This window comes from Stegastes partitus, unplaced genomic scaffold (genome assembly GCF_000690725.1).
Source record: "Stegastes partitus isolate 25-593 unplaced genomic scaffold, Stegastes_partitus-1.0.2 Scaffold6, whole genome shotgun sequence".
Lineage (NCBI taxonomy): Eukaryota > Metazoa > Chordata > Actinopteri > Pomacentridae > Stegastes > Stegastes partitus.
In genome coordinates, this window is record NW_007577737.1 from 1,861,475 (window position 1) to 1,930,874 (window position 69,400).

A 69,400-nucleotide genomic window follows, 5' to 3' on the forward strand; every position below is an offset into this window, starting at 1 on the left:
TGGGGAGCCAATGATCCACGGAGCCGTCTTGATGACCCGCTGAAGTTGTTTCCTCTCCGATACCACGCTGTACATCCATAGGACTGGACACTCTCTATCGTGTAGCAGCAACAGTCTTTCAGCAGAGGTGGAGGGAGTTTGACAATGTGGGTGGTGTTCACAGTCCAACCCAGACCTTTAGTTATGAAGTGATGTAATAAAAGACATTTTTGTGGCAACAGCAGTGTCTTTATTTTACAGTATGTAGTCATCTTCCATTATTAATTTACAGTAATTAAAACTACTACAGTAATGCTTGTATCATACTGTGCTTCATTAAGAATTAGGAGCAGAGAAAAGCCTACTGCAGGGTGGCGTCTCACTGCAGGGAGTCTTCAGCCTCCAGTCAGTCTGTGGATCTGGTGCTGAAAGAGTGCAAGAGTTAAAAAAGCAGAAGAAAAACAGAGAACATGTTCGACACATCTATAGGCGTGGACAGGCAGAACAAGTGGGGTCTTGTTTCCTACACTTGAGCTTTGGGACGTCTTTAGTTGTGATCATCAACAGCCTTTACTGCTGATGTTTAACAAAGTGTGACAAGTTACTGGTGGGATGTGAATTTCTACAAAATTGTTCATGTTCTTGGTCGTGTTTTCGTCTCATGTGTGAACACATCCAGCAAGTATAAGGTGCTGCCTCATTCAACACTATGGAGCATGTATGTGGGCAAACAAAAAAAAAAAAACAGTCTCAGTAAGTGTGAAGTGAATCAGTAAAATTCAGATTACATTCATTCTAGTGGAGAGCCATTCATCTTTTAATTGTTAGAGTCTGTTTCCATCGCAGTAGGATTTTATTATTTTGGACATTTCATTCCTTTGTCTAGTGCTTGGTTGTCTGTCTCTAAGTGCAGCCCTGTGATAGACTGGTTACCTGTCCAGGTGAACCTGCCTTCACCCTGAGTCAACTGGGATAGACTCCAGCCCCCCATTACCCTAGTGAGGATTAAGGTGTAGAGATGATGGATGGATGGATTTCTTTGTGTAATAGAGTTTGAATTAAGAATTGTGGAGCAAAGTGAGTGAAAAAGGAGTGTTGTGATTCTGGCACTTGAACTGTGTGTTCAGCGTCTCTGAGATGTTTTATTGTTTATTTATTTCTTCCTTATATCACTTCACACAACTCCAAGTGATTGTGTGCGTCTCCGTTAATGCGACAGTTGGGTTGTGTTCAGAGTTATGTAGAAATTATTACTCGCTGGCGCAACTTCTACGCCTTACGAGTGCGCATTCACACATGCAGCCGTCACGTTCAGGGAACAAAGTGCACGCGTAAAGGAGATGACGAGACCTTCTCTTTCAAGGGATCAAGTCAGACAGAAGTCAAGCGGCCTGCGCAGCTCGGCTCCAGGCTCCAGCCTCCGGGCTCCCGCTCCAGGCTCCATGCTCCATGCTCCATGCTCCAGGCTTCTGTTGCAGGCTCCAGGCTTCGGCTGCAGGCTCCAGGATCCCGCTCCAGGCTCCAGGCTCAAGGCTTCGGCTGCAGGCTCAGCACATTGCTGTGCCAGTCATGCCGGTACCACAGCCTCTGCTGACGGCGCCGTCACGGTACCAAAATCCTTCTGCGCTATTACCGTAAAACTAAAACAAGCTGCGCCTTAACATTTACGGTGACATCATATACGGTACTAAATGCTGGCTAGTGATGTCATTGTCATCGTAGGTGTCTTGACCGTTATTGTCTTGCTCTGAGTTACTTTTCAGAGATGTTCGTGAACGCGCCACCAGCTCTGTGGGGTTGGCCAGATTGGCGCGCGTGTCTTTTACATACATTACGGTCCATGTTGCCGGGGAGGGACTCAGACACACAATGGAGCTGCAATGACAACATAGACAGCAAGTGCCTTCTCCTGCACTCACTCACAGCGTTATTTAGTGTCATGTCGGTTCTGTTCGTGCCATGTCGACGTGTTTCTGTCCTCTTCCAGTCTGCTATTGGGTGTTTTCTGCGCCGCCGTGTCCGACAGTGAGCTGCCAGCGCGCCGTTAGCTCGCCTGCTAGCTGAGCCCTGCCGGGTCCGGCTCTCCATCCTGTGCTGCACATCACAGCTGCCCAGCCCATCAGAACCATGGAGTTTCCTTTTGATATTAACCAAATATTCCCTGAGAGAGTCTCCATCTTGGACCAGAGCCTCGTCGCAGGCCGCAGATCAGCAGGAAGGTCAGTCAGAAGATCAGGCTCTTCTGTTCTCTTTGTTGTCGGTGGAGGTGAAGCATCTCCTCAGGATCACTGTGGAGAACTTTGCTCTCCGTCAAGGGATCCATTAATGCCATCGGCCCAGGAAACACCGAGGCAGCTGGCTCCGGGGTGTGCCTCTCACTGACCGGATGCTCTGAGCAGATCTGGGACCAGCATCACCTGCAGCCGTCCTCAGATGTATTCATCTCCTTCCATTAAAGAAAAGGAAAAATTCACTACAGTCACTGAAATAAGTAGAAACTGGAAAAAGTAATAATAAATAAAAATTTGTTCAATTATAATTTAGTGAAATAAGATGTTGCTTTTGAATTGTGGTTGAAAAGAATCATTTAAACAAACAAACAAACAAACAAACAAACAGTCCTGGACCAATGAGAGGCCTTTGCTGATGAGCAGTGGTCCAGAATACCTGTCAACAGGTGCAGAAGTCTGAGAGTTACAGGAAACACCTGATGGCAGTGATTGGCTCAAAGGGTTGTTCAGATAGATAGTGGTTAACGGGTCCCGTCGGGCTGTTTTTAAAATTTTTTTTAGTGTTTCTGTTAAACCACAATTCAAAAGCAACGTTATGATTTTCATTACATTTTTATTTATTATTACTTTTGTCAATTTCATCTTATTTCAGCTGTTTGTTTCCTTCTTTAATGGGAGGGAAGGAACACATCTGAGGATGACAGGTGAACACAGGTGGACAGATCCACGTCCATCTGGAGTCCCGCGTAGAGAACGAGGAGCAGCGTCTCAAGAAAACCGCTGCAAACAAACCAAAAGCAGCGTCTTTACTGTTACTGTCACTTTGAGCCACTGCTGATTTCACCATGTCCTGCTGTGTTTGTCGTTGCAGGCCTGATCTCCAGGCCCACATAGCCACAGTCATCGATGAACTTGGCAGAGCCTCAGCAAAGGTGAATCTGTTGAGTTTGTTTATTGTTCAGTGCCACGTTTAAGTCATGTGGAGCCACCCAGACCACCACCCAGGACCATCAGTACCAGTGATCTGACACAACTAGTCACCCTGACATTAGAGCCGACCCCTGCAGATGCCCTCCGGTCGAGTGGAGGCCTCTCATTGAGGCTGGTGCAGTCGGGTTTACCCCCAAAGGGTTTCAGTGGAATCAGGGTGTTTTTGTATTGAATTTAAATCCTTATTTTTCTTAATATTTCTCCTACTATAATGTTTAAGACCATCAAATAAATGCAAATATTATGCAAAGATAACCAAAGTAAACACAAAATGTAGTTTTTAAATGATTGTTTAATGTTTTCAGGTAAAAGCTAAAGATCCAAACCTACCAGGTCCTGTGTGAGAAGTAATCGGCCCCCTTGTTAAACCATGACAAGAAAGGGTCAAAAATTTGAAGATATTCACATTACAATCTTCTGAAAAATGGCAAAGCAACAAATACTTAAAAAAAATGCAACCAGAGAACGTTTAGCATTAAATTAAAAATCAGTAAAAAACAAGAACCTTGAGTAAAACAGATATTTTCTAGCTTGTGAATTAATCAAGTGCCAGCAGCCAAGATGTACACGCATCAGTCAACTCTTTTAAAGTTATGTCAGCTGACAGTGGGTGGCTGGATGCATCCATGTGAGCAGTATTTACTGGATTATACTGAGAAAGGTGAATATTTAGGAATCACAAAAGCGCTGCTGGTGCATATACAGTATGTCACAGTGATCCTGTAACGCTGCAGCTCTCCAGACAGGAACACATAACAGCCCTCTATCTGTAATTATGTCCAACCATTTAAATATGTGTTTGTACCTGGACATGACAACATGTTGGGGTTCCTCCATGTCTAATGACGTCCATGCTGTCTCCCCTCAGGCCCAGCAGCTCACTGCGCCGATTACCAGCGCTTCCAAGCTGCAGACCCAGAAGCATCAGCTGTACCTGCTGAAGGATGGAGAGAGCAGCGGGTACGTTTCACATTGCTCCCTCAGGCCTCACTTATTATACAAACACACACACACACACAAACACACACACACACGCACACACACTCTCCTGACTGAGCTGATACTCTTTACCTGGACAAGCACTGAGCCATGCTGAAATCACAAAGCATGTGCTGCAGCCCCTGGTAGGGTCTGCCAAGGCAAGCTGGTTCTGGGAGAGGGACCAGACAAAGAGCGGCTCAGAGACCCAGATGAAAATCCTCCAAAGGAAAGCCGCCACCTTACGGATACAAGTGGCCGAAATGAGCTTCCTCCACAGGGTGGCTGGGCTCAGCCTGAGAGATGGGGTGAGGAGCTCAGACATCCGGAGGACGATACTTCCGGGAGGCTTCCTCTGGAGGTCTTCCGAACATGTCCACCTGGGAGGAAACCCCGGGGCAGACCTAGAACCTGCTGGAGGGATTATATCTCTCAGCTGGCCTGGGAACACCTCGGGATCCCCCAGGAAGAGCTGAAAGGGTCGCCGGGGGGAGGGAGATCTGCAATGACCTGCTCCACCTGCTGCCCCTGCGACCCGACCCTGGATGGATGGATGGATGGATGGATGGATGGATGGATGGATGGATGTGCTGCAGTGTTGAGACAAACAACACACGATGTTTGATGCTGATGGCAGCGATTCATTTCAAATGGCCCAAATGGAGCTGCTGGCTGATAGCTGTCCTCCTCACTGTGCTTCCTCTGTGCCCTTTGCCATCCAGACTAACTCTCTTACTTCTTCCTTCTAAACACAGAGGACGTGGTTTGATCGTGGGGTTCCTGAAAGTCGGCTACAAGAAGTTGTTTCTGCTGGTGAGTCACTGATTGCCTTCAATGCTCTGAGAGTTTCTGTCTGGCCAGCTAGAATCTCATGTGCTTCACTAATGTGATGCCTGTGTGAACCTCCTGTGTCAGCTGTTGAAGCCTGCCTGTCCCTTTCCCTCCACAGGACCGACAGGGTGTGCATATAGAGGCAGAGCCGCTGTGCGTCCTGGATTTCTACATAGCAGAGAACCTGCAGCGACACGGCTACGGGCTGGAGCTGTTCGACTTCATGCTGCAGGTGAAACATTCCTCTGAAATGTCTAGAAACCAGAAGGAGTGTAATGGAGGGAGTTATTATGATCTCTGAAACACTCCAGACACGAGCTGTCTGTGGGCTCGACTGTTTGAGAAGACAGATGTGATGTAACCTAGAGATGAAGAATGCTGTCACTGCACAGACTGATGCCTGTTGGATTTGCAGAGGTTTAATTCAGAGAGCAGCAGTAATGCACTGGTTTAGATCTAATGTGTATCATTGATGCTGTGATGGAAGAAGCTGTGTGCGGCTGTGAGGGATCTGCTCGTGTACGTCAGATGTTTTCATGCCATATGGGAGATAGGAGCCGATCAGGAACAGAACCGGCAGAGGCTCTGCACTGGACGTCAGTAGTCATCAGATTCATCCCAAACTGACCAGGACCCTGAGCGAACAGATAAAAGGCGTTCTCAGAGCGATGATGAAGTCATTCATGTTGCTGAGGAAAACCTGGGCACTCAAGACTAAAGACACCCTGAGACTATGTTGAAAACAATGCAATGTTTCCTGGAGAGGCTGACAGCTTTCTGAAGCACCCCGTACGTGTTGTAATTATCTAACATCTTGGTTTTTTTTCTCTCTGTTGCAGCACAAGAACTTCGAGCCGGTGATGATGGCTTATGACAGGCCCTCGCCCAAATTCCTGTCTTTCTTGGCAAAGCATTACTGCCTGACGCAGAGCGTTCCTCAGGTACAGGCTGTGCTTTAGTGTCTCACCTGTATGTGACAGGTGTGTTCTCTCCTACAGGCTGCACACTGGACATGCATGAGTCTGTCTCTCTCCCACCTCCACACATGACATCTCACTGTTAGTTTTCCTCAGAGGATCATAGAAAATGGTGCCTAGTTTTCTTCTATCAGACGTTCAGGGTGCTTGTTCCACTTATCATGGTTATATTTAGACACCAGCTCCTCCCTCTGGTTGCTCACTGGTTTTTATTTTAGTCTTCTATTTCTGGAAGTGTAGCTGTCACTGTTTTTGACCAGACAAGATGTCTAATGATGCGTATAATGACAGTCGGTTAATAAATATGCATTAAGGTAAGTATTAGACAGAGATAAATAGAGATAGTTAAACAATTAACAACAACAGTGGAGAACATAACGGTTTGTAGTAGCAGCGCTCTGAACCTGGACACAAAGGTGAGACTGCTGGTCCGGCTCTGATCCGTGTGTTTTACGGGTCAAAGGGCTGTCACACATTGGTGGGCGTCAACATGAACTGCATCTCAGTGCATTGAATGCATTTCTTTACTGTAGTGACTGTAGTAAAGAAATGTTGGATGTTTACTTCAGGCCAGTTTTCTCCCACTAATCATAAATATGGGGCTGCAGGTGTCTCGGTGGTTAGCTCCGTTGCCTTGCACCTAGAAGGCCGCCGGTTGGCGTCCCAGTGAGGACACCTGGGATCTTTCTGCGTGGAGTCTCCATGTTCTCCCTGTGCAGCGTGGGTTCTCTTCGGGTTCTCCGGCTTCCTCCCACAGTCCAGAAACATGCTGAGGTTAATTGGTGATTCTAAATTGTCCGTAGGTGTGAATGTGAGTGTGCTTGGTTGTCTGTCTCTAAGTGTAGCCCTGTGATAGACTGGTTACCTGTCCAGGTGAACCTGCCTTCACCCTGAGTCAGCTGGGATAGACTCCGCCCCCATGACCCTATTGAGGATTAAGGTGTAGAGATGATGGATGGATTATAAATAAGTGTCAGTAACTGCTCCATACTACACTCCCTGGTGAAGCAAATTTTCATTTTCATGACTTCTGATGTCCAAGTCAACAAATTATTTGGAAAATATTCTAAACTGTTTACAACCACAATTACATAAAATGTTTGAGATCTTCTAAATACAACCTACAAAGACTTTGAATAACAAGAAGTAACACAGCCTGCCTTGCTGCCATGAAGTACACAGATTTTTACATTTGACTGTGATCACAACAGCAGAGGATGATTTTATAATTCCCTACATAACTAGCAGCAGTGGTGTTATTATACAGTAGGTCTTGAACTACAGACCTGGATGTCATAATCTAGAGAGCTAACAAAGATCAGGTGCATTCTAGGAAATCATTCCTAGGTAGCATGAATTAAGCTGAACACAAACGGTTACTAATTATGAGCGCTTACAGTCATCTTGTTTTTATCGTTTTTCTGTGCAGGTCAATAACTTTGTGGTGTTTGAGGGCTTCTTCCTGAACCGATCAGGTTGGTTTCTTCCACTACTCTGCTCTACCACTCTTATTGCTTTGGTTGCTGTTGCTGTGAACGGGCTTATGCAATTGTTTTTCTTCTCTGCGGTAACTTGAGCTATGAGGTGTGGCCGGTGGGCACTGTAACATGCTTACTGGCTGAGCCTGTGCTTGGTTAGCGTACCTGGTATCTCTGCACCAGTACTGAATGCTTTTATAGGTTCATGTTATCAGTTCAGTTACATAACATTTTGCATGTGACAGCATTAAAGTGTGCTTTTTGCTTTTTGGCTTCACAACAGATCTGTGTTTTCTGTTACATCTGTCTATGTGGAAGAAACTGATCATCCTCATTAGAGATCAATAAGCTTCAGTGGGTCACTCAACCCAGAAGAGTGCTGTTCTGCTCTTATTCCAGTTCCAAATTTTTTTTTCCACCAAACTCTCCCAGGCTCACCCTCCTCTCCTCTGACGGATCAGGGGATGTACGGCTTTTTGTAAGGACTCTTCTATCTCTTTTTTTCCCCCTCATACATCTCCAGCATCGTACCCCTTTCCTTTGTCCCATTAAGACCTCCATGTTAGTGTATGATGCCTTTAGTCCCACTGATTTTCTTTCTCTTCATTTATTAGCCAGTTTCTGTCCTTCGTTTCCAACCCCTCACTCGTATTTATCTACCTATATAGTTACAGTCATGCGATGTTTATCACGTCACATGCTGACGTGATAAACAGCATGTCAGAGGACTGTTGTATCCACAGAACCACAACCAGTAGAGCCTAAAACCAGCTGACTGACACACCTGCCTGCTCTGTGAGCCACGTCCGGACAGGGTTTGTTCAACATACAACATCAGTTAAAGTTGGTGAATACAGCACTGTTTACCTGCTACGTTATGAAAAAGTTTTTAACAGGAAATAGCATTTGGTGACAGCTTTCAGGCCTGTTTTTTGTATGATACGCCTGTCTCATATTAACTATTAGTTCAATGATCTGGAACATTAAAATGTGAGAAATATGCAACAATAGACAACATCAGGAAGGAGGAAATGTTTCTTCACAGCACCGTAAGCTTCAGACGGGGCGTATGACACCAGCATGATCCTCCCTTTAAACTTCCACAACTAGTTTCCAACGTCACCTCCAGATGATGTTGCTGCGACAAGAAGCACTGTTTACATATCCAGACGGGTGACCAGACTGTCCAGGTGCCTTAGTGAGGTCATGGGACACCACATGCAGACAGAACAGGCTCTGGAGCTCTAGTGAAGGGATGGAACTACATTCTTCTCTCATTTTGTGTTTCTGGTGCTAACACAAACTATTAAAATCTTCCAAACATGTTCGGTTGTGTTGAGATCTGGTGACTGCAACAGCCGTAGCATATGATTCACATAGTGTTCATCCTCAGTGAGCCCTTGTGCCCTACGGCTGGGGGGTTCTTCAAGAGCCCACTGCCATCATGATAGGAACATGTCATCATAGAACAAAGGTGATCGCTCAGACTAAGTCTGTACTGGAGTAAGCTTTCCTTCTGAAGGGGACAAGAGGACACAAAGCATGCCAGCAAGTTTAGAACGGACTAAATGTTGGGCTGAGGGAGGGACGGAGACCCTGTGATGTTCTGCTTCTGTCCCTGCTCTGAGTGTGTTCTCCTCCACAGCGGCCCAATTGCGAAAGGTTCCCCCCAAAAAGCCAGACGGAGAGATCAAGCCGTACTCTTTAATGGAGAGAGAAGGTAAACCGTCGCTTCCTTTGGCTGTGTGAGGGCAGTTCACAGCTCGTAGTGTTTCTGATTATGTCAAAAGTTATCGCTGAACATGTGAAGGTCTGTATAGAACAAAACTGTGAAGTTAAACTGTTTAGAAATGCAGCTCGATGACACGCTGAAGCCTCCCCCTGAACACTAGCACGCTGTAAAACTATAAAAACACACCGACTGGTTGGTAGCTCTGCAATGTTTTTGAATAATGTAGATGTGAGGTCAGTTCCGCTCAAAACTTTATTTAATGTTTATCGAGGCTCCTCTGTGTTGGAGGAGAGCTCACTGTGGGCAGATTTACACATATGCCATGTTCCTTTCAAGTCTTAATGATGGATTTAACTTTACTCCAAGGAACATCTTCTAGCTTAGAAATGTTCCTGTGTCCTTCCCCCGATTTATGCTTTTCAATAACGTTAGTAGTTACATCAGGTGTACGATTCCAAGTGACTGGACCTTCCAGATACAGACGTCTGTATAATACAGTCACCTCAGATGCTCTCTGATGATCTCAGTTTCACTGGTTGTGTAAATCGTAGCACTAATTGCTGTACCTGTGTTGAATGTGAATACTTTTCTATAGGCACTCGGAATAAATCTTTTCTTTCTTGGTCTTTTAAAAGTGTGTCATTAAACATTTCTGGTAATTGAAGAGTTAATTTGCAAAAACAGATAACTCCATTTATGTAGATTTTCAGAAAAGATATTTTTTTTGTTGTTAGCTGGACATAAAATCAGTCAAACTGAAGCTGAGTGGATCTGACTCAGTAGAGATGACAAAAACAGAGAACGTAAGTTTCAGGTAGATGATGGAACAGTGGGTTTTCTGAAGGTTTGTAAAGATGGAGTTATTTGTTTTTGGAAATGAACTCTTCCTTTACTGCTAATCAGCTAAACAGAATGACTTTTGGTTTGTTCTGTCCAGCGGTGCGTCAGGAGCAGAGGACCCGCCCGTGGCCGTTTGCTCCTCCTCACTCCCCCCAGCGGTCGGTATACTCCCAGTGCTCCCAGTCCCTCAGCATGAGGTCCTCCCCCAGCAGGGCGCCGCCCCAAGCCGTCCTGCCTTCTTCCCCTGGGGGCAGCAGGAACCAGAACCCACAGTCGCCTCTCATAGATCGCTGCAGGGAAAGACGCAGCAGGTAAGAACTGAAACACAGCCTACCTGTTCGTCTGACCACTAGATGCAATCTGTGTCTGTCTGCATGTCTGTCTGCACCTGTTCATAGTCAACAACCGTTTGCATTGTGAAACCAGCTGTGAGATGTTTCACACTGAATGCAGGATGTGGTTTTTCTTTGACTTAATCTAAAAGCTAAATTCTAACAGCATCACACAGCAGCAGGAGCCGTACTGAGGGAGGCCTGTGAGCCGTTTATGGAGCTGACACAACAGCCGTAACCTCAATAATGATTCACATCATCTGACACGCTGCTGTGGTCGGACACAGACTTATTAACCTGCATTCTGTTCTACAAGGACACAGAATGAGAGTGTTTACTGTGAGATCAGTGGCAATAAGCCGTCGTGTTTAGGATGAACCCAGCGTTTTGTATTTTCTGCAAAAGTCCAAACATCCTTTCCTTCAGAGCAAACAATATTTTCTTCTGGTGTATCAAGTGTATTATTACTACCTGCAGTAATCCATTACTACAAACATGAACTTACAGCTACATGCACATTACTGGACACATAGCCAGTATTGGAAAAGCCACTTAGGAGGTTTTATTTCTTCATTTGCTGCATGACAGTGAAAAACATCTCGCCTGCTGTGAGTTGTTGACCAGCACCTTGCTAGTATTTGCAGACAGCTAAGTGCTTCTCCATGACCTGTATGCATTCATGTCCATGCATGGCGGCGGCATCATCTGTACTTTTATTTCAGACCTCGCTGAAAGCTCTTGTCGCTGTACAAGTTGCTTCAAAAATACTCGGGAAAACTTAGCTTGTGTGGACGCTACTGCACTGCTTGACCAATAACAGAGCTCCGTTCCACACCAGTCTGATGTGAAGACAAGTCCACAGTATGACTTGCTTCCTTGCCGGTCCCGTCTCCATGTTAAGGGCAACTTATACTTGTTAGTGATTATTGAAGTTATCACTGTTTTTGCGTTGCCCATCAGTCTTGTTTTGGAGATGTTCTAAAGGATTCTGGTGGAGTTACTGTCCAGTCTTTAATCAATAACGTGGTCCTAAACCATAGACTGTATCAGAAAGATGGACGTAGCGACCGTAACGTCACCTGTTGGTTTCTGCACTGAGAAAATGAAGCCAGGGTTCTGCTACTTCCTGGTGGACATCTCGGATTTTTGGAGCCAGTGACGCAAAAAACTTTGGAGGGGGGCGGAGCCAGAGAGCAGCGATTGGTCGTTCTTATACAGTCTATGTCCCAGACCCTAACCTGTCTCCTAAATGGCTTCTGCTCAGAACTGTTTGTCCATACTCAGACATGCTTCACTTGGAGTGCAGTGTCTTGCATTCAGAACAAACGTCTGCTCTTAGATCTGTGCTCCGTCTCTGATCTGTATGAAACAACTCTGTCAGAAGTTCCCAACTAGAAGCACAGACGCTGACCAATGATATCTTCACTTCCTCCCTTTACTTCTTACAGCGTCCCTCACTGGTGGTTGTTGTGTAGCCGGGTCCATGAACCCACCCCCTCAGGGCTTATTGACCTGGTCAGACATGGGTAGTTAGGGAGTCACCAGATTCAGTAGGATTTATGATTTATGACAGATGCCACCGTCCCCTGAACCAGACCACCAGCATATCCTTTGTGTGGTTGTTTCTTGTGCATAGCAAACTACAGAAAGGTGAAACAGTTCCCAAACCAGGAGACACTCGGTGAGCTGTTTTACTGAGAAGGTTTTGGTGCTGACACTGACATTGAAGTGCTCGCGCTGGTTCCCTCAAGTCATTTGTTCCTGAGCTGCATGAGACGCATGCCTGCAGTGAACGACAAGTAGGTACACTACATGAACCTACTTGTAGTTCTAAATAGGATGTTGCAGTGACACAGTGGTGCTCACAGAAGTGTGCATGGTACTGTAGTGTACAGAACGCTGGTGCTGGTGCCAGATTATTGTGTCCAGCACAGAGACGTCCCTCTCTTCTGGTTACTGGTTCTTCTTGACTAAACACTGCCTCTTTCTGTCTCTTTCCCTCCTCCTTCATTCTTTCACCACCCATTCCACTCCACTCATCTTCTTTTGCCCCTTTGATTAACCTTTGATTGTCTTCTCCTCTCACTGCCACCGTTGTCTGGTCACACATGGACAGTTCTCTTAATAGATCTCAGCTGGGCTTCCATTGACCAACCTCTGACTGGCACCGCTGTTCGTTAAAGGAGTAGCTGTGGTGTCTTAGCTCGATAGACGGCCTATTTCTGGAGAAAGGAGAGACTGACGAGCTCCCTTTGGACTTGTAGTTGTTGTTATCCATCCAGCTGAGGGGAGAATGATGGCCTGTCTTATCTGCTTGCCTTTTTTAGAACCCATTAAACTATCTGCCACAAAACCACACATGTGAGAGAGGCTGCCTTTTGTCATGTAACCGCCACACACATGAACAGACAGATTGGTATTAGGGGAGGCTGAACTTGTTTTCCCATTCTTCATATTTGTTTCATTTGATTTTATCGATACTGCATGTGTGCATTTTTTCTGTTTGTTATATTTTGAGTTGTAAATCTGTTGTTTTTATCCTGTGTTCCTTTTTTTCTTTCTGTTCTTATCTGACTATCCTTTGGCTTCCATCCCTCATGTCCTCCCTCTATCCTCCCTGCTCTGCATCCTTTTGGTTTCATCCTTCTTGCTGGCTGTTGCCGTCTCTCTTGCAGCCATCAGGGTCTGGCTGCTAGACGCAGTCTGTACAGCCGGCATATGGACGGCAGAGCTGCTGGACTGCTAGACCGACCCTTACCAGGTAAGGTTGTGTGAAGATGTTGATCAGAAGCCTTTGTTAGACTCTTATATGGAACGTGGACTAACCACGTCATTTTGGATTTACTGAGCTCTGTTAGTGTGACAAAATAATCCTGAAAACTTCACAAGCTTCGCCAGAGCTTTCAACCACATCGTCAGTCTTCATCAGACGTGGTTGCTTGTGGACAGTGAGTCCAGTAACGAGTAGTTGTACAATGTATGGCAGACATTTGCCTTTTCTGAGACTGCTAGCTTCCTACAACATAAACATTACAGCTGTTGGAAAAAGTTTTTAAATGAATGGACAGATTAATTACAGTGTGAACTTCTTGTTCAATAATGAGTCATCACGGTCTGATATTATTCTAATGGAGCCTCCAGTTGGAACATTTAACTAATGTGAAGGTGTTTTTTTTTTTATGAGAAATGTCAAATTTAAAAACTCAGATTGTTGTTGATTGGTGATAAGAATCTAGAGCCATTTAAAACACTCTGAGTGAACAGACAGATGTGAGAGTTAGGGCCAGTACAGCCACTGTAGCCCTCCTCATGTGTTAGTGCCTTGTGCCTCCTCAGGTCTGAGAGCAGTGGGACATCAGTCATATGTACTGGGACACACAGACACTCACAGGTTGGCCAGAATTCACAGAACACAAATCAGGTACTTCAACTACAGCAGTAGTTTCACTCTTTACTGTAAGGGAGGTTAACAAGCATGGAAACAAACTAGGAGGCGGTTTAGTGCCTCGTGTAGGCATGTGTGACTGAACCAGTGACTCTCAGGTCTGGATTTATGAAACATATATATTCATCAGGACTCCAGACTGGAACCAAAATGGTTGCAATTGTCTGACAGGGTGAAATTTCAGATTTCACAGTGCCAGTGTGTGATGATCTGTGTTGGTGGCCCTTCGACTGGCGTGGCTCGGTCCATCTGTCGCTGATGCTCGAAACAAGTCGTGTGATCTGTTGCTGATTATTCTAAAAACTAAAGGAGGAGGGAGAGAGGGGGCTGGTGCAGAGGAAGAGTTCAGACTCATGAACAGCTGATAATAAAGAGTGCATTAGTTTCTGTGGAGCAACATTTGAAGTGCCAGAACTTGAGGAATAATGTTGCTGGAGTCTCTTCAGTATGTACATGTGGTCTTCAGTGGCACAGCCCTGCTTTGATAGAAGGTTTTATGGTTGGTCAAATATCCACACAGACAGAAACATTGACATTTTGGGGCCAAATTTAACCACCATAGAATGTGTTTGTATTATTCCGTCTGAGCAGGGCGGTACCATTGAAGACCACATGTATGTATCAGTGACCCTGTAAATCTACAGGACTGTAGCTGCATTATGTGTCAGGTTGTGGCACTTCAAACGTTGCTCCACAGAATGGCGCAAATGAAAACAAAAATGGACATGACCCCATATTCTGAACTCTAAGCAGATGTTACCTCAAGACCAACTCAATCAGTATTTACCACTTTAAACACATCTGTCAGATTGAGCTGGTCAGGCGTGGGCCATGTGGTGAGATGAGGCTGGATGACCCATACAGGTATAAACACCTCAGAACCACACTGCTCAGTTACTGTTTACTGCTGACCCAGCCTTCAACGTCCCCACATCCCAGGGTTATTCCCAGGGTTATGAATGAAGGAAAAGAGGCGAGGCTGTGAGGCCCAGTGGGTCCAAACATTATAGTTCCATCTTTACATTATCCTGTGGCAGCACGAAGAAGGTAATCAAGATAAGATAAACTTTATTGATCCCTCACCAGGGACATTAACATCACAGCAGCTGGAACAGATGAGGCATGAAGGAACCAGGACAAAGAATTACTAAAGTGCAACAGGGCTAAAAAGAACGAAGAGATAATAATAAAGGTCTGATAGAGATGATACCCCAGATGTAATGAATCTCCATATGGATATGTACGTATATGACATTATTGAAGCAACATCTGAAAACATCAGCCAGGAAGGTAAAGCTTATCCTAAACGGACAGTGGTCTCAAGCATACTTCCAAAATTGTGGTAAAATAACTTAAAAACAGCCAAGTGAAGGTGTTGCACCAGCCATTGCGTAGCCCTGACCTCAGTCTGAGGAGTGTGTGAGCATCAGAAACCTGACCCAGTTCTAGCAGTGCTGTCAGCAGGAGTGGGCCACAACTACAGCACCTCCATGTGAGAGGCTTGATGAAGGCACTTGACCTGAGCTAAACACTTTAAAGACAAGGCTACCAAATGCTGACAAAGTCTACGTACACTTCTGACTTTTCACCTGAAATGTGATTTTCTTTAAAAAAAGAAGAAGCTGAAATAAATTGTTCTCCGTTGATATTTGACAATAAACTGAATGAATGATCCCACCGACCAGGGCAGGGAGTGTGTTTCAGTCACATGTGTCTGCACATAATCCTATCAGAGTGACTTCTTAGCTCTCCGTCTGTTTGACTCTCTGCCTTCATCACTGCTCTCCAATCCTCTGTCCTTCACCGTCATGCTGCTCACACAGGAGCCCTCCTCCCTCACCGTCACTGCTGTGTGCATCCAAGAAGGAAGGCGTCTGCAGCCTGACCTCCACAGACAGCACAGACATGCATCCTGGTACACGTTCTGAAGCCTGTGGTGCTGAGGAGGAGGCCGAGATGTTGGACCGTGTGCAGCATCCAGCAGGAGGCAGCCGCAAACCTGAGCTGGAGAAGGAGCGTGACAGACACAGACCAGGCTGGTCGTGGACTGTAGCGGAGAACTGCTGCACAGCTCAGTGGGTGAAGCAGAAGCAGGAACACAGGAGCACCAGGCCCTGGTGACCAGCTGATGGCCAACATGTAGATACTCAGTTGTTGCTTTCAGACGACTGTGTGCTGAAGAAGCAGTGATCCGATACGGAGGTTTCCTGGTGGGGTGCCAAGAACTCTTCACATTCAGACTAAGTTCAGCTCTCCCAGTCCTTCTGGTTTGAAAGGGAGCTATTGTAATGTCTGTCTTGGCTGCTGTCCATGATGAGTCATTCAGATGTCTACCAGTTTCTTATCTGGTGGAACAAACTGCTGCTAAAAGCCAAATAGGGAGCTTCCTGACTCCAGTAGCCATCAGATAACAGCAGCCTCAAACCGTCCACAAACATCTAAACTGCAGATTTTGTTTTGTCAAAACAAGTTTGACTAAAGTTCTGCCGTCACTGTTCTTATTCCCTGTAGTGTTCTTATTTTCTCTTTTTAACAGCCTGAGCTCACCTGGTTTTAGTTATTGAGGTTAACAAAGAGAGGCACAGACAAATGAACACTGCATTTAATATATATAATATATAACAACACCTGATGCAGCGACTTCAACTTGCTGTATTCCCATTAATGTGACTGCTGTGTTTCTGTGGGTCACTACGGTGAACGTTGCACTTTTCACCTCTATGGTAGAGATCCTGGAAAACAGGAAGTTGCACCAAAGAGCGGCAGGTTATTCCACACACACCAGCTGATTCCTGTTTACTGTCCATCTGACTTAAACATTTAATGTGGTTCATGTAAAAATCAGCTCAGGATTCTGTAGGACCCGTCATTTCTCAGAACATCTCCAACAGAGGTGGACTGATGGAGTCGCAGTAATCACATTACAGCTTCCATCTGAAATCTGGAAAAGATGGAAAGACAGAATTTGACATAACATGAGCATAAACACAATCACATCAGCCTCTGGTGAGCAGAAGGCTGAATTATTGATGAGCAGTTTTTCCTGCAGCATTTCCTGATGATGCATCTGGCTTCCCACCATCTGAAGGAACATGCACTCACACAGCCAAGACAGATCCAGAACCTGTCTGGATTGGGAGTGCAGTACTGGGTTAGGTGAGGAGGTATTTCTGTTTGTATTCCACATGAACTGACCCTGCAGCTTGACTTGTAAAGCACGAGAAGCTGCTGCTTATCAGACGTCAGCATCTGTGTGTTCATACCAGAGTCCCTTCTGGAGTCACTTCCTTGAGTCGAGTCAGAAAAAACAGTGAGTCTGGGATTTATTCTGTATTAACTAGTCAAAGGAGGAAGCGGCTACGCGTCACATTAGCTGTGCATTGTGCTTATCTAATAGTCTAATAATACAGTGTGTGTTATATCCGTGAGGAAGGTCATACTGTGGTAGTCCTGCTCTGTTTACTCCGGATGACTTGATGAGCTGATGGACTGATGCAGTACAGATTTACTGGAATATATAGAGCCGTGGTAAGCATTAGGCTGCTGAGGGCAACCACCAGAACACACATTATCTTAAAGGAAAAGACAGAAACACTTTAATCCCAGAGAGAAACTGACAAACGAGGTAAGAGTGAAATGTTTTCTCATCTATGGAAGGTCATGAAGAAGTCTTGTCTTCCATCATCAGGTTCCCACCCAGAGCGCTGCAGAGCGTCCTGTCATGTTTTAGCGTAGGGTTCAGTCAGTGGTTGGATCCAAACCTGCCCTCCTTCATCCCGGTACACATCCTCACTGTGCTGTAGCATGAATCCAATTTTACCCATATGGTTCTGTCTCCTGCAAGGTGGCGCAGTTGGTAGCACTGTTGCCTCGCAGCAAGGAGGTTGCCGGTTCGCGTCCCGGTGGGGGCACCGGAATCTTTCTGCGTGGAGTTTGCATGTTCTGCCCGTGCAGCGTGGGTTCTCTCCGGGTTCTCCGGCTTCCTCCCACACAGTCCAAAAACATGTTGAGGTTAATTGGTGATTCTAAATTGTCCATAGGTGTGAATGTGAGTGTGCTTGGTTGTCTGTCTCTAAGTGTGGCCCTGCGATGGACTGGCGACCTGTCCAGGGTGTCCCCTGCCTTCGCCCTAAGTCGGCTGGGATAGGCTCCAGCCTCCCCGCGACCCTAATGAGGATTAAGCGGTGTATAGAAAATGGATGGATGGTTCTGTCTCTCTAGTCACCTGTTTGCTGAACAATTTCATTTTATTTGTATAGTGCAGTTTACAGCATCTGTCATCTCACAGCGCTTAACACAGTCAGGTATAGACTTTACAAGTTTAAACAGAGAACCCAACAATCCAGAGCAGCCTTTGGACTCCCTCTGAGGAAGTAGTTGGCAACGGTGGGAAGAAACCAAACACCCCAAACAGTGACTGCCTGGGCCCTGCCGTGTGTGACTGGACTGGGTAGACTAGTGGAGTATGATACCTGAGTCTGGCACAGCTCTCACGTAGCAGATAGTCTTAGGTTCAATGTATTAGCTGTTTTGTAGATTTAATGAGCATTTGATGATCATATCATCGTTAATGTCATTGTCATCATACTGATAATGGCATAATCCTTGGGATCACTCACAGAGGAGCTGGAGGAAATAGCTTAGATAAAGGATGTCTGAGTTACTTTTCCTTCATCTGCTGGAGCTGTGATCCACAACCAGACCAGGGCGGGAGGTGGAAACTCAACATGATCAGTTGATGTGGACCCTGAGCTCCCTGTTGTGCAGAGGATATCATAGAACACATTTCTGTTCAACAAAACATTGAATCAAACACACCAAAAACAACTTGCCTTGAAAACGTGCCAACAGTAAGTAGAAATCAGCGAATGAGTTCAGTCTAGAACCACTCACAGCCAGTGCAGCCTGACCGTCTGGTCCACAGCACATGGACCTCTGTGTCTCGGGCATGAACCAGCTAACCTGGTCCATAGCACATGGCCCTCTTTGTCTCGGGCATGAACCAGCTAACCGGGTTGTTCAGGCTGCGCTGCCAAACACTGACGTCCGTCTCTGCTTGATCAGGATTTTGTTTCTTTCTCTAAAGTTCTCAAACTCTGTCACACATTTCCAGTGTTCAGTTGCTGTAAAAGATTCTGTCCAAACATCTGAGGGCGTTTCCATTTGTATAGGAGCAACATTCAGGGAAATCCCACTGAACATGTTCAGTCCAGGAGGTTTCTTCAGTTGATGTATGAACCCAGTGTTTTGAGGCAGACTAACAGGAAGTCATTTTGCCCGTCACAGTACATTTATTCAGGTTTCTCATCCTGCTGTGGGAGTAACTCACAGTACTTTGACTTTTCCAGCAAAGAGCTCATTCTTGCTGAACTTGTTTTTCCTTCCAGCCAACAGCGGCAGCTCAGCCCGAGCTCACTGGACCGTGGAGACGTCAGCTGCTCACAGGGACACGGTTTAATGACTTAAACACAAGCTGCATGTTTTCTAAGCTCACGTAAAGCAGCGGAGGGAAAACAGCCTTGTATGTGTTTCACCACGTTGTCAGGCGCTAATGTGGCAGGAAGTGAGCTCGTTTGTTTGATTTGACTGAAAACTGAAGTGATTTCCACGTTTTCCAGTGTCAGACCCAAAGGCTGAGTGTCATGTTTAAATTAACGAACAAGTTTAAGAGCGCTCATTTGCAGCTGTCAGGTTAGAAATTAATAATACACACGTTTAATGTAGCGCTTTACAAACAAACAAATGATCACCTAAACGGAGGCTGCACTAAGGGGTAAATTAAACATACTAACTCACAGGATGAACAGTTTTCTACCAGCGTTCCTCTCCTGCATCATTTGCTCTTGAATAAAGTAGACAGAGCACATCGTGTAGAACAAGAGTCCCATCATGTGCTAAATGCCCCCTTTTGATGTGGGCTGAAGAAGAAGACCTGTGTTACAGGCTGTTGATGCCCACTGTCATGATGCACAGTGTCTGTGGTTGATGCTTTAGGTTTGGTTGAGCCGGCTCAACAAGAAAGCAGTAGATCCAGAGGACGCCATCTCCCCTGAACTCAACTCTGTCAGAACACTATTGTTGATTGAGCGGGAGGAATTGATCCGAACAGGAAACATGACAGACTGGTATGGGATGTGCACGGTCCAGGACAAGAAGGCTCCGCATCAGTGAGTAAAACCAGCCAGAAGGTCATCAGTACCCATCTACTGAGCATCAGTGAGACACTCAGGTACCACCAACCTGCTGCCATCCTGCAGGCCAAACACTGGTGTCTCTTTGAAGCAGTTGTCTTCTTCAGGCTTTGAGATACTGCATTCATCTCCCACACTTAACCACAAAATAGTTTTATTGTTATTTGATTATTTATTCTTTAAATAGTTTGTATTTTGGTGAGTAGCTTTAACAGACTACATCTCTAAGTTCAGCGTACAATCCTGTGTAGTGATAACCAGGCTGGATATTGAGTCTTACATTCCTACAGACACCGTTGGCATGCCACCAAGCATCAACATGTTCTTACACACACTTTCTACAAAGCAGCGCTGTCTTTTGAAGATATAGTAGATCTTCATGATCCACCATGTTTAGGAAGTTCTGTAAGTCCTGGAGACACGGTTGCTCCTCCAGAGTCCCGGCGTGACTTCTAGTCAGCCTCTCCGAGTAAGGAGAGGTAGATGTTGGACTGCAGGAACCGTGGGTAACAGTCTGTGTCCAGCAGTGAGTAGATGCGTTTCTGTGCGTGGGACAGCGAGGTGTGAGAGGGAGCCTGCAGCAGCTGGATGGTCAGATCTCTGGTCTTACTGTCCAGGTTCACCTGCAACAAGACGACACAGCGATGGCACAGCGCTCACTAAGAGGTCAGGTCACGCATTGCTTAAACAATAAAAGGCTAAAGAATACAGTTTGGCAATAAGCAGGAGGATAAATTAAAAAAACTACTAGAAAGTCTTCAGGTAAATCAAAATATATTTCAGTGAGATGAACGGGTCGATTCTGATCCGACTGTCAAGTCATTAACAAAGTACACTTCTTATGGGTGCAATATTAAACCCAGCGGTCCTCTATGAGCAAAATGATGGACCTTTGATGAGAGTTTTCTGCTTTGTGTCATCCATCCATTGTTTATACACCGCTTAATCCTCACGAGGGTCGCGGGGGGCTGGAGTCTATCCCAGCTGACTCAGGGTGAAGGCAGGTTCACCTGGTGGTGGTGTGGTGGTCTGGGGCTGCTCTGCTGCTTCAGGACGACTTGCTGTGACTGATGGAACCATGAGTTCTGCTCGCTACCAGAAAGTCCTGAAGGAGAATGTTCAGCCATCGGTTCATGACCTCAAGCTGAAGCTACTTGGGTTCTGCAGCAGGACAACGATCCAGAACATAGCAGCAGGTCCACTTCTGAATGGCTTAAAGAAACTAAATGAAGGTTCTGGAGCAGCCGAGTCAAAGTCTGGACCTGAATCTGACTGAAATGCTGCAGCATGACCTTAAAAAGGCCAGTCATGCTGGAAAACCCTCCAGTGGTGCTGAACTAAAACAGTTCTGCAAAGAAGAGTGGGCCAACATATCTCCAGAGAGATGTGAAAGACTGCAGGGGTAGAAAACGCTGGATTTCAGCTGTTGCTGCTGAGGGCGGCCCGACCAGGTGTTAGGTTCAGGGGCAGTTAGTTTATCACACAGGGCAGGTAGCTTTGGGTAGACAATATTTATGTGTTTACTTGGTTTATCTTTGTCTGATATTTACATTTGTTTGGTCTTAAACATTAAAGTGGGGAAAATATGCAAAAAATAAGAATTCCAAATACTTTTTACTGGCACTGTAAATGTACATCACAGCTTTTTGAGAGCTTTAAAGGAAACAGGAGACGTTCTCCTGCAGCTGTCCATCAGCACATCTTGCTCATCCTGTTTCATATTATCTGTTGCATGTTGTTAGTGGAGAACGCAGCTATTGATGAAATGCTAGAAGGTCAAAGTTGAACCACTGACAAAAGTTCCAAAGAACAGACATACTTTGAGCAACAGTACAACTGAGCATGCACTGGGAGGGAAGAAGGACCTCCTGTTTCATGAAATAGTTTTTGTACAAGTGGTGAGAGTGAAGATAAACGTAGGTGTGTACCTCCCGGGACGAGCCTGGTTGGATGAAGGTAGCGCAGATGTCTTTGGCCCTCCTCTGCAGGCTGAAGTTGTTGGACGAGTGTCTGTACTGCTCACAGGCCAGATAGAACTGCAGATTCTCCTCGCTGAACTCAGAGCGTAGGAATGCTCCAAACACCGAAACACCAGCTGACAGGGGAGGAGAGAAACAAACATGGCTTACCTCACCGTGCAACATCACATTACGCACATTACAAGAAGAGGACACCCAGAGCACTGACACAGCCATCCCTCAGGCCTAATAAGGAAACGCCAAACGCAACCCAGATCCACACATTCGTTGTAAAAGCTCAGCACACGTCATCTCTGCTCAAGCTGTTTTCCTTTTAGACTTATTTTTAGTCTGACTGCTCTGTACAGAAGAAAGCCTCAAACTGCTGATGCCACATGCACAACACTATACGGTTCACACAGGTCAGCTGCAGAGGACAGCGCTCTAAATTAGCATGGCACTGATAAGAAGGCCCAGAGTGCTGAGGTCAGCCTGATGCCAGCTCTGTGTAGCACGGTCACAGCAGAGTCACATCCCTTAGAGACGCCCTGGAGCTTCAATAAACAGTCAAATAAAATCTATACTTTTACAGTAGGGTCCGGCAGAAAAGGTGTTTGTGTCAAAAAACAAATCAAGTAATTGAAATTAGTTTGTATAGGAAGTTTTATACAAATAAAATGGAGCACAAAGGGAATAAAATAAACCATAATAACAGTGGATAGAAACCCACCCCCATAAACAAAGGACACAATACAACAGGGACAGAGGATCTGAGGAAGTAAAGTTCAGATTCATCATGTAACCTTGGAAAGAAGGCAGAACACGTTCTATCTGCTACAAATAAAAAAACACGAGTGCGCTGTTCAGAACATTCAAGTGCTGCCGTGTGACTGGATCAAGCAGTTTGTTCTTGTTTAGTAAACACATGTTAGCATGCTAACAAGCCAAAGAGATGAATGAGCACTAAAGGTCAGCATTCTTCCACTGAGCGCTGCCAGATGATCAAAAAGCTTCAGAAACCCCCTCAGAAGTAATCTGGTTGATTGGTTAGAAAGCTTCAGTGGCAGTAAGAGCTATGACTGGAGGCCCGGTGCTGCTCCAGGGAGATCAATGACGGATCTACGGTGTTCATACTGATTGTAGAAATTAATCCGTTTATAAAAGCTCCCATGACTGACGTCTTACAGACCGAATAAACCTGAACAGACAGTGTTTTACTACCAGGCTACATCTCCTTTTTACTCGAATCGCTGACTTTTGTGCCTGAACAAATATACGGCACATTTGTTTTACTACCAAAGACAAGTGCCTCAAAAAAGCTGAGCAGTGTCCTGAAGCCTTTTAGCTCGGCTGAATCCCTGAGCGATGCCACCGGAGCTCCTCAGAATAAGTCGTACTCGTCATGATGACGGAACTGACGTCAACAAGGACATAACCATGTCAGAGGATTCTGTCTGTGTGATCAGTGGGTTTCGTCAGGGCCTGCCCTACTTTTGCTGAACACAAACATGTCATTAGGCGCTGGAGGATGCTAGAATACAACAATAGAGACAATACTACCGGGAAACACCGACACGTTGAAGGAATGTACCTGTGCAGGTTTCCTAATCACACACTTCTGCAGCCCTAATCCTTGCCGTATCAGACTGGTCAGATATTCTCAGGCTGCAGAGACATTTAGACAATCGCTGCTAAAGCAGTGATTTATAGCCGCCTTGGTGTTTGTTCTATTAACAGTCACAGCGGGGTCAGGGGAAGTGCTGCTCCTCTGGCTTTATTGCACCACACACAGCGAGCAGCGACGGCTCACATGCCAGTATCACTGCACAAACATGTGAGTTTAGAAAAAGGCAGGAGGAACCCGAGACAGATGTGACTTGTTGTTGCACAAATATCTCTCCGAAGCAGAAGTGGACAGCTCCTAAAATGTCAGTGTGAAGAGTTCAGATCAGAACCTCGAGTGAAAGGGAAAAGAAGAGAAGAAAACAGCATCATAACTATCCTCAGGGCCTCACACAGACATGCTGAATGCAGTTCCTATCTCCAAACATCTACACAGCATTACAGCACAATGAGTGGATCAGCTCAGTGACTCCTACTTGCAACCTGTTCTGCCATCAGCTGATGTGCTTGGAGTGAGAATCACATCACTTCACTTGTTCATGTACTCACTGGTACGATGCAGCAAACCTCTGCATCCTTACTTAATATCACAGAGCTGTAGACGATCAGTCGACCATCTTATGGGGTACAATCATAATCCAATGCAGTTCTCCCCATAAACTTAGCTGGACTTGTGATCACATGACTAATTGTGTATATGGTTGCCTGGATACAGAGCCGGTCACTTTGACTCAAGGCCTAAGGTCCGACTCACTAACCCGTACATCCTGTTTTTGTTCTGATTCTATTCGGACAGTTTGGCTACAAGTGTTGGCTCTTGTCTCTGCTGCTTTCACACTTCTCTCAGGATGCTGGTGAGACAGCAAAGTGGGCAAAGAGAGCGTGTAAGGACATGCAGGAAAGGTTCTGGCTGGCTGATTGGCAGAGTTGCTGTTAGAAGGCGTTTGGACCCATGTGCCCAAACCACTGAGCTACTGGGTTGTCTGAAACCTAGAAGTCTTGGATGTGTTCACAGTGCAGAGTAAATCCAAAACTTCTGTGAACTCGGATACATGAAGTGTGTTGTTAACGATCCTGACAAGGCTGACATGTTTGAAGTTCATATCAGCAGAGTTGCACTATCCATAGCTACTCATGAGTCAGAACTAGATCATGTTTTGCTGAATCAAACCGTTAACTTGTTGTCTGGTTGGCAGGGGAGAGCACAGGAACTCACAACGCTACAAACTTCCATCACCACCACCTTTGCCAAGATGCACAAATGGTTTTGCTGCTGTCTTGGTTTGACTTGGCAATGAGGGCCATAAAATACTAAGATATGAACAAATGACAGCGCTGCACCACAGATAAAGTCTACCACCTGAATTATTGACATTGATGTTTATTCTACATTGCAGCACCTGAGCTCCATCAAACAACCTCTGAGCCTCTTTGGGTGAACTAAACCTGTCAGATTGTCCTGATGCAAGGACTCCAGAAAAGTGCTCTTTAATTCAACTCAACTCAGTTATCTATCTAGCACCAGTTCACAACATGTGTCACTTCAAGGCACTTCAGTACTTCCTCTGGCGTGGTGGTGGAACCGTCTGGGGGTCACCAAAATATTGGGATTCATGCATTGTACCATAACTTCAGCTCTAGCAAACGTTCTGTCGTTTCTGTCCCTTCTAACAGGAACTCTTTCCTTTCTCAGCATCAATCTACTCCGTCCCATGCTGTGAAAATTCCTTTCATCCATTCCTGATGTCTGACATTGTTCTGCACACATTCCTCAAACCACTCAGTCCTCAACTCAACTGTAAAGCATCATCTTCCATCTACTGGTTGTGCTCCACTAGCTGGACTCCAGGGGATCTGACCGTGCTCTTCTCCTCATGGACATGTGCCTACTGAAGATGCATCATGTCTTCAGTCCAACCACAGTAAACACACTTTATGTTGTCATATATGTTCAGTAGAAATGGGCAAAACCAGTTTCATAGCAACCTTCTCATGAGCAGCCTTCCACTGTGACACACTGACAGATGGACCTATCAGCCTCAGGCCCCACCAATAACAAGGCTAAAAGGGGGTTCACACCTCCTGCCCCTGTCGTTGAATTTATTTGGTGATTTATATGGAAAATAAGTTATTAAATTACCCGAAAACTGGGGTCTCAAACTTGCGGCCCGTGGCCCAATTGAGGCGATATTTTGTGGCCCCTACTTGACATCACAGTTTAACGTGACCGCGTGTTTTTCTCACACACACCTGCGTGAGTCGTTGTCCTGGGCGTTTCATATTTTTATCACCTGTGGGCTACCTTAGCTCAGGCTCGTGACAGCAACATGAATTATCAATGCTGGTCACTTGAGACGTGACTCAGGAGCATCACTGAGTGGAGGGAACATACATCCTGTCACCCAGAGCAAATGCATGTTTTCTATCTTTGTGAAAAGCTCTTCTCCACCATGAGCTTTAATAAGTCACACTACAGGCCCAAACTTACTGATGAGCATCTTCAGGCCACACTGAGAGTCTCAGTTGTTTCCTCACTCCAGCCAAATGTGGCTCAGCTGAGTAGGAGGAAGGCTGCCAGGTCTCTGGTAAGAGAAACCTACGCTCTGAAGAGCCTTTCATGTTCTGAATTGTTAAAAATAAAGATTAAGAAGATTGGATCAGTTGTACTTTTTTTGGAATACGTGATGTGGTCCAGCCTCACCCAGACTCTACCTCCAGCAGCCCCCGGGTCAGTTGAGTTGGAGACCCCTGCTCTAAAGCATTTTCAGCTGCTAGTATGAACTCCACCCTCCAAACAGAGCAGGACTTACTGGGACTGGCCAGCAGGGCATTCAAAGACTCGGCCCATTTTTCCAGCTCGTCTCGATCGATCTTCCTCTTCTTGCTGTGGCCCACCTGACTCCACTGACGCATGAAGAGCAGGCGAGACCTTCTCTCTGTCGCACTGTGGCCCAGGACCAGACAAGGAGAGAGAAAGGCAGCATGTATCAGTCAGAGCAGATCGTACTTACAGATACTGCCGTCTTCAGAACAAGCATCAGAACAAGGCGGAGCTTCACAGCAGGCTTACGAGGATCAGAGTTAGCATTATCAGCTCAACTTTTACAACCATGGATTGAATGTTAAGACATCCTGTGTTTGTCCAACAACAGTGAGTGTGTTGAAGACAAACGTGAGTGTTTTGCTTTATGGGAGAAATCCATCAATGAGTTAGCAACAGAAATCAAACGGGGCTCTTACCTGTCTTTCTGTTCTGCGTTAGACAGGTTGGAATTTGAGGAATGAGGACTCTGAAACAGAAACAGCAGAGATTTTCTTCGCATTCGTCTTTATGAAATCAGAACACCACACTGAGCTGCACGATTACGCAATCCATTCATCCATCTGCAGGACATTATGTCTGCGTTGGCATAAATAGTTAAACATGCTGGTCGAGTTAAGCTGGACCACTTCAGTGAGAGCATTCATAATCAATGCTTCACATTAACAGCAGATCACATCCTTATCTCACTCATCACGTCCCTCAAACAGGTTCCAGTCTCTTCAAATAAAATAAAAACTGATAAGGCTCAGAAATCCAGAACCCCTGCAGAAGGCACCAAAGTAAAACCATAACTGTCAAACATTCAACATGGATCATCTACATTAGGGATAGGAGTTCTTAAGAGCCTGATTACATGCTGATTTACAGTCGTTCCCACCTGCCCAAACAGACTCCTGAGGTGCAGTTTAGCAGCTGACAGTTTGGCTCGATGCTGGTGCCGGTGCTGGGATTTAAAGGAGAAGGGGTTGGCGGTGGATGAAGGAGACGGGGGAGGCAGGTCGTCTCTCTCCAGGTTCTCAGAGCTGCCCTGGGGGTCCGGTGCCAGCTGGCTGTCACTGTAGGCCCTGCAGCCTTCTTTGATGACACCGACTCTGAGGTGGTTCTTGTCTAGTTTCTCCAGATCGCTCAGGTTCTCCGCGCTGATGCTGTGTTCCTTGGTCAGCTCGTTCCTCCCCGCCTTGCTGGGACTGATGCTGGGCTCCTGGATGGTGGGAGCCAGACCACGTACAATCCCATCCAGCTCATCGCCCTCCGAGTGAGGGGTGTAGACGCCAGACTCCCGTTTTGTTCCATAATCTGGGCTCCTAAATGCCACCTTCCTCCACGGAAGGAAGTCAAGATCCAGGAGGGAGCCCTCAGAGCTGAATCTACGCATGGTAGTTGTTCCAGAAGTGACAGAAAAGGTGGGAAAGATGGTACTGTAAAAAAGCAAGAAGACAAGTAAAGACCAGTGATGAGGTTTAAGAAGAGCTCAGAGCTGCTGAGAAGCATCCTGAGGAGGAAACTCTGGGGTTAGGAGAGGCCATAAGACTGGACCATCATAAGAAATGGGTCATGGAGAGAATTTCACACGACTGATTCTACTGATGCTGAAAAATGCATTTTAACCTCGCTTCATTTATGCACACGCAAAGACATTTTTATAAGAATCTTGCTTCAATTGTAGAAGTTTAGTTGTTTCAAGAGATATAATTTAGAGATTCTCTCCCAACGAGCTGAACCACAAGCATACACACATTACACTTTAATGTGGAAGATACCATAGATCTAGAGGAGCATGAGTTTTTTCTCATTCAAAACGTGTTTGTAACCAATAACCAGGGAAGCCCAGTTTTGCTGAGGAAAAAACAGATGACACTTTAACTTCTTTGTCATGCTTCAGGCTTTAAAGTTAAAACTTGGTTTCAGCTAAATCTGGACTAATTCTATGATGCCCATCATATAATCCCAGTTTCCCTGTTTTCATTCCACTTTTCAAGTCAAGATGTTGAGTTTATTCATGACAGTAGACATCATCCATTTTTTAAACCCAGAAAATAAGAACTGGAACAACATGTCCACGGTCTTTAAGTTTTAATCACTGTTTTTTTTCCTTTTCTGCTGAAAACAATCTATAAACATGCAAGTCAATGAATCATGTATAGTAATTCAAATCACACCGTAATTATGTGAAATGTCATTTATCTATTTATCTTTAGCATCTCAGTTTCACTTCAGTCTCTTCATATCGTATTTAAAATTCAACAACTTTTGTATTTTTAATTTGTTCATTTTTGTCATTGCTAGTGTTTGCTCTGGCTTCCTGGTGGAACTGAGCTTCAATAAAAACCTACTGACAGATAAGTGAAGGAGACATGTCCACTGGGCTTATCAGTAGAACTGCCAGCTTACAGTGAAACGCTGCCACTGCGCCGTTTCACGCATGTGGACGTGAACTCCTGACATCCAGCCCTGGCAGACCTTTGCTCGACTCAGCTCTGGGAAACCAGCACTGGACTGACACCTGGATCCAGTAAGGTGTCAGAGACCAGTGGACGCCAGCGTGCGCTTACCTGCTCGTTCAGTCGCCTTCACGCGTTATCCATGCTGGTTTATGAGGCAAATCCAGATTTTATGGGCGAAATGTCCACAGACTGAAGGTTCCGGACCCAGCAATGCAAGTTTGAAGTCCCCAAAAGAAAGCAAAATCTGAGCCAGTACTGCTGCTCCAGATCAGTTCCTGGTTCGGGTCTGATTCCTCCGACAGTCAGGAGAAAGGCTCCGAGCAGCAGGACGGTCGTCGGGAGAACTTTCTTCCAGGTTCTTCTCGTGACACTTGAATGGCACAGACAGGACTCCTCCTCATGATCTCTGCCACACCTTCACGTCTTTTCTCTGCCTCAACTTGTCCGTCACACAACCAGCCTACTTCTTAACCACATACACACGCGCACACACACACACACACACACACACGCACGCACGCACGCACACACTCACTCACTCACACACACGCGCGTGGAAAATTCACTGATACTTTCCACAGTTTACGTGAGACGACAGCGTTTAGTCCGTCTGTGTGCTGAAAATACTCTGTTAAAGAAAACACAATCTATTCCAGCTTCACAATAAGTTCTCACTACAACGGCGTCTTCTGCCACCACTAAAAATTATAATGAAAACAAGATTTATTTTAGGTATGTCATCCTATGCTTAGATGAAATTAGACATAATTAGCATGAGTAAAAAACGCTGAACTCTTTTTATCGATGAGCTGTCCGCTGAGAACAGTTGAGGAATGAGAAAAAGGCGCTCAGGCACGACATAGACGCCCCCGGTGGTACGTCACCGGGGTCCTACACTGTAGCATCTACTGCCGTGCTAGCGAGCTCAGGCACCAGTCTGGATGCGCGGAAACTGAATAGCAATTTCTTATTTAGAAATTCAATTTAGCAGCTTTTAGCTCAAAAGCAAGACCTCCAGCTGGTTTTCCACTAAAGGCGGACAACGGTTCCCCAAAGGAAGGTTTCCGGGTTTGGACTATTTCCCTGTCGGTAATTGGGATTAGCTAACATTAGCTAGCTGGCTAACAAGCTAATAACAACAACAACAACAAGGCAGCGGGCTGTCCGTGTCCAGCTGCAGCCTAAATATTCACCACAGTCATTAGTTTGATGGCGGATAAAGGTGAATGGTTGATGAAATAGCTGCAGCTGGGTTCCTGCACTGCTTCCAATAGTAGAGGTAAACCTGAATGCACAACATTAAACAATAACTGGCTCAATTCACAGCTCTGTAATTATTCAGAATCATGACTGAGTCGAGCAGTGAGATCGAAGTGACAGTGAAGACTCTGGACTCACAGAGCAGGAGCTACACGGTCAGAAGCGAGGTAATGCTCCCAGATGCACACAGTGCTCCAGCTCCCTCTCTGCTTCTCCTCCCTGCTCACTGACAACTTGTGTGTGTTGTGTGTCCCTCAGCTGACTGTGAAGCAGTTTAAGGAGCACATAGCATCCTCAGTGGAGATCCCAGTGGACAAGCAGAGGCTCATCTATCAGGGCAGAGTGCTGCAGGATGACAGGACGCTGACTGAATACAGTGAGTACATGACACCTGATAACCTGGAGTACACCATCCACACACACCGAGGTTTACAGCAGAGCAGCATCATTGGGGATACACAGTTACACACACATCTGTGTGATCGTTCTTTTATGGATCCATACCCCTATATGTGCATCTTCTGTCTCATATGTATAGACATGACAATTTCTCAGAAGCGGCAGAAAGTGTTTGTGAGTAAAAAAACAAAACAACTACAGAAATGTGATAAAGAAATGTGATGATGTGCAGGTTGTGTCTCTGAGAAGCTCTTAGATGATCAGGCTGATGAGCTGTGATGCAGATCCCTGTGATCACCACCCTGTATTTTGGATCTTTAACATCTGAGAGTTTTCCCGCTGGGTTTCCTACCTGCATGAACTTTTGGGGCTCACGGTCTGTTGCATGATTTATATTTTATTCTTATACTGACTTATATGTCTTATATCACTCTTTGTATTTGTATTTCATTGGAGAATGTGACACTGTACAATTGTATTCGGTGATACAGGGACGATTATAAGGACTCATTGATTATTAGTAATTTTCCCTTTAATTAGTGTTTTTTTGTTGGGTTGATCTTACGATCAAAGAGGAGTGATCTGTGAAGGAAAAATTCATTTCCTTATTTGGAGTTAATCTTTTAGAGAAGATGTTGACCCCTGACTGACCTCCTGAGGTAAACGTAGTGCTTGGAGCAGATGTGCGCTCTGTAGCTTTTCTATACATTCTTGACCTTATTGTAGGAGGACAGCCTGCACCTCCCAAGGCCAGATGATACCCAGGCGCCGACTTATCTTTGTTTCCCTTTCACCCATAAATCTGGACGTGGCTCCCACTGAGGGAGGATATAAGACTAGAGATGTGAGAGGGATCTTTTGAGCTGATGCTGGCGTGACGCTCTGTTAGCGTCACTTCTCCTGATGCATCAGTAAACCTCATTTCAACCTGAGTCATCTGAGTCTCTGGTGTGTCTCTCTGTGTCGGATTCTTCATCCGACATCAACCTCTTACAGAATTTCCACAACACATTGCACATGAGCACGTAGGAGCCTTGGGGGCCAGGTGCCGTTCGCTGCCCTTCACACAAACCAACTCCCTCAACCTAGCAGCGAACCATCTGTTAAGGTTCTCCTCGTAATCACTGTTCCCAGTAGGACACTGGTGGTGCACGCTTTAACAGGGGATCACCCAGCGCTGAACATCATCAGCAGTCCCCGAGGAAGGACAGTTTTACTGAAGCCCTGTGAGGTGCATGCATGCCTGCATGAGACCACGTTTCCTCCGCAACACAGAGCAAGATGCTGGTGACGTTTGTCCACACTATCTACCACACCATAAAGTCAGGTTTTTGATGTGTGTAGGGCCCTGCTGGCGTAGCATAGAGATCTGCTGCTTGAGACAGGTGTAGGGCCTCCTAGACACACCTGCTGAAGATCCTGGTTGCAACTGGAAGGGTTTGATATTAGATCTATAGACATGAATGGTTCATCAGATTGAACAGATCAGAACAATGTGTCAGCATTGTGAATTTGTATTTTCAGAGATCGGACTTGAGGAAAAGTGAGTCCAGTGTTGAATACAATGACTTGCTTCGTCAGATTCTTTCCCCACGTCCCTGACACTGGCAGTGATGGGCTCATCGCTGGGTGTTTGTCAGAGATACAGGGAACGAGCCGACACATGCGATCGATGCTCTACAATCGAGACAGGAGTTATGCAGCAGTGCTCACATAAGCTGGGGTCCGCCGATGACACCTGAGTGTGCTCTGTTTCTACATTGTTCCTTTCTTTTTCCTTTAGACGTAGATGGCAAGGTGATCCACCTGGTGGAGCGTGCTCCACCTCAGGCCGCCATGTCCTGCTCTGGGGGTGTGGGTGCTCCCACCAGGGGGGCAGAGGCTGGAACCAGCAGCAGCCACACCACATCCCAAGGTGCACCACATGATCGTAATGGCAACAGCTACGTAATGTTGGGGACCTTCAACCTGCCAGTCAACATCATGGATCCACAGCAGATACAGGTCGGAATGAGCTGGCTGCATGCAAACTAAAAACCTCACTCCGTTTTACTGAAGGAAAGGACAGTTTAATACTTTTCTGACAGCTGTAATTTGTTTTGTAGATGTCAGTGCAGCAGATGATGTCTGGAGTAAGTGATGCTGGAACCAGTGCGAGGGTCAGCTCTGGCTCGGGGGTAAAGGCTCGTCATTCACCAACAGCTTAATGAGTCTGTTTCAGCCTCTTTGTCTCACTTTTCCTGTACACATATGTGTGTGTGCAGAGCAACAGCTTGGTGGACGTGCAGATCAACCTGGACCAGTCGATGCAGAGCGAGCCCAGGATGAGGCTGCAGCTGGCTGAGAACCTGCTCAGAGATGCTTGCGCTCTAATTCAAAGGCTGGAGGTACATTTGTTTTTGATATGTAGGTTGTTATTTACAACATGACAGCAGTGACATAACTTGGAAATATTTTTTTTAAGAGTTACACCACTGATAATAATCATGAGAAGTCCTGACCAAAAAGGCCAGGATTTTACAACAAATAGTCGTAATATTTTTGGAATATATTTGTTAATTGTGCAGTTATCAGGGAAGAGAAAGTCTGATGCAGATGACATTAAACTGTAGGTCTCACCAGTCACGTTGATAAACACCTTAATATTGTCCATTGTAAGATGTGGAAATAAACTGAAATGAGCTACATCATCTGTTAGTCACATAGAAAGAGGGTTTGAGACAGCAGCTGCAGCACAAGGAGCTCTAAACAGAAAGCAGATTCCAGAATACAAGCATTAGTTTTAGCAGTAGACGTTGGAAAAGGATTCAAGTTCAGTTCAAATTCAAAGTGCCTTCACCTGTTCTGCTGCCCAGTAAACAGACTGGACCAGATAGGCATCCAGTCCTCTGCATGGGAAACTAGACTGTCTAGAACCTACAAACCACTGAAATCCAATCTATACAGTCCAATCGTGATGCATACGTTAGAAATGTGACCGTCTTCAGATAGGATTTCTTTAACAGTTGGGACCTGATTCTGAAATCATTTCTTTCCTTCTTCTTTGTTTTCTATGCTGTCTTTATCCTCAATAAATTAATTGTTCGTTAGTTTTTTTCATACATTTTGGGACTTTATTGACTCTATCATCACCTGTTTTATTCTAAAAATATCCAATAACTCTGGCAGTACTGGCTCAGGTACTGGGTGTGTACTTGTATGGACAGTCAAGTGTTCTGTGCTGCAGGGTGTGTCCAGCGACAGCAGCTCCCATTCAGAGGTAGAGGAACCTCCGTCTTCTTCTTCCCCACCACCATCCTCCTCCTCTGCTGGAGGAGCTGTAGCATCGCAACCCATGGACATAAGCTCTCCTCCTGCGACATCATCTTCCACTTCCACCCAGACTGAGAGACCAGCCAATGCTGGGCTCAAGTAAGTCAGAGTTGTGGATTGCATCGTGCCAGTAACGCCTGGTATCAGGAATCACCTGGTTCAGAACGGGCCTTTTTGGGGCGGCGACACGTCAGTAAGCTCAGTCCCTGTACACTAGAAGTCTGTGGTAGCTTATTTATTTGTCCTGGGCCTTTTTCCTGTTATTTCTGACCATTTGATATACAAAAATGTTTTTAAATGTTTTTTATTGTGCTCTAAAAAATGAGTTAACATAACTGGTGAAAAAGTCCTCTGTGGAAGGTAAAAGCCCTGATTTCATGTGTTTTTGTGAGGGCTGCTGGCTTTTGACAGACTGAGTCAGACACATTGAATTAGTGGGAAAAGGAGGAAGTTTGTGAGCCTTCAACTTGCTGAACAGATATTCTGTATTGTCAGAAAGTTGAAGCATCTACATCTCCAGATGTGGCCTGCCCAGTAACAGTCAGAAACAATCGGTTTCTAACACTGATGTCATCAAGTCGCACTGGATCCATGTTTCTTAGCTGAAGACTGACCACAGGGGTCCCAGAAACTTAGTTCGGAGTCAGCAGGGTCTCTGCAGCACTGACTCCTGTTGTCCACTGTTTTGTCCTCAGCCACCCAAGTCCAGCTGAGTTTGTGGAGGTCCTCTCTGAGGTCAGGAGGGTGGAGGAGCGGTTACGTCCCTTCATAGAGAGGACCCACTCGATCCTCGGAGCTGCCACCTCAGCCGACTACAACAACAATGTAAGGGGGCAGCACAACAACGATAACAACAAAACATCACAGCAGGACCTCTCAGGAAACTGTTAAGGAGCAAAGACGTGCCCACTGATGCTCAGGCAGCAAACGTTTCTGTAGTTCAGCAGGAAAACCATCATCACTGTTGTCTGTATACTGATTAGAGATGATAATAATTGTAACAATGTGTGCTCTGAACAGACTGCCTCTCAGTTTGGTTTCACTTCATGTTCTGGTTCCTGATTACTACATCTATACTGTGTTAGAGCTAAACTGTACGGCATGTTGTTTCTGCAGGTAGAGCTGATAAAATAGCCTGCATTTAAAAATAGTTATTTAGTTGTTTAAACGTTTTTATTTTACAAACAATAGTTTATTCCGACAATGATGCCGTCAGAAATCAGCCTGGAATGTCAGAATGCTCCCCCGCTTGTCGTTTACACAGACATAGCAGCAGGTAGCAGGCAGCTCCGGTAAAAGCAAACATGAGTTAGCGCAGTTACTGTGGAAGACTACAGAAGGTGTAGATGACTGGAAAAACGACCGACTGCACCAAAATCAACAATCCTGTCATGAGTGAAGTCAACACACCCACTCACAGCCGATCCACAGGAGACGAGGAGGGGGAGAGGACAAGGAGACAGGCTGAGACCTAAGCAGAGGGAGGACACTGCTCTGAGCGTCCACTGATGTGTGAGGTGTTCAAGAACGTCGCTAAACTGTAGATTCAGAAAACAACCAGAGTTAAGCTCTTCCCCTTTAAACTGCACACGTCTCTACATGCACATCAGCCACGCTGTGCCAGCCACCACCACCAGCACACATTTAACCTGAGGGTAGCGCTGAGATAGAACTATTGCAAACGTTAGACCAAAACATTGCTGGGAACATTTGCTTCTGGAGTATCCATGTTTTAAGTACAGTGAGCATGTCCTGTGCGGTGACAGGTGTGCGGCCAGCAGGGCAGCTCCCCTCCATGCAGTGTTCGAGCTGCAGCAGTACGTCGAGGCAGTGAGGAGATTATAACAACATTTAACACTGCTTATGAAACAACCAAAGAAGAGCTGCCTTTTACTTACTTTAAGGTTGTCCCTATAAAACAGAACAAAACATTCTCCTGCACCTTTTATTGCTGTTATATACACAATGTGCTGGAAATATCTGATGTCAGTGGGTCCTCATATAACAGGTAACCCTTACAATGCCTCTGCAGTGTGCAACAGATGTTCACCTAAATGTGAAATGACTCCACGTTACATCATCTGTCAATAATTGTGTTATGTCTAAGTTGAACAGGAGAGTATTTCCTCTTATCAACAATCAACAACAAACACTTTAGAGCAGGGATCTCCAGCTCTGGTCCTCATGAGCTGCTTTCCTGCAGGTTTTAAACGTCTGCAGCACACCTGACTAACATTAATGGATCATTAACAGACTTGTGCAGAACTTGACAACAAGCTGCTGGAGATCCATTAATGTTAGTCGGGTGTGCTGCAGTATGGAAACGTCTAAATTTTAGACGTTTCCATACTGCAGCTGCTGTCCTGCAGGTTTTAGAGTCTAAAACCTGCAGGACAGCAGCTCACCAGGACCAGAGCTGGAGATCCCTGCTTTAGAAAGACTAAGGAAAGAACTAAGAAAGAATATAGGCCCCAATGCACTCAGTGCACAAAATTGAATGTACCGGCGATCACTGTAACTGCATTGAGTACAGCTGTGATTTCTGATCAGCCTAACTGCGTTACCGTGGTTTTGAAATGAGCTGTGGACAGCAGAATGACCGTCTGCGTGTCTGCATCGTGGCTCCACATGGAAAAGAATCGCCGGAGGAACTGAACAATCTGATTGTGTGAAGGTGGAAAAGTAAACGAGAAGATCAGTCAATCGAATTAAAACTGAGTGGAAACAGGGCTGCAGCAGTAATCAGGAGGTATGGAACGAGGCACAGCACCATTAATCAGAGCGGCGGTGATCGTCCTCCCACAGAGAGCGAGCTGTTTGCACATCTAGCTGTGAATAAGGCGAGTGCTGTTGACTTGGCACAGCTCAGAGAATAATAACATCAACCTCTGTGGATGGAATCAAGGAAAAACCCCTGGTTGTCAAAACATCTAGAGGATGAAGCTTTCAGCTTAGTATAGATGAGACCAAGAGAAATTAGTTTAGCACCATCGACACTAACCTGACCAGGACAACCACAGTAAAGTACTAAGTGGCGCTAACTATGACTCCTACAGGCAGCTTCTGAGCAGTGTGGTTAGACTATCCTGAGCACAGTAGACGTGTATATCAACAGTGTGGGCTCTGTAATAGCTGTGCACATGCTTGTCAGACATTTTAAACATATACAGACATTAAAAAGTGATGCTGCGCGAGTAGGTGTGCACAAACTTTTATGACCATTTGTCAGCCCTCGTCTGGAGGGCTATACATATATATATAAGAATAAAAATCCATTTAGAGTATTACTGTCAGTGGAGAATAAGTTGCTGCTAAATGTCAGATGTATTGAGCTAATGTGATGTTATGAGCTGTGTTGCCCTGGTACAGTCCTTTGTGTGACGCTGTGGATGTGTCACTACTGCCTGAATGACTCCACAGTGTCTTCTCTGTGTTTGTAGACACATTAGTGTGTTTTCTTTTCTGTCTGTTCCTTTTTTTCTTTCTTTTGACGGGTCGCTAACAAACTATTAGATTAATAACTTGGTGTATTTATCCACAGATGCAGGAGAGAGAGGAGGACCAGCGCGTTCTCAACCTGGTCGGAGATGCTGTGCGTCTCCTAGGAAACACTCTGGTCGTCCTTGGCGACCTGCGCTGCAACCTGGCCACTCCTCCCCCGCGTCACCTATACGTGGTTCGCCCTGTTGCCCACTACACCCACCCGGTCCTGCTTCAGGCTGGTTTGCAGCACATGCCCATCCCAGTAGGTTCACACCTTCCTGATCTCCTGAGCAGAATAAATCATTGCTTCTGTCTGCTGTGGAGAAACATGATGGCTTCAAAAGATAGAATAGAAGACGATAGAATAACTTTCATGCAGCTAGATATGCTCAGAATTCCATGGATGTATATGTTGCTCATCCAATATAATTTAAAATAGGGTTTGGCAGCTCCTTGGTGGGTTTTTCTTGATGTTTGGAAACATCTGTCTAGTTTCTCACACATGCAAATCTGTAGTTTAGCAACAGCCAAAGTGATGTTCATGTCAACACTTCTGGAAGTATGTCTTCATGGAAGCTGTTGTCTGGGATTATTTTCATGGAAGAATAATTGCACATATCTAACTTTGATACTCAGATGTGAGTTTAGAAGTTAAAAGGTTAATTCAGCAACCACAGACTTAAACATGTTGAGAAGAATGTGTGATCTTCTGCATGCCACTGTGTATTTCAGATTTTCCATTATACCTGGAATTACATGGAGTCAGTCTTGAAGCCAGTGTTCTCTTTCTCTTCCAGATAAACTTGGGGACGACGGTAACCGTGACGTCTAACGGCAGACAAGCAGCTGAAGGGCAGCGCCAGCCCTCTCAGGGCATCGGCCAGTCTAACCAGCAGGCTACAGGCCAGGCTCTGCCTCTTCATTCAAACGGGACCCCTCACCATCAGGGACAGGGAGCGCCCCGAGTGATCCGGATCACACACCAGACCATGGAGCCTGTAGTCATGATGCAGATGAACATTAATGGTACGTGTGTTGCTCTGATGTCACCGAGCTGACTGTACATGTTATTGCTGTGGTCACATAAACTTCTGTGATTGGTCTAGAACGTGACGTATTATCATGTTGTGGATGCTAAAAAAATGTATGTTAGGGCATACATTGAGACAAAAATAAATATAAAGAATTGAGAATTAGGTGTCATCCATTAAAATGAAATGGAAAATACTTTCCCAACATCAGCTATGGCTCAAGCAGCAGCTGTGATTAATAGGACCCGAAGGGATTAATGAACAAGTAGGATGTCTATGACTTAGCATTCAAGAACAGGTTTATTTTATTTTATTTATTTTTTTGCGAAATATGTCGGAGTTCTGTTGCACTCTTTTCCAGCAGATGGCGATATTTGCTAGCCCAAAGGAGGCACTCAGACTGTGGGCTGTATGTCAGAGCTAAACCTAGTGATAGCAGTGACGTTTAGGTAGCTTTAGAGATGTAACTATGGAATTACCGTAATTATGACAATCAGATACTTTCAGTGTATTGGTTCGGTGATTTCATACAAAAGCAAAAGCCAGATTTCCAGATTTCCTCTCTACGGGGTGATGCAGTGATCTCCGACGTGTCACTTCGGTCAAAAGGACTTTGACTTGTAGGAGCCCTGTTTGGTCTGTGTGACTGTAGCACCACGCCTCCTGTACTCTCACTGTAAACCTAATGGATCTCTACTGTTGTTGTGTTGAACAGGTGAGTCAGCTGCTGCTTCTCAGGGTCCAGGGCAGCCAAACGTTGCAGGTCCTGGGCAACCAGGTGAGTGGTGCTCTGTGATTGGCTAACTTGTTGCTATCATATTAGCTTTTTGAACAACTTGAGCAAGAAGAACTTCATATGGACACTCTGAAAGACATGTTTTCAGGACAAACTTCTCGTCTGTATGCAGGAGCAACACCTACTCTCTTCCCAGGACTTCCCCCTGAGTTCATGCAGGCCATTGTGCACCAGATATCTCACCAAGCTGCTGCCATGGCTACTGCAGGCCCCCCAGCACAGATGATGTCTGGTCCTGACTCGATGCCCAGTGCTGAGGAAGCTGCTTCCTTACAGGCGCCCCACCCTGCCCAGGGTAGGGTGGTCATCACCAGACCATCGTTCTCCCCCCGCATCCCTCAGCCCATGGCAACCAGGGGAACAACCATCAACCTGAGGGCTACGGTGCCCACAGCTGGCCCGCAGCCTGGACAGGTAATACAGGCACAGAGCGGGCGGAGACGTCTGTGGCTTCAACCCAGTCTCATTATCTAACAGATAGAAATAATCGAGGTCATGTGACATCAAACACCTTGTTTTGTCTAACCTTGAATAGTTTATTTCTCTTGATCCTCTAATTAGTAAACAGGCACTCATTGCTTGATTGAGCTGTAGCCTCATCTTAGTACAGGATGGACAGCTGTGCAGGAAGCATAAAGCTGCTGGTTCATGTCTTCCTCCTTCTCCCCTCAGGGTGTACCGCTGGCTCCCTCCTCGCTGACCCAGATGATCAGTGGTCTGGTTGGGCAGCTGCTGATGCCTGGGCAGCCAGGTCAGTGTCAGCTCATTTAAACATTCATCAGTGTTCATAGTTTTCACCGTAACAGATAAAAACCAGGATTATGTCTGTGAGCCAACTCTTACTGACTCATCATCGAATGATTCTTTATTTTGTTATTATGGATTATTGAGTGTAGGTTAATAGCAAACATACAAGTTCCCTGTATTTATTAAATCAAGAAATTAAATCTACACAGAATAACATTGTCACATGTCTTGTATGTTCATCAGTTCATAGATTTTTTTAAACTCTCAGATATTGTAATCAGTTCTGGTCGGGCCTTATTAATGTTCTGTTGTTCTAAATCCTGCAGGTGATCCCTCGTCCTCTTCGGCCCGCCCTCAGCCCTCCTACTCTACCTCCTCTTCATCCGACTCCTCCAACCTGTCTCCTCCTCCTCCTCCTCCCTCCGCCAACACCTCTGGACAGACGTCAACCCACACCACGACCTCTACCTCCATCAGCCAGCCAGCAGAGGGCAGTCCGGAGGCAAACGTAGCTCAGTTCTTGGCCTCCCTGCTGGGCGGAGCTGCTGGACCGAGGGGTCCTGATTCTGGACTGGCTCCCTCCATCACTGTGACGCTACCGGGGGTGCCGGGCTTCTTCCAGGGCCCGTCAGACTTCACACCTGTGAGTTTATATACAGAAAACCAGAATGTAGTAACAACGGTTTTCATGTCTTTTGCACAACTTTATCTCCCCGTACTTCATTTTCTCAGAACCTCTTGCTTTATGAAGAATCACCTGGTAAACAAATTAACAGCTCATGTTTGAGATCGAGAGCAGCTATGTAAAAAGGAAGAAAAGGGAAGAAATAAAACAACCAACAATGTCTGCAGAAAAGCTAAATATGTGTTTTACTGCACCACAGGCACAGGAACAGAGTTTACTGTGTGTTAGATCTACAGCAGCGAATGCAACGGGATGAAACTGACAAAGTTAGAACAACATGATTTCACATTTAAAAGTACCTGGTTACCGTACAGTCCAGCACAGAAGCAGCCCGATCTGCCATCTGCTGTTGTTCTTTTCAGTTGGTTGAATGCACAACCAGGAGTCAAAGGATCAGATGCAGGGTTAACTTGATATGTGAAAGTACAGAGCCACCATAGCTGCTGTTTGTACCATCCAATGAGCAATAAGTGTTGTTTCTGGCCAGGCCCCTGCTCCCGGCCCTGGTGCCTCAGTCCCGCCTCAGTCCACCGGTCCTGCCCCGCCCCAGCCCGGCAGCAGTCCGGGTGGGAACTCTCTGAGCCCGGAGCTGTTCACCGGCATCGTGCAGGGAGTGCTGTCCACCATGATGAGCGCTCTGGGGGCGCAGCAGGGCAACGGAGAGAGTATCGCTCAGTTCATCCAGAGGCTGTCTCAGACCAGCAACCTGTTTGCTCCTGGCTCTGGAGACGCCGTGGGTAAGTCCTACAGCTGGAGGAGGATTGTAGACGCAGCTTTTCATCAGTGCTAAGCCCACAGTTACTATTCTAATTGAAATATAATGGAATCAGGTAAAACAGTGACGACATATTCTTAGAACGAGCTCTAAATGGAGCTGATTACTGTGGTGGTTGTTGTTATTGTGATGAATAGGGACGATTTTCTGAACAGATAGTTGACAGAATTAGAAATGAATAGTAATTAATATGAATCAGTACAGTGGTCATTGTTTCATACGCTGATACAAGGTTTTAACCATAAACACGTGAATGGCTTGGTTCCATCAGCCATTCGACAACAGGAACACGAAGTTGATGTGAGCTGGAAGCCTCTAATCACCACAGTGGCCCGCTGCTCGCTAAACTCCCACAATGCTCTCTTTCTGCCAACATGGAACCGCCTGTAGTCAAGGCCACCACCTCCTCGGAAGGCTGTACGACAAAGACAGTTTGTCATATCCAGGCTTTCTTTATGTAGCTGGCTCGACAAAAACGAAAGCTTCAGTCAGAGATCACAGGCATCATGAAGGTGGTTCAACTTTCTTTGTCAACTCAAACTTTAAAGTTAAAGGCTCAGTGAGATTAAAAACAGACGAGGTCACAGCAGCATCCACACAGACATCACACTCATAATACGGTGAGATTACATTCAGGAGATAAGAAACCAACACATCAGCAGAGATCAGAGACGTAACCAGCAAAATAATCGTCTTTCAGAACATCTACAGCCTGATGTTTCTGCCTCCAGTCATTTAAAAGCACTTTAAAAGTGTTTAAAGAGACCAGCTCTAGAAGTTCAGGTCCTTTTACAAAGTGTTCCAGGTGGAGGAGCAGCGGATTAAAAGCTTTCTTTCCCCGTTAACAGACAGTAACAACAGATTCTAGTGAATAAATGACTCTCGTCCCGGCAGGGTTTTTCGGGGACCTGCTGTCCCTGGTGTGTCAGAGCTTCTCCATGGTGGACATGGTGCTGCTGCTTCATGGGAATGCCCAACCTCTGAGCCGCATCCAGCCCCAGCTCACTGCTTTCTTCACTGAACACTACCTACAGGGCAGAGAGCCCACTGATGCCAACATCGCTGTAAGTAGAGTGAAGATTCTTCATTGATTGATGTGTGGCACCATGATGGGACGCCTGCTTGTTGACCATCTGCATGGGAGCAAAGCTTCTGGTCTGTTCATGTGTGATGAGATGTTTCACAGTAAAGACATAATGTCCTCTCTGCAGACCGCTGCTGAGGATCTCATCAACGGACTGGAGGAGTACATCGCTGAGAGTTTTGTAAGCGCAACCTCTGTCACACCCAAACGTCACCATTAAACCAATGCAGCGTGTGCTCGGTGTGTAGATGGACATGAGAGCTGTGTGTGTTGTGTCTGCAGGCCACAGTGACGGTGCGTGAGGGAGTGGACATCGTTCAGACCAACCTGTCTTTCCTCAGACAGCAGTTCACTCAGATGGCCTCACATATCCTGCGCTGCAACGGTAAGTTCATCTGGAGTGTCAACCAGCAGCAGGTGGTCTCACACCAGAGGGTGAAGTCCTTCAGCTACTTTAAAGGCCCAGATTCTGCAGTTCTGAGCATAAAAGCTTTTAAATTACCTCCAAGAGTAAAACACTGTAGCGTCAGACTGGTAGACCAACAGAGCAGCAGGACTGTCACAGTGCTGCCGTGTTCTGTAAGACCACAAAGATGTGACGGTAGAGAGATGTGAGTAGTTTTGTGATGTTTCGTCCTGCAGACCACACGTTTGGCCCTCGTTTGCTGCTGATGTGCACTCAGGGCCTGTTTGAGTGTCTGGCCCTGAACCTGCACTGCCTGGGAGGAGAACAGAGAGCTCTGATCGCTGTCATCAACCACCGCATCGTTAGTATACATCACCTATAACCACGGCATCACGCTGCTCTTGTGTGATGAAAGCCAATAGTGCTGTGTGACTGTGTGATTCTGTGTGTTTGTGCAGAGGAGGATGTCAGCAGAAGTCAATCCCAGTCTGGTCAACTGGCTGACCAGTATGATGTCTACCAGACTGCACGTCATTCTGGAGCACAACCCAGTGACCGAGGACCAAATCCAGAACTACATCATCTATACGCATGTAATGAACACAGTCAGCCCGTGAGCACGCTGCAGTGCATCTACTGAACCACATCTAAGTGACACAAACAGAATCAAGGCACTATAAAAGAATGTGATTAAAGATTCTGTTTGAAAGTTAGAATCTAATTTCAGTCAGCTGGATCAAACTATTAATTAACACACACATAACCTGAGCACAGCACAGCGCTGTCAGCTTTAATCCAAGGTTCGAATATTGTGCCATATTATATATATATTGTGATATTGTGATTCTGCAAAGAGATCCAGATTGTCATCGGAAACCTGCATGCCGTTTCAGGGTGAGTCGAACCAGAGGACGGAGGCTGAGGTGCAATCAGAGAGTCTCAGCGTCCAGGTGAGTTTGTTTTATACCATTTCTCCTTCCCATTCCTACTAAAATTATCTAGCTGGTTTGTATTATTTTAAACCAATCACAGCTGACTTGGGCGGAGCTGAGAGGAGGGTGGCAGCAGTTGTGTGGTTCAAATGTGCACAGTATCGTTGGTATTTGGGTTGGATCAGAGTGTATATCTCTCACATCGATGCCCATCGGTTCCCCTGAAGACGTAAATGTCTAAGAACACCTTGTGAGTACAGGTCAGTGTAGCTTCTATGCAGCCAGTATTTCATTCACTGGGGACTGTGAATCTGGTGCTTTAATGAGTGTTTCTGGCAGGACAGGATGTCAGACTGAGTCCAAATGAAGAGCAGTGTGTATTTATGGTCAGAAAGGAGACAACAGTGGACTTCACAGATGTGTTTTCTTAGTTTCTGATCAAGAACGGACCTCCATGGCATAGAGACATGCAGGATCAGGTGATACGGAGCATACGAGTTAGCTGAACATGTTTACTGGTAGTTTACCGTGTTCACTAGAAGAGAAATATAAAATATCACCAGACTTTCAGTTTGAGATGGTTAAAGCTGGAGGTTTTCTAACACATGGGCCGTGTAAACATGGAAACTTGGGAGGTGGGACAGAGATAGGCTGCCCATCACAATTAATCAATTAAGGCAGATTTATTTCAAATGTAATCCAGTTAATTGTCACTGTCACTGTGTGCTCCAGCTGTGGAATATGCTGATTTTAGCTCCTTCTTTATGTCACATCACAATGTTAGTCCCGCAGATCATGAAGATGAGGTGGGACACAGAAGAACATTGGTGGAACATTGAGTACTTCAGATGTTAGCGGACCTCTCTCTGTTAGGTTCACCAGCTCGTGCGGCACAGTTTATGATCATCATGATGTTCATCAGTGTGTTCAGAATGAGGCTCATGTGATCACTCCAACCCTCTGTCAGATGGAGGACGGCTCGTCTCCAGCTGCAGCCACCACAGCAGAGGAGGCCATGGCTTCATCGGGTGACGCTGGGAGGAGGGCAGCGCCTCCTGGAGACACCACCATCTCATCTAGGGACACGCAACGTCCTGCTGGGACCCTGAGAGGACCGGAGGAGGCCGCCCCTGAGATGGAGCCTTGGGCAGCAGCTGTTCCACCTGTAAGGAGTGAGGTTCTCCCCCCAGCAGTACTACAGTTCTAATGCTGATGGTAGTCCTGCGCTCTGGTATTCACAGAGCTCAGGAAAGGAACGACTCTGTTGTTAATGTTTGAACTGACCTGGCCTTTAACTGAATCAAACAGCTGACTGCAGGGCACACCAGGGACCACAAGAGGGCAGCAGAGTAAAACCAAACACAGTAAATGAACGACAAACAGTAACGTGACATCAGTGGGTTGATGTTAGTTTATATTAGTTAAAATGCTGCATTCAACATAACATCAACACAGCAAACACAACAAGCTGTCTGTAACATCCAACTGTCCATTCCTGTTGTCCTGTATTTGATTCACATCTTGCCTTTACATTAACATGTATAGGAGATGTGTCATGTCAGGATTCATTTTACTGTTTAACAAGTATAATACCATCAGTCAGGCCAGAACTTCACTGCACCTCAAACCTAAATGTTTATCAAAGGAGAGCTGGGCATCATCTGTCCTTGGATAGTGTTGACGTGTTATCAGTGTGAAGAACAGTCCAGCAACTTCAAGACAAAAACATTTCTCCAACTCTTGTGTGTGACACATAAGATACACAAAATGACATCAACAGTTTTGTCTGAAGGTTCTCAGTCCTCCAGGTCATGGTTCTTCTGGTATTTAATCGTAGCAATTGAACTTGCTTGAGTTCCTTGAAGATGTTCCGCCTCTCATCCAAGAGGCTTCATCAGTTGTGACTGACTAGTTGGGGAACCCTAACGAACCCCATGGTGTCAGGGGGAGCACTAACGACTCACATAGCGAGGGGGAGGAGCAACAAACCCCCAATTGAAACCCAAACTCAGGTGTTAATGGCTCCTTCAGGATATCAGTATGTGGAACTCCCAGCTCGTCAGTCAGAGCTGATAAAGCCTCTTGGATGAGAGGTGGAACGTCTTCAAGGAACTCAAGCAGGTCCAGCTGATACGATTCATCTACGGGAATAACTGTTTTGTCTTTCTAAAATACTCAGTCACCAGTATGGCCACCTCATGTAAGTGTGATGATCCTTCCAGGTGTGGAGCATCAGTTTCTCAGTCTGCTCAGAAACTGGCTTTCATTACTAGTCTCCTCATGAGTGCCTGCTGGTCAGGCCTCAATACTTCAGCTACTTTAGAAGCATGACATCCATCTTTTTGACATTTCAGCAACAGTCACATTTCTGTTTTTACTCATTTCACACAAAGCCTCCATCAGTTCACTGGTTCATGGCTGTGCACTAATGTCTTGGACTCAGGAATGGGTTCCCATCATCAGACACGACATGCTGTCTCAGAGGAAGATCAAAGCCCAGCCGCCGCTGTCTGATGCCTACCTGCATGGGATGCCGGCCAAGAGGAGGAAGGTGAGCGGTGCTATTTAGAGCTGTCTAGTCTCTCTGAAGTGGCTGATTGCTGTGGGAATCTGCTGGCTTTGTTCTGCGAGAAGTCTGCCTCGTTGTTGTCAGGCTCGCTCTAAAGCACAAACATCCCTTGTGGACAACAGCTTGTTAGCTTCGACAGAACAGATGTGTTGGAAGACAGAGCCGAGCTAACAGCTTTCACCTGTGAGTGGTGCTAAGCTAGGCTAAACGGTCCTATCTCTGTCTCTAATCTGTGCATGAAGGCAATCCTGTGTATTTCCTTAAATGTCAAACTGTCAGACGGAGGAGTGTGACGGCAGTGTTTCTGTCCTCAGACCAGCCAGTGTGAAGGACCACACCTGTCCCTGTCGGACGCAGTCAGTCGAGCTGCTCGCGCTGCTGGAGTTCTGCCTGTCACCACCCCGAACAGCCTGCAGGGGGAGCTGGAGAGGCCGGACGTGCAGGAAGCGTACACTAAACAGGTAACGTATTGGGATAGCTTCTTCAGTCGCCTTGTTGATTGTTGTCTTGTTTCAAATGTTGGCTGCCGGTTGTTCAGTGGTGTGATAGCAGTAGTAGTGAGGGCAGTGTGACAACCAGCAGCAACAGCAGCTCTCGTGTGATTGGCTTGAGCAACACTACGACGGCTCAGCAGTTTCCTAAAACATACTGCATGGTAAATGTGACGATTCTATGAGTCAGAGTCCATCACTCCACACACTTCAGGAATTACTGGTTTTAAAATGCATTCAAAGCAGGCAAACAGTGTCGTTACAGTCACAGTCACAGTCATGGTTATTTATCTGATCCAGGTATGCAAACACTTCTCTATTTAAATTGCTTTACGTTGTTGGATCCTGAAGAAACACTCTCTCATCCTGCCTGTACTGCTCTGTATGTACAGCAGGATGACAATAAACTGGCTTTGATCTGATGTTTGGTGGCTCCATGTCAGGACCGTCTGCTCCACTGGGTTTAAGGTAATTCTCATCCTCTCTGTGTGCGTCCTCCTCCAGGTAAAGAGCGACATCAAAGAGCGAGTGAGGGACAATCCGGACTACAACGCCCAGAGATTCCCCAACACACACAGAGCTTTCTCTGCAGAAGACTCCTAATGGCTTGGAGGCCTGTGCCGTGGAGGAGCGGCGCCGGTCCAGAACAGGAAGCACTCTGTAGGATGGGACTCTGTGGTAACGTCCTGTTGTAAAAACGGCTGAGAGGATGACAGCTGCTGGCCTCACTGAACGATTCCTCCTCTCCTGCTTCAGTGTGACATCACCTGCTGTCATTAGGGTAGAACGGGGACCTGTGGACTCTCCATTGCACTTAGTTTAAGGTTCCTTGATCATGTTTAAAACATTTCCTTGCTCTCTGACACATCTGAGAAGACATCGATGGAATCACTGAAGTGTCAGGGTACCAGGCATGAGAGCAGATCTCAAGTCAGCGAGGACAGGCCCACATGATGAAACGATCTGATCTCAGAATGAATCCTCTTAGTTGGGTAGTTCTGAAGCAGTCTGAGTGTCCTAGCTGGATATCCTGTGTAGTATTAAAAGACATGATGATTCAGTCTTGTTTAGAGAGACGATGAGAGTACAGATGTGATGTCACACAAACCATGTGATGTTAGACGAAAAGAAAGTAGAAGAAAGAATAAGATTCTTATTATTGAGAAAATAAAGTCATGTTATGACAGCGGGAGTATCAGGAGGAAACACCAGAGTTATCATGTTGTAATATTATGAGATAGACTTTATTTATTTGTCTTGTATTAAACTGCAAACACATAGAACTAGTAGCTGAACAGAACTGTACGACTGTCAGAGAACTTAGGCACATGTAATCGACCCGGTGTTTTCACATGAAGTCTGATGTTCTATCACTGTTCCCATATTAACGTCTTTTCCTCATAAAACTATGAGTTAGTCAATGTTGTGACTCCTTACTGCCAGCAGCCAACGTGTTTTGGGCTTGTCCACACGTTCACTTGTCCTCTCACAGTATCTCAGGTTGATCCACGTCAGCCCCAGAAACATTTTAGAGCAAAAACTGAAGTGCCACTGATGTCCTCTTGGACCCAACAATGAACTGATTTGATCATGGGGGTCAAAGTTAAAGGATTTTAACCATAATTCAAGAATTGATTCACCAGTTATGACAACATCTCACACACGTCTGACAGGATAAAATGATCAAGTTCATATCCAACATGTCCACTGTTAGGTCAGGACAGAGTGTGGATATAAACTGAACTGAAGCTCGTCCACATAACGGAGGCATACGACTGCAAGCAGACGTTTTCAGTTTGACATAACTCCAACATGTCATGATGATATTACAGAGGTCCTGACATGACGTCACACTGAGCAGCTCCATCCTGTGTTCCAGTAGTTTTATGTGAACTACAGCATCTCCAGCATGTAGAACATTGTGGAAAAGTTCCTCTTTTGTCATTTAATTCAAATAGGAAAACGTTCATATATTCTATAATCATTACAAGTAAATCAAAGTGTTTCAAACCTTTTCTGGCGTATAGCTCATGAAAATCAGAAATCCATCCATCCATTTTCTATACACCGCTCAATCCTCATTAGGGTCGCGGGGGGGCTGGAGCCTATCCCAGCCGACTCAGGGCGAAGGCAGGGGACACCCTGGACAGGTCGCCAGTCCATCACAGGGCCACACTCAGAGACAGACAACCAAGCACACTCACATTCACACCCACAGACAATTTACAATCACCAATTAACCTCAACATGTTTCTGGACTGTGGGAGGAAGCCGGAGAACCCGGAGAGAACCCACGCTGCACGGGGAGAACATGCAAACTCCACGCAGAAAGATTCCGGTGCCCCCACCGGGACGCGAACCGGTGGGGGGCAACAGTGCTACCAACTGCGCCACCTTGCAGCCGAAAATCAGAAATCCTGTCTCTTATTTGAATAATTTCTGAGGATAATTCAAAACAATGATTTACAGTACAGGGGCTGCAGGTGTCTTGGTGGTTAGCATCGTCGCCTCACAGCTAGAAGGTCGCCGGTTGGCGTCCCGGTGAGGACACCCGGGGTCTTTCTGCGTGGAGTCTCCATGTTCTCTCCGTGCAGCGTGGGTTCTCTCCAGGTTCTCCGGCTTCCTCCCACAGTCCAGAAACATGCTGAGGTTAATTGGTGATTGTAAATTGTCCGTAGGTGTGAATGTGAGTGTGCTTGGTTGTCTGTCTCTAAGTGTAGCCCTGTGATAGACTGGTTACCTGTCCAGGTGAACCTGCCTTCACCCTGAGTCAGCTGGGATAGACTCCGCCCCCCTGTGACCCTAGTGAGGATTAAGGTGTAGAGATGATGGATCGATGGAGTGTTAGCAGTCAAACCTCTACCATGTGGAAAACCGGACGTGTGTTGATCTGAAGAAGCGTCACTCCAACACAGTGTCTTCAGAGCCTGAAGACTCCCTGCAGTGAGACGCCACCCTCATCCTGCAGCCCAGGGTAGCAGGCTTGTCTGTCTTCCTTAGTTCTATTAAACCAAACTTTTACTCTTGCTGACTTCAGCCAACAGCTTTTTATTCTCCACTCTGTGTCAGTCAGGAACCAAACATTCATCCTGTTTTCTCAGAGCATCTGGAGCGAATCCTGGAGCAGACTGTCTACAAGGACAACATGGACCAAAGGACAAACTGTTGACAGAGACTGAAGTCATGATTTCATTGCAGCAACATAGTCAAAGATAAATAAAATATATGTTTGTATGTGTACATGAGGATACTTTCAGAAAGTTCTCAGCCTCACCTGGAAACAAGGAGCATCAGTCTGTACACTATGACTGATTAACTGTATTGTCTAAAGCCTTACATCACCGTCCTCATGAGCTGCAATGCTTCCTGTCATTACTTTGCATGGAGCAGAGCTGAGAGCTGGCCATCTGTTGCTCCAGGACAATGATGCACAGCACAGGTGAGTTAGGTGCTTCACATTTAGCTGCTTCTGTTCCTTGATGCTTTGATGGCTTCAAACAGAATTTTAGCTGGCAGTGATGTACGCCTTCATAGTCAACAGGTATGCCCTACAATGGGAGTAATGCTGATTATTTCCAGGCTGAGAACTTTCTGAAGAACCCTCGTAAACATATTTAAATCTGTCCTGTCTGGATGTGGTGTGTTTTAATGCATTGTTTGTAGCAGCAGATTTCTGCACATGGATGGAAAATTTCTTGATTTTCACTCAAACAGTGGTGCTTAAGATGCCGAGATGGGTTCAGGTTTACTCATGAGACACACATCTGTCATGCTGCTGCTGCTGCTTGAGATCAGATCTCAGCATCTTCAGATTACTCAGACCTTCATCCTCCATCAGGTCACTGAAACACGACACGTTTTGTGCAGAAAGTGATTCTGACTCTGGACTTTCCCTCTGAGCACATCAGTCAGCATGTGGCTGCTCCATGCTGAGGTCTGTCAGAACAGAGGGGGCGTGGCTGCCGGTGGAGCAGCACCTGTCCGTTGATGACGTGGGAGGACTTAGACCGATTGGACAGAGGAGAGGCTCATGAGCACTGTGAGCGCGTATCTGCTCGGAGCTCCGTGCGGCCGCTGAACCGGCAGGATGAGGAGCAAGGCCGGTGTCATGTTCGCTGCCGGCCTGGCTTTAGGATTCCTGTCCCTCCGCTTTGTGTTCGACTCCAGGATGCCGCCGGTACCGGCCCGGTTCTCCGTGAGGGACGACCGGCAACTCCCAGGTAGGCAGCCCAACGCAACAGGTTTCCTCACACTGTCCCCTCATATGTTCATCAGGTGTCTTAGAGCTTCCTGGTGTCTCTACCTTTGCATGTTTCTCACACTTCAGTGTTCCAGATCATTAAACTAATAATTTTGTTAATTTAATATCAGACAGATCGATCACAAAACACAAAGTGTAGTTTAGAAATTCTGTTTTTTGTTTGTTTGTTTTTGTTTTCTTAAAAAGATTTATTGACAAAACGTGAACGTCCACTCACCCTACCAACTGGTCGGTCCACTCTGGGCCACAGTAGCTTGTGATCAGTCTTTTCATCGCCATGGAGGGATTCTGGTCCACTCTTCTCTTCAGAACAGTTTCAGTTCAGCCTCATCAGATGGTTTCCCAGTGTGAACTGCTCTTTTAAGGTCTTGCTACAGTCTCTGGACTTTAACTCGGCCACTCCAGAACCTTAATGTTGTTCTTTCTGAGCCATCCAGAGGTGGACCTGCTTGTGTGCTTTGGGTCATTGATGCAGAACCCATTTGAGCTTCAGGTTGTGAACTGATGGGCAGAAGTTCTCCAGGAGGATTTTCTGATAGAGAGCAGAATTCATGTCTGTATCAGTCCTGACGGGTCGTCCAGGTCCTGAAACCATCAGACTACCTCCACCATGTTCCACTGCTGCTATCATGGTCTACAGGTGGAACACAGCATCAGCTCTACACCAGATGTAGCTGGACCCAAGTCTTCCTGGAAGCTCCACCTTTGACTCCTCAGTCATCAGAATGTTCTCCCGAAAGTCTTGGTGCTCATCCACATGTTGTTTTGCAAATGCCAGACGAGCCTTGATGTTCTTCTTGGTCAGTGGTGGTTTGCATCTTAGAGCTCCCCCATGGAGGCCATGTTTGTCCTGCAGGTCTTCCTTGTTGTTGAGTCATGGACACTGACCTTAACTGAGGCCATGGAGGCCTGCAGGTCTTTGGATGGTAGTCTGGGTTCCTCTGTGACCTCCTGGATGAGATGTTGATGCTCCCCCTTGAGACATTCTGGTCAGCCGGCCGCTCCTGGGAAGGTCCACCACTGCTCCATGTTTCTCCATGAGTGGATGATGTCTCTCAGTGTGGTTCTGTGGATTCCCAGAGCATCAGCAGTGGTTTGTAGCCCTCCAGACTGATAGATGTCAGTGACTCACATCTGTTCCTGAATCTCTTCAGAACCTGGCATCATGTTTATCATCATTTATCATCATCATTAGCAATTTCCCTGAGGTCTTGTACCGAAGGGATTAATAAAGTTTTATTCTGTTCTATTATTTCTATTCTATGTGCTGCTTTTTGAGACCCTTTAGCTGCTTCCGATGCCACACAGGTTCTGTTGACCGTCATTTAGATTCAGTCAGGCTGGTGGTGATCACAGGGGGGTGTGGCTGGTGAAACTGGACCCAGTGCAGAATGAATGTGGTAGATTGGAAGCTAAAGGGGCAGTTACTTTTCCTCATAGACGATGGTGAGACTAGACAGCATTTTTCCTTCAATAAATGATAAATAAATGACACGATTTAACCCTGAGGCATCAAGTTAAAATGCCAAAAACAAACATTTTCTGTAAACGAGTGGGGAGTTGTTTGTTTTTTTTTCATCTGTCCAGGTGGGCTATAGATGGGCAAATGACCAACCCTCCCAAAACTACACATATTTATAGTTGTAGTTGTTATAGCGTCTGTGGATACTCACTGATGGTCTAAAATTGACCGAACAAGACAACTGTGGCTATTTAGAATGGTTTTCACAGCAGCAGCATCTGTAAGGTGCAGCTCACATGAACATCTGGCCTCAGTCACCGGTATGTACGTCCAGAAGTACCACCCTGCAGAGATGCACACAGCATCCAACACACACACACACACACACACACACACACACACACACACCTTCAAAGCTGAAAAGCTTTCTGTAGCTCATATACAGAAATGTACTGTACGTTTGAGGTATAATAAATTATTTTCTATGGAGTCGTTCTGAGTTTCACTGTCTAGTTAGTATTGGCCTGAGTGTCAAAGATCCATCAACAACTTTTCATCAGTCGGATGTCACCATGTAGTCAGTGTCTGGCAGAGATTAGACAGCAGTAATGGCTTCCACGAGGTAGAAAACATTCTCAGTTTGAACGTAGATTCATAACAAAAATAGATTAAATTAAAAAGCTACCAAGTGAAACAGTCAACGCCGATGCAGAAACAACCTATTCTTGCATTGGTCTTGGCGTTTCTTCTTGGTGTCTTTATTGAGAAGGAAGTAAGTCTGGATGCCAAAATGCCACAGCTCGTTATTTGCAGAACAATAGAAGGAGTGTTATCTGCACCTTGTCAGGTGTATGGTGTTGGTGCAAGGTTGGGTCAGCTCTTTGGAACTGGAATGCTGTTGACTGATGATGATGGCTGATCTCATCAACTGGCAGGTGGTTTGTGAGAAACTCTTTCGCAATCAAACAAGACTGGACACATTTCTCTTGTCGTGCTAACAGCTGCACCTCTGTGTCGTTACCAAAAAAACACGATTAACCAGATTTGATTGTAAATTGCTTTTTTATTTATTTTTTAAATTCACATATCAAAAAACATCAAACATCTGTCAGCTAATGTCCATGTGAAGTACAATAAATGACTCGTTCTCTTTGTCCTTGAATCAAAATACCAGGATCCGAACCCAATTTTCAAGCTGGACCACAGTGTTGACGTCCAACAGACAGACTCATGCTGGAAGCGGGGCCAACAGATAACTTAGGGTTTTGTTGGCTCATCCAGTGTTAGGGTTCGGTCTGGTTAGGTGTTCCATGCAAGGCAACAAGTTTACTTGTTACTTAACAGGTCTCTGAGTGGGCTAATGTTGTGCTAAAAGCTAATCAGCTTTCACCAGCAATTAAACTGGACTGAATTGAGTCCATTAGGTTTTTTACACTCATACTTCTACGATCACAGCGAGCGAGCTGCAGAGCTGCCGCTTCATATCCCATTACTGGGCTCACAGTACCAGTAGTTGAGTTGTAGAGGACTGGGATGTTTAGTACAGTTTCACAAGAGTCTGCTGCCTTAACTTGCCTTCCAAACATATCTCCATACACAGCTTTCACTGCTGATTGGCTGCTACCTGACCGTGGCTCTGCTGTAACCAATCAGATGGTGCTGTGGGCGGGACAATGCTGAAGCCAGAGAGGCGGCATCAGAGCTGAAATAACCCAGTTTTAAATTGATCTCTTATCAACCATCGGATTGCAAAAAAGGCTGATGCTGATATGCGTCGGCCAATAATCGGTCCATCTGTAATCTGTACTAATGATCCTAAAGAGTTGTACCCGTGGTCCACATGGCTGATGTTCTGTTTTTGTACTACCAGGTGCGAACAACAGCTCGGTGGCTAATTCCTCTCACCCGACCCGCGTCTTATGCTGGATCATGACAGGACCTACGAACCTGGAGTCTCGAGCCAGGCACATCAGGCAGACATGGGCCAAACGCTGCAGCAAAGTTCTGTACATGAGCTCGGTGAAGACGGACTTCCCCACTGTGGACCTGAATGTCAGCGAGGGGAGGGACAACCTGTACTGGAAGACGATCCGAGCCTTCCAATACATCCACCGGCACCACCTGGATGAAGCAGACTGGTTCCTGAAGGCAGACGACGACACCTATGTGGTGATAGAGAATCTCCACTACACGTTGTCCAGATACGACCCGGAGCGACCACTGTACCTGGGCAGAAGGTTCACCCCCTTCATCAGCCAGGGCTACATGAGTGGAGGAGCAGGTTACGTCCTCAGTAAGGAAGCCCTGCGCAGATTCATCAGAGGCTTCGACACAGGGGAATGCACCCACTTCTCCTCCATAGAGGACATGGCTCTGGGGAAATGCATGGAGACCATGAAGGTGGAGCTGGCAGACTCCAGAGATGTGAAGGGGAGGCAAACGTTTCATCCTTATCCTCCAGACTACTATCTGGTTCGACAGCCCCCAAGACCACGGCCTTGGTATCTGCTCTACGAATACTACCCTCCAGTTGAGGTAAATAACACTATACAGAACATCCTACTGATAGTCTAAATGTAGCCTGGTCTAGTGAGGACTAAACGATGGATGGATGGATGGATGGACGGACAGACAGACATGCCAGTCAGCTAGTCCAAGCTAGGGGAATCTGTCCAACCCAGTTTACATTCAGTGTCTTTGCAGTGTGTTTGTCCTCAGTTCATCACAGCTAGCAGTTGCTCTTTAGCACTAAACACAAAGCAGGACAGTTTTATGCTTGTTTACTTATTTTGCTGCTGCCGTGTTACTGTGATTGAAGCATACTAGGTCGATAATGTCTTTAGCATTTGCTGTATTTCTAATTGAGATAGACAACCAACATACGATGTGGTTGTGTCTAAAGCCGCCACTAGCAGTAGGTGCCCACATAGAGCATGCAACCCCAGACAGGTAGGTTTTGGTCATAAATAAAAGCAGTTCTGGGAGCTTTGACTGAACACCAGGGTGGAGAAAATGGTGGTTGGGTTAAACTGAAAGCCTACGAGGGTGACTGTGTTTAGTGTAGTCGTGCTGATACGTCTCCTGTCAGTCATCTTATACTCAATCCGTCAAACCATCTGAACCCCGTCTGTGACTCTGCTAACCTGTGTTCTGCACCCCGCCCCTCTCTCCAGGGTCCAGGCTGCTGCTCAGACTTCGTTGTGTCCTTCCACTACATCTACGCCACCCAGCTGTATGAGTTGGAGTACCTGACGTATCACCTGCGGCCGTATGGATACAAATACAGATTTAATCCTGATGAACTGAACACAACAGCTACATCCAGGTGAAACGCTGCCAGTCTGGAGGAGACGTTGAGGGAATCTGCTGGTTTCAGAGCTGAGTGGAGCTTTATGACCCAATGGATTTAATCAAATTTTATATTGTGTAAATACCCTCTACTTGCCTGAATATTTCTGCCAGCTAACTGAAAACTTTCATGTGATGTTTGTGGTGAAAATGGGTCTGTTACCAACTTGTCTAATAATAAAGAATTGTCATGAAAAATCCAACATGGTTGGATGGTTTCTGTGTTAAATATGAACCAAAGTGACACCATTTATCAGCCAGAAACCTTCAAAACAGAAGAATCATGGCATACTCAGCTTCTCAACACTCCCTGAGCTAATCATACAGTGTACTGTCGTCTCAGTGTGAGGTACAGATCAGAATGCATCAAATGTTTACTGAATATATTAGTGCATAAAGGTTAGTGTGTAGAAGGCAGCATTCAGCACATGTGATCACAGAAGAATTCAAATCGAAGGTTATGTTGGTTCAACATGATGGGATATCTGCTTTTTGTTTTATCTTGATGAGACTGTTCCTGTGATCAGAGCCGTTCTGATGATAGTCAGAATCTAATGATGACCAAGGAGGGAGGTGCTGTGGACAGACCTCTGAAACCCAGAACCAAACCGTGGTCAAAGCGGTCTACATGATCCTGGCTGTCTCTGTTAAAGCCTAAAGAACAGTTTAAAACATGACCGGTCTGTCTGCTGGCTTCCTGTACGTTGTTTTTGTTGACAGGCCACACAGGAAATGACCATCAGTTGTACTGACGCCAGCATTACATGTTCCGACTCTAATGCTTATAAGACACATATGAAGCTGCTGCTGCTGCTGAGCTCAGCACAAAGAACACAACAACCTCCAGCTACTAGCACCTTCATATCACTACTTATGTTCTGTGTCATCACTCTGATTTGTATTGGAACATCAAATTGTGGTGTTATGGGGGATTATGTGCTGAGTTGTGTCTTCACCAGGAGCAGCGACTCTAGAGATCTGCTTCTCCTGGTCCAGAAATAGTCCAGCACATAAACCCAGAAGCAGACATGTTGTTTTGTGTAGCGGCTGGTGATATCTGATCTGATCTATCTGGGAAGGTGGGAGAACGTTCTCAGACTGTTCCTTCCAGGGTTTTAGGGTGGGTCAGTGGAACAGGAGTTTACTCTCCACAGTCCACATGTGCTTCATGCTGCCTCACTTTCTACCTGTGCTCCTCTACTGTCACTGAACTGTCATTTAACAATAGTCTGACCTTGTGTTAGTCTCTGTACTGCAGGACCTGAGTTGCTGCCTGAGCCTCCAGAACTCTGGGTTCTGGATGTCAAAGCCCAGCTCCTGTTGTTGAAATAAGCAGTCCTAGAAATCAGTTTACATATTGAAAAAAAAAGTTTATTTGCTGCTCTACATATTATTCCTTCTGACAGTGTTAAACAATAAAATATATTTTACAGGAAAGTGTGACTCTCGGTACAACATTCATCGTGGAGGTTAATACATCTCGTTAAGAGGAAATAAAACGACTACAACTGAAGAAGTGGACACAGAAGGAGCTACAGCAGGTTAGGACTTTACTTTAGTGACCAGGATGCCCTTAAAGCCTCTTCTACAAACACATAACAAGACGTATCACAGAATTTACCCTAAAATAAAAACTTTTATACACTGTTGGCTCCATAAACTACATACAGGAGACTGTATTCACATTGCAGGTGTAACTACCTCAGTGCTGATGTTTATCTATTAGTTTTGCTCCGTGCTGTTTGCTTCAGTAACATTTTGTGGTTTAGACGTTAACAATCATATTTCAGAAAGGGGTTGCCATAGAGACGTGGATGTAGTGTTGCTGTATGGAAGAGAGACGTCCTGGTTTGGATGTGAAGTCGCTGGAAACTCTGAAAGCTCCTAATCTGACCCATTTTTGATACGACATGACATCCTGCTGACATGAATGAGCTGCAGTTTAAACCACGTTGCAATCACGTGTTCAGACACACCAGTGGAACCAAAATAAAAATAAAAAACAGGATGAAATGAGCCTCAGTCATGTCGGCTACAGCTGAATGTTCTGTTGATCTATGACTGAGTTTACACACAAAGCAATTATACATGTATATAATTATGCATCTATTATTAATACAGAGAGTAGTAGAACAACTGACAAAAAAAATCAAAGTAAATAAAGTCAGAAATTGGAGAAAAAGTTCTCAGAGAATAAAGCTGTAAGTCTGAGGCAGACACCTGGACGTCCTGTTTCTATCATTTCTATTCCTGTTTGTATGAACGAGGCTGCTACTGTTCTCAACCCTGTTTGAACCTTCATTCTGAGTTCAGCTGCACATCTGTAGAGTTTCTGACTGTGTCTAGACAGCTGTGATGCTAAATTCATCCATAAACAGACAAATCTGTGAAGGCCTCTGTGGTGGCTTCTGTCTCGGTCTCCTGGAAGATTAGGACTTCGTCTTAAAATGTCATCACTTAAAGCCGAGTGCTATTTCTTATTTTCGATTTAGTTTTTGACTTTATTTCTATATATTATTTTGTGACTTTATTTTCACTTTGAAATAATTTTTGTAAAACCAAAATGTCAAAATGGTTTTCCTGAAAACAAACTTTATTCTTGACGTATTTCTAATTGTAAAGACGTGACCATATTTTCTGAACAAACTTTTTTTTTGGTAAAAATGACTTCACTCTCAAAATATTACAGTATACATATAATATGTTTGGGTTTTAAAATCTAAGACTTTATTTCTTAAATAATATGATTTTCTGCTTCTATGAAAATACAAAGAAGATAAATAGATTTTTAACGTAACAGGACTTTTTTGTTTCACTTGAATTATGTTTACGAACATACAACATGTCTTCAGGCTTTTCAGACAAGATCCACTGAATGTGATAAAGTCTGAGGATAGTGACGGACCAGATATAAAATGAGCTCATGAGGCATGTGAGTCCCGTTTATTCAGTCCTGACTCATTGATCGCAGGGCGTCTCGTTAGCACGGCGCTAAAGTGAGCCGGGCTGCTGCTGCTCTCTGAAAATATCAGTCTTATATTCATTTACAGTTATGTAAGTGTATTTATTTTAACTTGTTTGACTTGCTCTGTGTGTTTGTCGTTGCCATGGAGACCAGTACTTCCTGAGGTCTGCACAATGACGCCAGCTACCTCTGGTTTCTGCTTTACTATTTAACTATATTTGGAAATAGTGTCTACAGCTCCTTTGTGTTATTCTAATTGTGATGCTACTGTACAGTGTGACAGTACGGACTCGTACGGTATGAAAGTAGACTGAAAGTGAAAGCTCAAGTCATTCAGCACCATCAGTGTTCGGCTCAGTGGGCTCTGTGTTGACCTTATGTTATAGGACCTGGTGATTCAGTTTTAGCCTGAATGACGACCTGACAGCAACAGAAAGAAAGTGAGAACAAAACAAAATGCATTTAAAATGAGTCCTGGAAGATGGAACAAAACAAGACAGGTAATACATGTAGAGCAGGTGAGAGTGGAGCTCCTGCGGTGTGAACGTAGTCTGAGAGACGGTGTGGCGGTCCATATCTGCTCTCCATCGTCTCACCGCCTGCAGCAGTCCACAGAGCACGACGGCAGCAGCGCCCTGAGCTCCGGTCCAACAGTAAAGCCTACGTCGCTACGTCACGCTGGTCCTCAGTGGCGCTGATGGAGCATGTTAGCTGGCACACACTCTTCTCTCCAGAGACAGTCTGTTACGTGTAGACGCAGGTGTTCCTGCAAGCGGCTTCCGTCTCAAAGTTGTTTGCGTTGCCTCCACAGCCTCCGAACCAGAACTGGGCGCAGGCGTTGGCCTCAGGGTCGTAGTACCACCGGACTACATACTGTCGACAGGGGCCGGGGTCCAGAGGCTGATCGCACCCCTCATCTGAAAGGACAGGAAGGGTGCTGTGTGTGAGCTGTTGGCCATCACAAACCCTCACTGAGCAGTGTTTAGAGTTCACTCCTACAGACTGGAGGTCGGCAGCTTCAGAAGCATTCAGGCCTTCTGCAGCCAACAATCCTGCCACAAAGTCACGGCAGTCACACTCTTCCCTCTCTGATATCTGATGTGTTTGTTTCAGCCGATATGGTTTATGTACCTCATTACCACTCTGCTCATTGTCCTGACTAACAAAAGGGAACTACTTTAAACAGGGAGGCAGCCAGGTTTCCCAACAAACACTAACCGTGTGAAAAGCAGCCGTTTAACGGGCTGCACAGAAGACGAGGTTGTTCATCATCTGTTTGTCACTGTGGCTGTAGTACAAGTGAATGACGTAGATGATGTGTGCTAAAGGTGGGGCTCTTTACCTGACAGTGGTGAGTCCGTCAGGGGTGGAGGAGGAGGAGGGCTGGAGGGCGCCTGTGTGCTTTCTGTCTCATACAGCCAGTCAGTGGGACTCTGAGGACCCACCACAGAGGTCACCCCTGGACCCTGCTTCCCACCAGGAGACGACAGCGTGATGTCTGGCAGCTCGTTCCAGGGCTCCACCAGCAGTTCAGTGTTACCCTGGTTCTCATCCAGCCGCCGCGACTCAGGGGCCTGTGGGGGCGGCGCTGTTACCGGTTCCTCTGGGTGTTCAAGCTGGGAAGTAGGACAAGCTCACATTAAAGACAATACATGTCTATGGCTTTATGTTTATTATGTCTCCAAACGATATGAAAGCAGCATCACTTGTCTGTTTTCCTCCTCTGGGAACTCTTGAGAACGAGGGGCTTCTGGAGCCGGTGGGAGGGTTTTCACAGACGGAAAGTTTGGTAGGAAGGCCATCGTGTCCTGCTCACAGATCCGACTCAGTAAGGTAGTCTCCAGAGCTGTACCAACACAAAGCAGGAGTTAACGAAGGAGGAAGGTGGTGCTCATCACATGAGACCTAGAGAAAAGAAATACACACTTTCTGACTCAAAACATCCATCCATCATCTCTACACCTTAATCCTCAGTGTCACCCTGTGATAGACTGGTTACCTGTCCAGGTGAACCTGCCTTCACCCTGAGTCAGCTGGGATAGACTCCGCCCCCCACCCTAGTGAGGGTTAAGGTGTAGAGATGATGGATGGATGGATTTGGTGCACCAGTTAGACCTGAAAGCTTAGCAGCTAGTTAGAGAAGGTCCCTGCAGTATCAGTCAGTGGTGTGTTAGCTGTGTCACCATCTGTGGCTTTGAGGAGTTATCTAAGAAGTATTTCTTACTAAGAAGTGTCCTGAAGTCATCTATGAGGTAGACATGCTCTTCATCCGGATCAGAGGCAATAACATCCATCTCAGACTGGAACTCTTCATACAGGGGGTCCGTCTTGTTCACAACTCCCACGACGAACACCTCTATCCCATCTGCGTGGGCCTCTGTGGCTGTGTCTTCGAACTGCATGACGTCACGCGGGTCGGCCTGCCCATCCGTTAAAACCACGGCCACCTTCCTCACACCGGGCCGAGAGGCCTGGAACAGCTGGTTGGCTCGATGGATGGCACTGCCTGTGAAGGTGCCCTCGCCCAGATAGGGCATCTTCCTGACGGCGGCCTTGACGTCTTCCTGGCTGGACTGCTGCTGCAGACTGACCACCACGACGTCAATGTGACTGTACAGTACCACGCCGACCCGGCTGGCCTCCCGGCTTACTGTCATCCGATCAATAAGACCGTTGACAAAGTCCTTCACCAGCTCAAAGTTTTCTGGTCCAACACTCTCAGAGCTGTCGATGACAAACACCAGCTCCAGCGGGCTCTCTCTGCACTTGAGACCACAGCCTGGGCAGCACATGGACGAGACACATGGGACATGTAAAGACACGACATGGCTCAACATGAATAATTGTTAAAAAAAAAACAACAACCTGTGCAACAATTATCTCTGTGCAGTTTGTAAATAATAACATCTACTGACCTATCATTAGCTCAGAGGCCTGAACAACAAAGCAGGTTAAAGGTTCATTGTTCTATCTGCCTTCGTACAGCGCTATAAAACCAACCTGGTCAGAAAACACTGCAGCCTCAGAGCCTGACTGTTGAGCTGATAAGATTTGCCTATTTATAGATTTGAAGCATAGTGCCAGTCAGAAGTTTGGACACACCTTCTCATGCAATAGTTTTTATGTATTTTAATTATTTGATTTGATTTAAACCTGCTTCCTAGTACAGGCCCCAGATAAGGTTATCCTGATTGAATTATACAACATGTTTCAAAGCGTTGCAGTGGAAGATATTTGGTCCACTTATTTTAAATCTGTTAGACATTAGCTTCCAGCTAGCAGCTGTAGCTGACTGATGAATAAACTGTCTCAAAACATGAGAAAACCTGTAATTTACCACAGATTTCCCTGATTATTCTGATGACTTCTTCGCTCTGTGTACCAAAAGAAAGAAGACAAAAAAACAGGCGATTATTTTCATTGTTAAAATACAAAGTTCAGTGTGATTGATGTCAGTTACTCACTGTCAGTCCTGGTTCTCCCTTCTCTCCAGTTCTCCCCTGTGAGATCAGACACAGATTAGGAAGTCAAATGAAAAAAAGTACTCCATGACCTGATGGAGGAGATGCTCTGAGGGCCGGGTACGAAGCGAGATCAGTGGGTTAGTGAGGTATGTTGAACATAAAGCCAGAGGTTTCAGTATCATGCAGCTACATCTCCATGGTAACTGATGCTGTGGAGCTAGGTCTCCATGGTAACTGATGCTGTGGAGCGAGGTCTCCATGATAACTGGTGCTGTGGAGCTAGGTCTCCATGGTACTGATGCTGCGGAGCTAGGTCTCCATGGTAACTAATGCTGTGGCGCTAGGTCTCCATGGTAACTAATGCTGTGGAGCTAGGTCTCCATGGTGACTGATGCTGTAGAGCTAGGTCTCCATGGTAACTAATGCTGCGGAGCGAAACTGGTCGGGAGCAGGTTATGTTCAGAGTTTGGGATTTAAAGCAGCGTCTGCCTTTGAACACATAACCTGTTGATTGAAGCAGCAGCACATCATCATTTCATTTCTCGTGAGTGGCATAAAGCCCATTTATTCTGTGAAGAACAAAGCTGCCAAAAGCTCACACAAGGCAACTGTAGTCAGATTTTGGATGGAGCTAACATCAGGCACCAGGATTTATTTGCTTTTAAGACCTTTAAGTAGATTTAGCCAATCCATCTAGGATGGGGTTTAGAAAAAATATGGTCATATACATCACCAACACATTGACCTGGACAGTATTTTTAAGATGTAAACAGAGAAATACAGTAACTGACTCAACTGTATTTCTTGTTCATCAGTTGATTGGCACTACTTTTTACTCTACGCTTACTCTATCTGCCTAAAAATGCTTTACTTAAATACATTTTTGCAGCATGAAGATTAATAGCCAAGACTCTATCAGAACCGTCTCTACAGAGTCCATATCACGTGTAGTAAATGCAATGAAAGTTATCATCACAATTCATGTAAGGAAGTATTAAGGACACTTCAAGTATCTCTAAGATGGAACACGCTACGTTACCATTGGTCCAGGTGATCCAGGCTCTCCATAGTCTCCCTTGTCTCCTTTCTTTCCTCTGTCTCCAGGAATGCCTCGATCGCCCTGCATGTGAGTCAAAGCGCTCTTTATTACAGCTAATGTGGAGGACAGGTCATGCAATCATTCCCACATGTAGTAGCTCTTCATCATTCATACCTTCTCCCCTGGAAGACCATCTCCTGGTGTCCCCCGAGGACCCATTGGTCCCTGAAACCCAGGTTCTCCCTAAGAATAAAGAATTTTAAGAATATAGAACTTAAGACTAACACGAGTGTCACCAGCATATAACATGAGTCTTTTTTTAAAAAAAAAATAAAATAAAATTAAAAAAAAAAATAGAATAATTTATATATATATATGTGTGTGTGTGTGTGTGTTTGTATTTTTTTTTTTTTTTGTCTTTTGTTATTATCTTTTCTTTACAAGATAGTCAAGTGGAGAGAAGAAGACAGGGAAGTGGGGAGAAGAGTGGGGAAGGACTGGCAGTAAATGGCCATGGGCCGGATTCAAACCCACGGCCGCTACATCGGGGCCTACAGCCTGTTTATGGGTCGCCTACCGGGGCACCCAAACTGGTCTTAGAGCCAATCCATGGAGTCAAACACCACAAGTTTATTTATCTGATGAAGTAAAACTGGCTAATAACTCAAGAAGGGACAATATACAACAAATCCCCACAGTCAGCTGACCCATAGCTTCTGCTGAACTCTTAGACAAAAGCACCTATGCAAGCCTACCTTTGGTCCTGGGATGCCCTCTCCTGGAGGTCCAGGCTGGCCAGTTGGACCAGGCTGCCCTGTAGAGCCCTGAGGACGCAATTCAAAAGATCTAGTGTCAAGGTATAAGATTAAACTATGATATACAGAGGAAATGATTTATAACGACAACAGAAACGGTTGAACTTCGTACAGTATGTTCACAGACTGACCTTTGGTCCGTAAAGTCCGATTCCAGGAGCCCCTGATGGTCCTGGGACGCCTGGTAGGCCTCGGTCACCCTGACACAGGAAACACACAAAACAAACGATGACAACGTTTCCATCCTATGAAGGGGCGGCTGTGGCTCAGGTGGTAGAGCGAGTCGGTCGGTGATCGGAAGGTCGGCGGTTCGATTCCGCCCTGCAACCTGTTTCGTGGTCGTTGTGTCCTTGGGCAAGACACTTCACCCACCTTCCCTGGTGTGAATGCGTATGAATGGATTGTTTGAGGTGGTGGTCGGAAGGGCCGTAAAGCGTCTTTGAGTGTCCAGAAAAGCGCTATATAAATCTGATCAATTATTATTAAGCCTGCTTCCTGTTGGTTTGCCATCACATCACATCACTTATATCTCATGTCCAATGGCGTTACACTTCCTGTTCCCATACGGAGCAGCTCAGCAAAACCCTTATTGGCTACAAAGCTGAGAGGCTCCTCTGACTCACCAGATGTAAGCCTGCCACTGACTGCCGCTCAGGGTCTTTATGTCTTTACAGCTTTTATTTTACATCTTCAGATTTAGAACATCCAGAAAACACAATAAAAGAGTCACATCCACTCAGCTTCAGTTTGATCGATATTATCTCAAGCAAACAACAAAAAAATAAGTTTTCTGAAAATCTACAAACATGGAGTTGAATTAATTTTCACCGTATGGGACCTGCAGGTCATTACACTCACCTTTGGTCCAGGCAGTCCTTTCCCTTCAGGTCCCAGCTCTCCTTGAAGTCCTGGTAAGCCAGGCAGACCCTAATGGACAAGGGGAAGACTTTCATTTACAAACTGAATACAAGGGTCATTCAGTTGTTCCCTCATTGTGTATTCATCTCACCTGTGGTCCTGGTAAGCCCTCTCCCTTCATCCCCGGTGGCCCCACAGGCCCAGTGTTTCCTTTGTTCCCCTTAAGAAGGAAGGAAGGAGGAAACAGTTCACACACTATGTTTGAAAGAAACAGTCAAAGCTTTTGTCATATCTTTTCCTGTGCATGCACTTCCTACTTGAATCCACAGTGCACTGACGTGGAATATATGTATGTTACCTTTGGCCCAATGATTCCTACTCCAGGTTCTCCAACAGGCCCAGATGGTCCCACAGGCCCAGGATCTCCCTGTTATAAGTGAACAATAGTCACATTAACTGACACTGGATGTGGTGTATGAGACCCACAATACAATCTGAGGGTTGTGACTTAAAAAAAAAAACATAAATTAATACCAGTACATGCATATAGATAAATACTGTATGACATATTAGATATATGCATATACACAAGACAATAAGAAAGTAAACAAAGGTCAGACGTATGCTCACAGAGGAAGGAACAGACATTTACCAAGGTGAACTGAAACGTGATGACCACGCACAGCTGACACGGATACCGTTGGTCTGTTGGCTACAGAAACATGAGGACTTCCTGGTGGTAAAGCAGGACTTCCTGTGTGTTTAGTTACAGAGGCTGGCTATGTGCCGGAGTGTAAACCATCTGCTCTACATGCAGCCGGTGTATAACTGCATCTCATCCATAAAGGCCATTATTACAGATGGATGTGGTGAACACACACACACACACACACACACACACACACACACACACACACACACAACACTGAAAGCTAACGCAGAAACTGTTACACACACGTTGATGAGAAGTAGTAAGGAAATGAGTGTTGTTGGATTAATTCCAGCATCAGCTGCTGCTGTAGTTGATCTTTTACAAACCAGTGGTGACTGTACGTCAGCAGGACTGAGCTCGTCACTCAGAAGTGTGTCTGTGAGCTGCTTGTCCTCACCTTTGGTCCTGGAAAGCCCCGCCCAGCAGGTCCAGGTGGGCCCATCATTCCTGAGCTGCCAGGCTCTCCCTGAGCACATAAGTCAATAAACATCATTGATAAATGTTTCTGTAAATGCACAAAGCAAACATTTCTCATGACCTTTCTCAGCTGGAGGACAAAAGGTACTTGTTCTGAAAGAAAGCTTCCATTGTCAGAACAGACTTTTTCAGCAGGTGGAAGTCACATTTACTCACGTCTTTATGACGCCGTCACACAAAAATCTTGATCTTAAACAACTAAACTGCATTCTCATTTTTGTTTTGCAAGAAGTCTGTTTCCTCCTTGAAAGGATTCCAGTTGGAAAGAGGCAACACTACAGAGCCATCTAAAGCCATCAGAGACCAGATTGTAGAGGCTGGAAAAGGCTAACAGACTATCAGCAAGCACCTTGGTGAAAAGGTGACGACTCTCGGTGCAATGAAAGAAAAAACAATAAACAATAAATCAGCATCCGTCCTGAGTTCCAGGCAAGATCTCACCTCGTGCAGTATCTCTGATCACCAGGAAGATCATGAATAATCCCAGAACAAGGAGGAGCTTGGTAATGATGTCAGGGCTGCTGCGATACAGTCACCAAGAAACTATTGGGAACACACGTGTCATGATGGTCTGAAATCCTGCACGGTCCCCCTGCTCAAGAAACCACATCTCCAGGCCTCTCTGAGCATTTTAATGATGCTCTGTAGGCTCGGGGGGATGTGATTTGGTTAGATGAGACCACAGTTGAGCTCTCTGCCATCAGTTCGATGAAGAATGCCCACTATGACCCCCAAGAACACCATCCCTGAAGCCAAGCATGGAGGTGGAACCATTAAGTTTTGGGGCTGTACAGGTCGACCGCATTGGGCCGTGTACCACGAACTCTTGAGCAAGAACCTCCCTCCCTTGGCCAGAGCACTTAAAATGGGCCATGGATGTGTCTTCCAGCAAGATAATGACCCAAAGCAGATGGCCAAGGCAGCAAAGAAGCCGGTAGAAAGTCTATGGAGGGAGCTGAGCATCAGCCTCAGAACCTTAAGGATCTGGACCGAATCTGCAAAGAGGAGTGGTCTAAAATACCTCCTGAGATGTGTGCAAACCTGGTGACCAACTACAACACATGTCTGACATCTGTGCGTTACCCACCAGACACGAAGTCATGTCTGGCTGTGGATCAACTGGAGGTTAGTTTAGAACTGTAAGAACATGTGGTTTTCTGTTTTTTGTTGATATTCTGTCTCTTACACTTAAAACAAAGCTTCTATTTAAATTACAGACTGCTTGTTTCTTCTGTATGTGGCTGAAATCCTGAAATAGGCAGTTGATCAAACACATAAATATATATCCCTAAAAATGACATAGGCCCCATAAATACAATCTTAGGCTCTCCCAGCAGCAGACAGCTGTTTCTATGACACTGCTACGATGCTCTCCAGACTGCAGGTAAAGTGCTTCACCTGGTGCATCAGCTAGAAGCTTTGGACTTTAAAACTGGACACTTTGAGCTGTCATGTGGGACGAACCTGTAATTACAATCCTGTGGTCCAAGACCCGACATAAATGAAGCATTCACCCATTAAATGTGACCTGACCCTAAACCTCTGGTACTGCTCCAGCTACCTGAACTATTCTAGAGCAAGCAGACCTCAGGGGTAACCTGTATTTAACATACCTTAGCTCCAGCGGGTCCAACCGGCCCTGGAGACCCTGAAAGTCCCCTTGGGCCTCGGTCACCTCGATCTCCCTGTGAAAGAGCAAACACATGTCACATAGCCCAACATCCTGGTGTTAAATCAGAATCACAACCCTTTCAATGTCATAATGCACAAGCTTCCATACACACGATGACATCTTTGTGTTCTAGTCCTGATCGCTCTGAACCTCCTTCCTGAGGGGAACGGTACCAACAGACGGGTGGGTGGGATCTGGGGCGATGCGCCTAGCCTTCCTCTGGACTCGACCAGCGTAAACCAAGTCCAGATCAGGTAGGAGACGTCCCACAGTTCCCTGGGATGTTGTGACTACCTGGGTCAAGTCCTGGGATGTACAGCTCTCATACCACGCTGTAGCACCAAGACAAAGGCCAGTTTCTATTACGGCTCTGTAAAGATTTATGAGGAGTTTGGAGGAGAGTCCGGCCCTTTTCAGCCTCCTTAGGAAAAGAAAGGTCTGTGTTGAGCTTTGTTCAGCAGGGAGGATGTGTTCTGGGACCAGGTTGGGTCAGATGTGGTGTGTAGGCCCAGGAACTGCCTCCCCCTATATGTGGAGCTGCTCTGCCTTCCTGGACCTCCTAAAATCCACAATGACCTCCTTTGTGTTGCTGGTGTTCAGCACAAGGTTGTTGTCTGAACACCAGCGGGTCAGGTGCTGGATCTCCTCCCTGTTGTGAGTCTCATTGTCCTTAATGAGGCCCACCATGGTGGTCCTGTGTTTGTTCTCTCTGCGGACGTCTATGGATCCGGAACTTCACGTCTCTGACCTGCAGCCGCTGGCCTCACTGACCCCCAGAATACTTATATTCATATTTATTGTTCTGTTCTATTACTGCTCCCCATCTGCCATCACGGTCACTTCAGGTCGGTAAATATGTACCTACACCACAGCTTGCAGACAGGCCTGTGGGTTTACTTTGAGTACAGGAAGAGGTGTTGCGGATATCTTCTAGAACAGTGGAAACATAACACACGCTGCACTTCAGGTGAATAACATTTACCTTTTCTCCAGGCATGCCTTTTCCAGGTGCTCCCTCGAGGCCTCGCAGACCTGGCAACCCCATCTCTCCCTGCATTAGACAGCAGATGGAACTGTGTCAGCAGCACGAAACAACGAAATGCATCATAGTTTAGTCTGTGATCCATGTGAATGCTCTGAAAATACAAAATAAAACGATGAACAGACAATACAGTGAGCTCGTATGTTTCACCTGTGATGTGTGTTATAAAACTTTGTAGATTTGTCAAAATTTGGACTCCAGACAGAGCAGGAATCAAGTTGAGCAGGATTCTCAGCATGGGAGTAGTTACTCCTTAAAAGACACCAGAGTCCTGATCCACAGCTTGTCAGTATGATTATCAATGAAGACCAGTGTTTCTGGAGAGATGTTCTGCCACTCTCCAGAAGCAAGTCATGCAGCTGCTGCTTGTTTGAGAGGTTGTGTTGCTCTACCTTCCTCTTTCAACTCGTCCAAAGGTGTTCTACTGGATTATTCCGGTAGGTAAATGGTAGCAACTGGACC

The 69,400-nt window shown here is 45.8% G+C and overlaps 5 protein-coding genes across 9 annotated transcripts in view; 3 read left to right on the forward strand and 2 right to left on the reverse strand.

Annotated features, from left to right (window-relative positions):
- The first annotated feature begins 1,849 nt into the window (after positions 1–1,849).
- Positions 1,850–16,314, forward strand: atat1 (alpha tubulin acetyltransferase 1). Of its 5 annotated transcripts, none has more exons than XR_520169.1 (12): positions 1,850–2,198; positions 3,082–3,142; positions 4,069–4,160; positions 4,934–4,991; positions 5,128–5,241; positions 5,849–5,950; positions 7,416–7,461; positions 7,897–7,942; positions 9,110–9,184; positions 10,134–10,347; positions 13,044–13,129; positions 15,637–15,722. XR_520169.1 is itself a non-coding variant. In XM_008281318.1 (12 exons), the coding sequence occupies exons 1-12, from the start codon at positions 2,107–2,109 to the stop codon at positions 15,932–15,934; spliced, it is 1,323 nt and encodes a 440-aa protein (XP_008279540.1). In that variant the 5' UTR covers positions 1,850–2,106; the 3' UTR covers positions 15,935–16,314. The 5 variants fall into 5 exon arrangements, 4 of the variants coding, with proteins under 4 accessions (XP_008279540.1, XP_008279549.1, XP_008279561.1 ...); XM_008281318.1 differs by lacking the exon at positions 7,897–7,942 and adding an exon at positions 13,705–13,789 and having other exon boundaries at positions 15,637–16,314; XM_008281327.1 differs by lacking the exon at positions 7,897–7,942 and having other exon boundaries at positions 15,637–15,790.
- Positions 16,315–18,037: 1,723 nt separating this feature from the next.
- On the reverse strand, positions 18,038–29,289 carry LOC103356991 (regulator of G-protein signaling 8). The gene is made up of 6 exons (XM_008281358.1): positions 28,962–29,289; positions 27,287–27,827; positions 26,826–26,875; positions 26,396–26,529; positions 21,933–22,099; positions 18,038–20,627 (listed from the first exon to the last, which is right to left on the reverse strand). Exons 2-6 carry the CDS (start codon positions 27,782–27,784, stop codon positions 20,457–20,459), a joined length of 1,020 nt encoding a protein of 339 aa, XP_008279580.1. The 5' UTR covers positions 27,785–27,827; positions 28,962–29,289; the 3' UTR covers positions 18,038–20,456.
- A 465-nt stretch (positions 29,290–29,754) lies between these two features.
- Positions 29,755–48,244, forward strand: LOC103357002 (large proline-rich protein BAG6-like). Its single transcript, XM_008281369.1, has 24 exons — positions 29,755–30,280; positions 30,372–30,489; positions 32,296–32,516; positions 32,618–32,689; positions 32,777–32,899; positions 33,739–33,923; positions 34,520–34,649; positions 37,366–37,569; positions 38,105–38,333; positions 39,054–39,116; positions 39,247–39,548; positions 39,807–39,885; positions 40,208–40,524; positions 41,054–41,303; positions 42,236–42,405; positions 42,553–42,606; positions 42,708–42,810; positions 43,068–43,192; positions 43,290–43,424; positions 43,725–43,781; positions 44,731–44,928; positions 46,207–46,314; positions 46,647–46,793; positions 47,328–48,244. The coding sequence occupies exons 1-24, from the start codon at positions 30,200–30,202 to the stop codon at positions 47,424–47,426; spliced, it is 3,570 nt and encodes a 1,189-aa protein (XP_008279591.1). The 5' UTR covers positions 29,755–30,199; the 3' UTR covers positions 47,427–48,244.
- A 2,603-nt stretch (positions 48,245–50,847) lies between these two features.
- Positions 50,848–56,097, forward strand: c1galt1a (core 1 synthase, glycoprotein-N-acetylgalactosamine 3-beta-galactosyltransferase 1a). Its single transcript, XM_008281382.1, has 3 exons — positions 50,848–51,043; positions 54,417–55,081; positions 55,720–56,097. Exons 1-3 carry the CDS (start codon positions 50,911–50,913, stop codon positions 55,873–55,875), a joined length of 954 nt encoding a protein of 317 aa, XP_008279604.1. The 5' UTR covers positions 50,848–50,910; the 3' UTR covers positions 55,876–56,097.
- Positions 56,098–58,912: 2,815 nt separating this feature from the next.
- col28a1a (collagen, type XXVIII, alpha 1a) overlaps positions 58,913–69,400 on the reverse strand; it is a 27,090-nt gene continuing 16,602 nt past the window's right edge. Inside the window, exons 20-35 of the mRNA XM_008281551.1 lie at positions 68,879–68,947; positions 67,838–67,909; positions 66,145–66,213; positions 65,394–65,462; positions 65,187–65,255; positions 65,036–65,104; positions 64,309–64,377; positions 64,118–64,186; positions 63,537–63,605; positions 63,363–63,443; positions 62,324–62,359; positions 62,197–62,233; positions 61,084–61,638; positions 60,566–60,705; positions 60,202–60,475; positions 58,913–59,776 (exon numbers count right to left, since the gene is read on the reverse strand). Coding sequence (XP_008279773.1) covers positions 59,604–59,776; positions 60,202–60,475; positions 60,566–60,705; positions 61,084–61,638; positions 62,197–62,233; positions 62,324–62,359; positions 63,363–63,443; positions 63,537–63,605; positions 64,118–64,186; positions 64,309–64,377; positions 65,036–65,104; positions 65,187–65,255; positions 65,394–65,462; positions 66,145–66,213; positions 67,838–67,909; positions 68,879–68,947 — 1,920 coding nt within the window. The 3' untranslated portion in view covers positions 58,913–59,603. The remainder of the gene's footprint in view (positions 59,777–60,201; positions 60,476–60,565; positions 60,706–61,083; positions 61,639–62,196; positions 62,234–62,323; positions 62,360–63,362; positions 63,444–63,536; positions 63,606–64,117; positions 64,187–64,308; positions 64,378–65,035; positions 65,105–65,186; positions 65,256–65,393; positions 65,463–66,144; positions 66,214–67,837; positions 67,910–68,878; positions 68,948–69,400) is intronic.

Coding starts and splice junctions, on each gene's coding strand:
- LOC103357002 (XM_008281369.1), top strand. CDS start 30,200: ATGACTGAGTCGAGCAGTGAGATCGAAGTGACAGTGAAGACTCTGGAC. Junction 34,650..37,365: donor CAGCCGACTACAACAACAAT/GTAAGGGGGCAG, acceptor ATTTATCCACAG/ATGCAGGAGAGAGAGGAGGA. Junction 42,811..43,067: donor ACATATCCTGCGCTGCAACG/GTAAGTTCATCT, acceptor TTCGTCCTGCAG/ACCACACGTTTGGCCCTCGT.
- c1galt1a (XM_008281382.1), top strand. CDS start 50,911: ATGAGGAGCAAGGCCGGTGTCATGTTCGCTGCCGGCCTGGCTTTAGGA. Junction 51,044..54,416: donor GGACGACCGGCAACTCCCAG/GTAGGCAGCCCA, acceptor TTGTACTACCAG/GTGCGAACAACAGCTCGGTG. Junction 55,082..55,719: donor AATACTACCCTCCAGTTGAG/GTAAATAACACT, acceptor CCCTCTCTCCAG/GGTCCAGGCTGCTGCTCAGA.
- LOC103356991 (XM_008281358.1), bottom strand. CDS start 27,784: ATGCGTAGATTCAGCTCTGAGGGCTCCCTCCTGGATCTTGACTTCCTT. Junction 26,530..26,825: donor AACGCAGAACAGAAAGACAG/GTAAGAGCCCCG, acceptor CCTGGGCCACAG/TGCGACAGAGAGAAGGTCTC. Junction 22,100..26,395: donor TGCCCTGCTGGCCAGTCCCA/GTAAGTCCTGCT, acceptor CTCCCCTGTCAG/CTGGTGTTTCGGTGTTTGGA.
- atat1 (XM_008281318.1), top strand. CDS start 2,107: ATGGAGTTTCCTTTTGATATTAACCAAATATTCCCTGAGAGAGTCTCC. Junction 5,242..5,848: donor TGTTCGACTTCATGCTGCAG/GTGAAACATTCC, acceptor TCTCTGTTGCAG/CACAAGAACTTCGAGCCGGT. Junction 13,130..13,704: donor GCTAGACCGACCCTTACCAG/GTAAGGTTGTGT, acceptor GTGCCTCCTCAG/GTCTGAGAGCAGTGGGACAT.